The sequence below is a fragment of the Channa argus genome, chromosome 13 (genome assembly GCF_033026475.1).
Source record: "Channa argus isolate prfri chromosome 13, Channa argus male v1.0, whole genome shotgun sequence".
NCBI lineage: Eukaryota > Metazoa > Chordata > Actinopteri > Anabantiformes > Channidae > Channa > Channa argus.
The window spans coordinates 818,730-890,818 of record NC_090209.1 but is presented as its reverse complement, the minus strand read 5'-3'; the positions used below and the strand labels follow the sequence as shown (position 1 = coordinate 890,818).

At 41.5% G+C, this 72,089-nt stretch overlaps 2 pseudogenes; both read right to left on the bottom strand.

The window, feature by feature from the left end:
• Positions 1-42,169: 42,169 nt before the first annotated feature.
• On the bottom strand, positions 42,170-70,114 carry LOC137140169 (protein NLRC3-like; annotated as a pseudogene).
• Positions 63,684-69,484, bottom strand: LOC137140116 (NLR family CARD domain-containing protein 3-like; annotated as a pseudogene).
• Positions 70,115-72,089: the final 1,975 nt, after the last annotated feature.

Here is a 72,089-nt window from a genome sequence, read left to right as displayed (position 1 = left end):
TACTAGCATTTAATGTGGGCATGGATGGTGGGATAAGGGGCCACAAGGACAGTAACATGTGCAGAGATCTAAAGGAGACCAGTAATGTGATTACATAAATTTTGCATTTTTATTATGTTATATATCATCTGCTTTATTAATTATTTGTCATTTCTAATTTAATCAACCTCTTTAGATTCAGTGGGCTATAGTAGTGAAACCACACAAAGCTCAACATAAAAGTTAGTGGTAATTGGCAACCTGCTAATTGATTCATAAACTAAAAGTGAATTGTTGATATCACACCTCAAAACAGAAGCCAATAAAAGAAAATTCATCCTCGAAACTGATCAAAATATTTTGTGTTCTGTTTTTTAACAAAAATCCATTTGGATTGAAGAGAAAAACATGCTTTGATTTCCACTAACCAGCAAAAGATGCACAAACTCACACAGGCAACCATTTGTTTTTGATTAATAATAATATGTAACACACTCCATAGAAAAACATTTGAGAAGGCTTTGGGCCTTTATTATGGGATGGAGTCTCTAAACAAAACAAACAAAAACATGAAACTCAGACTGCAACAACTGCAGTAAAAACTGGACTTGATTTATGTAACAGTTTACAGTGTGTCAACAAGGCTGGCCCCTCCTGTGGCCCTTAAGAGTTTGGCCTCAGGGACCAAGCTCAGCAATTCACGTTAATCAGCAACACTGAACACAGCATCAGCCACACATGGCTGAGCAAATGTCCAAGATTGAGATTCTCACAGTAACATGTGGTTTCCTTTCTACATGTGCAGAGTTTACTCACATCCACTCGGCAGATTGCAGTAGAGTGGAAATCAGACTGAAATGACTTCGACTTAAGTGCTTCCCATCTGAGAGATTAGGTTGTAGTTACAGACTCTAACCAGCAGATGGTAGCAGAAGAGCATCTGTGTCATGCAGCAAACACACTCGGAACTGACACAGAAGAAAAGACGACAGACAAGACACAACCTGCTGGACAGCACTGAAACTGTATCCTGTCCATTCAATTCAACTTTATGTATATAGCGCCAATTCACAACAAAGTAATTATTCCTGTACAGGTGGTCACATAATTGTTTTGCAACTACTTTTTTAAATATTGTAGAAATAAAGGGGAGATTGTGTATTGGTCTGTAATTTGCTTAAACACCATGGTCAAGACAGGGTTTTTTAAGTAGTATCTCCTACTACCCATAACCCCGTCTGTTTCGGAGTATTCTTTCATTTGCATTTACTTGTAACAGGACACTCCAAATGTTGATGGACTGATGGTAACATTTTCCATCGTGTTTATGTTACACACTTGAAATCGCATCACTCTCTCTATAGACAAATGCTGGCATACATGGTTAACACAGCTTCAGTCTACCACAGGCTGAAACCTACAATTAATACATTTTCTTTTGCCAACTCTCTTTTGCCACTCTGATTGTTTTTCACCGTGAGGATTATCAGCTAAACTTTGGACTCCACTTTCCACTCACCTCATCCGGTCAAGTCGATGGCCGCCCATCCTGAGTCTGGTTCTGCTGGAGGTTTCAATCTGTTAAATTTTTTTCTCTCCACTGCTGCCTAGATTTTGCTCAAGGGGAGGATCTCAAGTTGAAGTGTATTGTGAAAAACATTTGAACAAAAGTACAATCTGACTGAGTTACTGAGGAAAACAATATTTAACAACTATTAAACTTGATGGCGTTAAAAACATGAATCTATGAATCCAGATTGGCTCCACATGTGACTCATAAATCCTAAATTTTTAGTCTTATTTAAATTAGTTCTTAAATTTTAGGGTAGAACCATTTGCATCATCAACCCCTTTCATTTAATTCATATTTACAAGTTGATTCTTTAGTTAGTGGCCATGAGAAACCTGTGCTTTGATTCTTGACTGGTACTTATAATAATATATTTGTCAGTTATGAGATGTGACATCAGCAGCTGTCATTGATAATGGTCACATTGATAATGATCACAGAAGCAGGGTTTTAAATTCTATTCTACATTTAATTGGAAGCCAATGGAGAGAAGCTAGTGAAGGTGAAATATGATCTCTCTTGCTAGTTCCAGTCAGCACTCTTGCTGCAGCATTTTGGATTAATTGCAGTTTCTTTAGGGAGTTACTGGGGCATCCTGAAAGTAGGGAATTACAGTAGTCCAACCTAGAGGTAACAAATGCATGGACCAGTTTTTCAGCATCACTTTGAGACAGGTTGCTCCTAATTTTGGCAATGTTCCGTAGGTGGAAGAAGGCTGTTCTAGAGATTTGTTTCATATGTGAGGTAAAGGACAAATCCTGGTCAAAGGTTCCTTGCAGTAGTACTGGAGGAGCATCTAGAGGAACAATATGGTTGGTTTGCATATTTCTGAGATTTTTGGGCCCAAATACTTTGACTTTAGTTTTGTCTGAGTTTAGAAGTAAAAAATTGTGGGACATCCAGATAAGATAAGATTTAAACCAACCTAGTGCAGTTCCTTTAATCCCAATTTCATGTTCCAGTCTCTGTAATAAATCAATGGTATCAAATGCAGCAATAAGATCTAACAGAACAAGTATAGAGATGAGTCCATTATCTGAGGCCATGAGAAGATCGTTGGTGACTTTTACCAGTGCTGTTTCTGTACTATGATGAACTCTAAATCCTGACTAAAAGTCTTCATACAAATTATTCCTATGAAGGTGGTCACATAATTGTTTTGCAACTACTTTTTCAATTATTTTAGAAATACAATTTTATTCATAAAGACGGTCATGAAGTCATTGCTGCTCAAAGTTAAGGGAAAACTAGGCTCAACAGAACTATGGCTCTTAGTCAGCCTGGTTACAGTGCTGAACAGAAACTGGGGGTTGTTCTTGTTTTCTTCTATTAATGATGAATAATATGCTGTTCTGGCATCACTGAGAGCTTTTTTGTACATTTTTAAACTATTTTTCCAGGCTAAATGAGATTCTTCTAGATTTCTGTAACGCCACTTCCTTTCCAACTTTCGTGTTGCTTGTTTTAAGTTGTGTGTTTGCAAACTATACCATGAAGATCACCTCTTCTGGTTTACTGCCTTCTTTTTCAGAGGGGCAACACTATCGAGTATTGTACGTAGTGAGGCTGCAGAATTGTCAACAAGATAATCTACTTGTGCAGGAGTAACATTAAGGAGGCTACTTTCCATTGTACTGACATATGGTGAAACGAATGATGAAAGAATAATTTCTTTAAATTTGTTGACAGCTTTTTCACTTAAAACAGGCTCATGCACTTTGTCAACAAACTCAGACTGGACTGAGAGTAGCATCTCCTTTGGTGGATGACTCTGAAGCCTGGACAGATTTTCATTGCTTAAACCAGGATCTGAAGAAAAAGCTGAAAATATACTTTAGTGAACATCTTTTATGTAAAATGCTTTACAACCCGATTCTGACTTACCCATTCTCTCTCTCTCTCTCTCTCTCTCTCTCTCTCTCTCTCTCTCTCTCTCTCTCTCTCTCTCTCTCTCTCTCACACACACACATACACACACACACACAAACATGATTACATTTTAATGATTAAATGATTAAGAATGATTAAACCTTCTGAGGTCAGATCAAAATGCGATGCTGACCACCACCAGATGTGTTCAGGCCAATCCAGTCACATTCTAATCCAGATACATTCTGCTGCTTTAACACAAGCATTAAGATATTAGTGTCTATCCAAACAGGATCTGCAGATAGAGATTATATGTTACTGCCAGTAGTGAAAATGGTCACATTTGTCATAATGTTTCATTGAGCCCTGACATCAGGAGGATGACTGTTGGCTGAGTCAGTGCCTGGGAGAGAGCTCGGAACAGCCATGGTTACGTCCTCATTTTCCATTCTCATGACATTTCATCACAATGAGTTACAAAAAGTGTAATAGCTAGTAAAAGCAGACGGACCTACACCATGGATTAATCAATAACTATACTTTGTTCTGTTTTGTTCTAGGTGGAGTGATGCTGCAATTGGATGAAGACTTTACCGGTCATATCAGCTTCCTCACAATACCAGACATCAGTGTGTGTCTGGTCTTGAACTGTAATCGTCACTTCCTCTGATTTTATTGGCAGGCGGATGTCAAAGGTTTAGTGGTAATTTGGTCCAAACTCCAGGTCAAACTTTGCTTTCTGGAAAGGTGTAGCACAGTGTCGGTAACTGGATAAAATACAAGGTGAACTAACAGCAGTGTTGTGGATCGAGTCAGCATGTTACAGCACCTGAAAGACTTATTTAAAACACTCACGCTGGGTAGTTTCAAATCGGCCTCTGGACGTTGAACAGTGTAACTTTGATCTTTGAAGAGTTCACAATCAGAAGTCACTGAGATAGAGCCTTGATGTTTAGCGCGCACCTTAAACAAATTTCAGTTAAAGGCTTTATCATCGGCAGAGTCCAAATTTTTTCTTTTTTACATTTTCAGTCCAGCCCAAACCCACAAAGAGCTAGTTGACTGAACCTTTCCCTATTGTACAGTACAAGAACAAGAAAACCGCATAATCTCTACCTTAGCTTCATACGTAACATTGTTATTGGAAGCTTCTTAAAAAAAACATCTGAGGAGTTGGATTTGTTTTCACTCCTTCCACATGTATCTTAAAAAAGTCTGATAATACAGTTAATATTCTGCACTGACAATTGCTGATCAAAATGGAAAGAATCATGCATTATGTGTACAAAATATGCAAAAAATTTAGTGAAGTTTTACCTTTGGAATGAGGCTTCACTTAATTACACTACTCTTTTTTGTTGTATGGTTGTTTAATTAAGACAAACTGTACTACCACCTAAATAAATGCACTCTGTTTTCTGGGGTTTTGTGGTCGGAGAAAGAGCAAAACTTGGCCTTTGATTAGTTTTGTGTTGTTTACAAACCTACTTATCAAATACCAGACCAAACCAAAGGTAGAAAGATGAGGGACTTTGACAACCACATGAGTGTCTGTGATCTCCAGCAGCTCGAGGATGCTCATCCCTTCATCAGAGATGTGGACGACAGACAGCAGACCATTAGACAACAGAGCTGTGAAAACAGAGACATTCAACATCTTAGTGACATCACATTTAACATTAGTGCTAATTTTATTCTATATCAAGGACAATGTTAACTGAAAAATTATACAGTTGCCCAGGTTGGGCAATTAATTGACCAAACGTCATGGTTGGTGGTTGGAAAGCTGCTGAGGGAAAGTGCTTTTGCTGTTTCAAATTAGACATATTTATATCTGTCAGGTTGAGGCACAGAGGAGATTTATGTGCCTCATTTCTGTGACTTGTCTTTGCACCATCTTGAGGATACAATTCCAATTTGTATCAAAAAGCAAGAAAAATCTAATGGCAGATTGAATCAAAAAAGTGTTCATCCTTTTAATCTTCCAGCTCTAAATCTGATGACCTGTCATGAAATAGATTTGATCTATGCCAGCCTATGCCATAATTTTGCCAAATGGTAAAGAAATTGTATTGAAATAGGCAAATTACTGTGCCCATCTGACCATCAGGAGCAATTTGGGGGTTTCAGTGATTTTTCCTAAGGAATGGTAAATGTTCTGCACTTATATAGCACACTCACAATCACACACACTCATACACCGATGGGGGAGCTGCTATGCAGCTGGCCAACACTCACCGGGAGCAACTAAGTTGGGGTTCAGCGTCTTGCTCAAGGACACTTCGACAAGTAGCCAGGAGGAATGGGAGTAGACAGCATGGATAGCTGCCCCAATTACTAACACCCAGTTTTATCAATGCTCTAACAAAGACTCATTTTCTCACCATCCTCAGTTTCACAGTGTGGGACCTGGAACTGACAGACTGCATCCTCACTACACTTGATGTCAAACAGCAGCCCTGGAGGTATTTTGCCAGCCGACTGGAGGAGACTCTTATCATTGGACAGTGCTGTACAGCAGCTCTGCCTCCTGAGACATAACAAACACCGGTGTCTGTACTGTTGCTACATTGGTTCTTTAGGTGAGTTCACATGTAAATTTAGAATAGAATTTAAAACCCTGCTTCTTACATATAAAGCTCTGAACGGTCAGGCTCCATCATATATAGAAGACCTCATAGCACCATATCATCCCAGTAGACCACTTCGCTCTCAGAATGCAGGCCTACTTGTGGTTCCCAGAATTTCCAAAGCTAGAATGGGAGGTAGAGCCTTTAGCTATCAAGCTCCTCTCCTGTGGAACCAGCTCCCCGTTCAGATTCAGGAAGCAAACACCCTCTCTACTTTTAAGTCTAAGCTTAAAACCTTCCTTTAATAAAGCATAAAGTTAGTTATAGTTATGCTGCCATAGGCTTAGACTGCTGGGGGACCAGCCCCCGATGCACTGAGCTCCTTTCCTCGTCTTGACCATCTCTCCTCTCCTCTCATCCCGCAATTGTCACCACTGTATGTCATTTACTCTGTGTGTTCTCTCCCGTAGTTGTCTTTGTCCTTCTCTGTCCCCCTCTCTCTGTCCCTTTCTGCAGGTGTCCCCCGGCTTTGAAGCTGTGTGTCTTCCAGCGTGCAGCTACTGGTCCTACCAACCTGCCCAATGTTTTGTTGTTGCTTCTTGTTGCTCTGTTCTTTTATCTCTCCCCTTTCCACTCACCCCAACCGGTCAAGGCAGATGGTCGTCCACCCTGAGCCTGGTTCTGCTGGAGGTTTCTTCCGTTAAAGTGAGTTTTTCCTCTCCACTGTTGCCTATGGCTTGCTCCAGGGGGAATTTTTGGGTTCTCTTTATACATCTTTATAATCTTGACTTTATTCTGTAAAGTGCCCTGAGATGACTTTGTTGTGAATTGGTGCTATATAAGTAAAGTTGAATTGAATTGAATTGAATTGAATGTAGCTTTTGTTCAGACTAAAATCACATAAATATTAGTTGGGATCTCTCAGCATTTCTTCAGAGGTCTTTGAGTCATTTAACATTCTCAGACTAACACTGCAGCAGGTGCAGATCTTCACTTACCTGACAGCTTTCAGTAAATCTAAAATAATTTGTCTGGTAAAATATCTGGTCTGAATTTATCAGACAAATGAAGATACTCGACTTGTCAGTGCACAGATATCATGTCACATCAGCAGAAAGACGTATCTGAGTAAAACTGAAGTGTAAAATGTAGGTAAATGTTCAGGAAAATGTTGCTGAAAACAGTTGAGGAGAATCTTACTGAATTTGGAGGAAATGTTACTGAGAAGGATAGATTCATAAATTTTTAAAGCAGTTAAAAACTATAAGTAATTTCGTTCTATGATCACCTGTATGACACTTTTGCAGACTCAGTTTGTACTTCAGGTGTGAAACTTGATGGAAGCTGAAATTCAAAACAGAACATCAGTCATTTTACTAGACTGACTAATCAGTAAATCAAATAGATATTATTACATAGTCTGTAGCACATTGTACAGGTAAGAGAGAAAACCAAGTCTGAGTGGACTGACAGTGTTTCAATACAGCATATTACAGTTTCTCCCTCTTTGCCATCTTTATAGAACATCTTTAATGGATTCTGCAGCACAGGAATCCATCCTTCTATTTCCTAGTGGCAACATTAAATATTTAGGCATTAAAATTTCCCCAGGCTAATGCAACCGCAAGGGGGCACAAGCCAGTGTCTTCTTGTGCCAGTCCCAAGTCTGGATAAATGCAGAGGGTTGTGTCAGGAAGGGCATCCGACGTAAAACACATGCCAAATTAAACATGCGAATCGTGACAATGACTACCATGGGTTAACAACGACCACCACTGGTGCTGTTGTCCTACAGGGTACCAGTGGAAATTGGGCTGCTGTTGGTTGAAGATGAAGAAGGAGAGGAGGAAAGTGTGTTCGTAGGCAGAGAGAGAAGAGGAAAGCTAAGAATGTAGGACTGACAGTAGGGACTTTGAATGTTGGTACTATGACAGGGAAGGCTACAGAGTTGATCGACATGATGCAGAGAAGAAAGGTGGACATACTGTTTGTCCAGGAGACCAGGTGGAAAGGTAGCAAGGCTAGAAGCTTAGGAGCAGGGTTCAAGTTGTTCTACCATGGGTCAGATAGGAAGAGAAATGGAGTAGGAGTTATTCTGAAAGAGGAGTTGGTGAGGAATGTTCTAGATGAAAAGAGTATCAGACAGGTTGATGAGTCTGAAGCTGGAAATTGAAGGCTTGATGTTCAATGTTGTTAGTGGTTATACCCCACAGGTAGGATGTCAGTTAGAATAGAAGGAGAAATTCTGGAGTTAGTTAGATGAAGTGATGCAGAGCATCTCCAGAGGTGAGAGAGTGGTGATTGGTGCAGATTCCAATGGACATGTAGGTGAAGGGAACAGAGGTGATAAGAATGTGATGGGCAGGTTTGGTCTTCTGGACAGGAATGCAGAAGGACAGATGGTGGTAGACTTTGCAAAGAGGATGGAAATGGCTGTAGGTGGCTGTGATGGTGTTGCTCCTCGTGCGGTAATTGTATTGCGTCACATCCTGTTTCTGCACGCTCTTGGGTTTCTACCGAAGGACTGTTTACTGATTAATTGTAGCTGTTATTTTTACTTAAATAAGTGATTTCTTCACACAAGAATTAATACTTGAGTCGTAACATACGCTTGTATTACACAAGCACCTGCTCTTGTAAAACATAACCAGCTAACGTTTACAAATTCCACATTTCACCTATATTAGCTTCGCTAGCTTAGCAGTTATCCATTAGCAATGGCTTCTCTGTCTCCCTCTGTTTCTCCTTCTCTCACTTGCTCGGTGTGTCTCATGTTCAGTTTTTCCTCTGCCTCCTTTAGTGATAATGGTTTATGTAATAAGTGTAAGGTTTTTGCAGCTTTGGAGTCGAGGCTCACGGAATTGGAAGCACGGCTCCGCACCATGGAAAACAACTCAGCTAGTCAGGCCCCGGTAGCTGGTGCGGGTCGACCTAGCGTAGCCCCTGTTAGCTGTCCCCCGGCAGTTCCCGAGCAGCCGGGAAGCCAGTCCGGCTGGGTGACGGTTCGTAAGAGATCTAATGCTAAACAGACAGCCGAGGTTCACCACCAGTCGGTTCACGTTTCTAATCGATTTTCCCCACTCAGCGAAAAACCCGCTGAGAAACCAACTCTGGTAATTGGCAGCTCCATAGTCAGAAACGTGAAGTTAGAGACTCCAGCGGCCGTAGTCAAATGTCTTCCTGGGGCCAGAGCGGGCGACGTTGAATCATTTTTGAAACTCCTGGCTAAGGATAAACGTAAATACAGTAATATTATTATTCACGTGGGAGTTAATGACGCCCGATTACGCAAATCGGAGGTCACTAAATTGAATGTTGAAGCGGTGTGTAACTTTGCCCAAACAATGTCGGACTCCGTAATTTTCTCTGGTCCCCTGCCAAATCTGACCAGTGACGACATGTACACCCGCATGTCGTCATTCAACCGCTGGCTGTCTAGGTGGTGTCCATCAAACAATGTGGGCTACATAGACAATTGGAAACGTTTTTGGGGAAAACCTAGGCTGATTAGGAGAGATGGCATCCATCCTACTTTAGATGGTGCAGCTTTCTTATCCAGAAATATGGCTGGTTTCATTAGACAACCAAAAGTATAACAATCCAGAGTTGAGCCTAGGATGCAGAGATCCAGTCCTACACGTCTCTCTGCAGTGTCCTTGCAACCGTCACCCCCCCACAACTCCCACATACCTATAGAGACTGTGTCTGTTCCCCGACCTAAATTACATAAACTAAATATGGAAACAAGAGGAGTTAATCATAATAACCTAATAAAAGTTAAGACTACTCCTCTTACAGAAAAAAAAAACCCCAAAACTATTAAATGTGGATTATTAAATATCAGATCTCTCTCTTCTAAATCTCTGTTAGTAAATTACTTAATAAGCGATCAATTCGATTTATTTTGTCTCACTGAAACTTGGTTGCAGCAGGAAGAATATGTCAGTTTAAATGAGTCAACCCCCCCAAGTCATATTAATTATCATGTTCCTAGAAGCACAGGCCGAGGTGGAGGAGTTGCAGCAATCTTCCATTGTAGCTTATCAATAAACCCTAGACCTAAACATCGTTATAACTCATTTGAGAGCCTTACTCTTAGCCTTTCACACCCAAACTGGAAAACTCAAAAACCACTATTATTTGTTATCATTTACCGTCCTCCAGTCCCTTATTCAGAGTTTTTGATTGAATTTTCTGATTTTCTATCTGATTTAGTGCTTAGTACAGATAAAGTCATTATAGTGGGTGACTTTAACATTCATGTAGATGCTGACAGTAACTGCCTGAGCACTGCGTTTAATTCATTATTAGATTCAATTGGTTTTTCCCAAAATGTAAATAAACCCACTCACTGTTTTAGTCACACGTTAGACCTTGTCCTTACGTATGGAATTGAAACGGATAATTTAACAATATTTCCTCACAACTCTCTTCTGTCTGACCATTTTTTAATAACATTTGAATTTACAATAACGGACTATATAGCAGTTAGGGAAAAATTCCACTATAGCAGATGCTTAAGTGAAAAAGTTGTCAACAAATTTAAAGAAATTATTTCTTCATCATTTGCTTCACCATATGTTAATAAAATGGAAAGTAGTCTCCTTAATGTTACTCCTGCACAAGAAGATTATCTTGTTGACGATTCTGCAGCCTCACTACGTACAATACTCGATAGTGTTGCCCCTCTAAAAAAGAAGGCAGTAAATCAGCAGAGGCGATCTCCATGGTATAGTTCACAAACACGCAACTTAAAACAAGCAACACCTAAAGATAGAAAAGGAATTTTCCAACTAGGCTGCTCAAGGAAGCTTTACCCTTAATAGATACATTCATATTAGATATCGTCAATCTATTTTTAGAAACAGGCTATGTACCACAGGCCTATAAGGTAGCTGCAATTAAACCACTACTTAAAAAACCCTGTCTTGACCCAGGTGTTTTAGCCAATTACAGACCAATATCTAATCTCCCCTTTATTTCTAATAATTGAAAAAGTAGTTGCAAAACAATTATGTGATCACCTTCATAGGAATAATTTGTATGAAGACTTTCAGTCAGGATTTAGAGTTCATCATAGTACAGAAACAGCACTGGTAAAAGTCACCAACGATCTTCTCTTGGCCTCAGATAATGGACTCATCTCTATACTTGTTCTGTTAGATCTTAGTGCTGCATTTGATACCATTGATTTATTACAGAGACTGGAACATGAAATTGGAATTACAGGAACTGCACTAGGTTGGTTTAAATCTTATCTATCTGATAGATTTCAATTTGTTCATGTTAATGATGAATCCTCCATGCACACAAAGGTTAGCTATGGAGTTCCACAAGGCTCTGTGTTAGGACCAATACTTTTTACTTTATATATGTCTCCTTTAGGCAACATTATTAGAAAACACTCCATAAATTTCCACTGTTATGCTGATGATACCCAGCTATATTTATCTATGGAACCAGATGAAAATAATCAGTTAATAAATGCCTACAAGACATAAAGGCCTGGATGTCCCACAATTTTTTACTTTTAAACTCAGACAAAACTGAAGTCATAGTATTTGGGCCCAAAAATCTCAGAGATATGATGTCCAACCATATTGTTACACTAGATGGCATAAGTCTGGCCTCCAGTACTACTGCAAGGAACCTTGGAGTTATGTTTGATCAGGATTTGTCCTTTAACTCACATATAAAACCTACGGAACATTGCCAAAATTAGGAGCATCCTGTCTCAAAGTGATGCCGAAAAACTGGTCCATGCATTTGTTACTTCTAGGTTGGACTACTGTAATTCCCTACTTTCAGGATGCCCCAGTAACTCTCTGGACTATGATGTTTACAGATGGTATTGTGATTTGTAGTGAGAGCAGGGAGCAGGTGGAGGAAAATCTAGAGAGGTGGAGATCTGCTCTGGAAAACAGAGGAATGAAGCTTAGCTGCAGTAAGACAGAATACATGTGTGTGAATGAGAGGGACCCAGGTGGAACGGTGAGGTTACAGGGAGCAGAGGTGAAGAAGGTGCAGGACTTTAAGTACTTAGGGTCAACGGTTCAGAGCAACGGAGAGTGTGGAAAAGAGGTGAAGAGGCGAGTGCAAGTAGGTTGGAACGGGTGGAGAAAAGTGTTGTGTGATAAAAGAGTATCAGCGAGAATGAAAGGAAAGGTGTTCAAGACGGTGGTGATACCAGAGATGTTGTTCGGCTTAGAGACAGTGGCACTGAAGAAAAGACAGGAGGCAGAGCTGGAGGTAGCAGAGCTTAAGATGTTGAGGTTTTCTTTGGGAGTGACGAGGATGGACAGGATCAGGAACGAGTACATGAGAGGGACAGCTCATGTTAGATGTCAGAAGTTGTTGTGAAGTCGTTAGAAGTTAGAAGTCAGAGAGGCCAGATTGAGGTGGTTTGGACATGTTCAGAGGAGAAACTGTGAATATATCGGTAGAAGGATGCTGAGGTTGGAGCTGCCAGGCAGGAGGTCTAGAGGAAGACCAAAGAGGAGATTTATGGATGTAGTGAGAGAGGACATGAAGTTAGTTGGTGTGACAGAAGATGATGCAGGGGACAGAGTTTTATGGAGGCACATGATTCACTGTGGCAACTCCTGAAAGGGAACAGCTGAAAGAAAAAGAAGAAGAATATATTCCCCAGGCTGTCAGAGCTTTTGTCAACTATACCCTTATATTAAAAAAAATTGAAGACGATCTCAGACACTGGACAAACCTTCCACTTTCACTCATTGGATGAATTGCTACAGTAAAAATGAAGCTCTTACCACAAATAGACTATTTGTTCTCAATGATCCCCACAGGTCCCAAGAATAAATGGTTCAAATCACTTGACTCACTAACATCTAATTTTTACTGGAAAAACAAGAAACCTAGAATCTCACTGTCAACAGCCTTGAAGCATTTAATTTCCAACACTACTTCTTAACACAATTGCAATATCTAGTTAAATGGATTCAAAAGGATAATTACAACAACTCATGGATAGACCTAGAACAGAATCAATGTAAACTCATATCACCCCTTTTTTTGGTCCTTTCGGCTTGGGGCGGTTCAGTGTCTTGCCCAGGGACACTTGGACATATAGCTGGGACCGGGGATCGAACCACTAACCCTGTGGTCCGTGGATGACCTTTAGCAACTGGTCAGCCCAATAACCCAATATTCCCATATTCACTTTCCAACATGGCAGCACTCACCTTCACCACCTATTTAAGACATTAATGGAAAATATTGGAGTTGGGGGAGAACAGTTCCTCCAATACCAACAATTAAAACCGCTATGCTGAGCTGCAGAATCCCCACATCTCCATCCCTCTGTTTACTTGGAAACATCTCAGAAGTTGATCATGTCCAAGTTAAATATAAAACACTGACTGAACACACACACAACTCCACGCTCATCATTATATTATTATTATTATTATTATTATTATTATTATTATTATTATTATTATTATTATTATCATAATGAAAAAGTGAAAGAAAATTGTTTTACATCTTTGCAATTTTAATAAAAACACAAAAAAAAAATCATCGCCTTTCGTTAATACTTTGTTGAAACCTCTTTAGCACCAATTACAGCCTCAAATCTTTCTGAGCTACAAGCTTGTCACACCTATTTTTGCCCAGTTTCTCCCATTCTACTTTGCAGTACCTCTCAAGTTCCATCGGGTTGGATGGGGAGCATCGGTGCAGAGCCATTTTCAGATCTCTCCAGAGATGTTCAGTCAGGTTCAAGTCTTCAGGCCAAAGAGTTCAATCTTTGTTTCATCAGACAAGAGAATTTTGTTTCTCATGGTCAGAGTCCTTCCGGTGTCATTTACTGAGGTGTGGTTTCCATCTGGACACTCTACCATACAGGCCTGATTGGTGGAGTGCTGCAGAAATGGCTGTTCTTCTGGAAGGTTCTCCTCTCTCCTCAGAGAGAGTAAATGCTGCAGAAATGTTTCTGTACCCTTCTCCAGATCTGTGCCTCGATAAAATCCTGTCTCTGGTCTACAGACAATTCCTTGGACTTCATGTATTGGGTTGTACTCTGACATGCACCGTTACCTGTGGGACCTGATACAGACAGGTGTATCCATATCATGTCCAATCAACTGAATTTCCCACAGCTGGACTCCAATAAGGCTGTAATATAAAAAAATGTGGAAAACATGTGGAAAATACTTTTTGGATGTAATGTATTTTCCTAGCCCTCCAATCTCTCCTTGCTTCCAGTAGCCCACTTATCATGAGGTTGCCCTGGTTCCCCAAAACCAAACGCAGACCTTGTTGACCCGGGAGACGTAAGAGCCGGTGTGACTTTTGTGTTTCCAACTTTCATTAGCAACAAGGTAAGCAGGTAACACACTGCATATTACCAATGAGCTATCCAACTCCCATCTGAGCTAATCCAGTAGGAAAACTAGGCTGGACAAGGCTGGACTAAAAGACAGCACAAAGGCACTAATCCTAGCAGTAGTACAAGATCAATAGAGGTTAGGGTCTATCATACCAGTCAGGACTCAAGGTGCAGGCTGTGCAAAGATGCCCCTGAGAAAATCCAGCACATAACAGCGGGGTGCAAGATGCTAGCAGGCAGGGCATATATGGAACGCCATAACCAAGTGGCTGGCATGGTCTACTGAAGCATCTGTGCTGAGTACGGGCTGGAAGTCCCAAATTCAAAAAGGGACACACCTCCCAAGGTGGTGGACAATGACAGAGCTAAGATCCTGCAGGACTTCCAGATTCAGACTGACAAACTGGTAATGGCCAACCAATCCTACATAGTAGTTGTGGACAAACAAAAGAACAAGGCTGATGTAGTAGATTTAGATATCCCAAGTGATATGAACATCAGGAAAAAGGAAGACGAGTGCTGGAAGAGGAGTTAGAAAATATGTAGAAGGTGAAGGCACAAGTGGTACCCCTGGTAATAGGAACACTGGGGGCTATGACCCCCACCTGAGAGAGTGGCTCCAGCAGATTCCAGGAACAACATCTGAGATCTCTGGCCTGAACTGTGCAGTCCTAGGAACAGCTAAGATACTGTTTAGGACCCTCAAGCTCCCAGTCCTCTGGTAGACCCGAACTTGAAGGAAGGAATAAGACCCAATAGAAGTGGAACTTTATTTCATTTATATTTAATTATAACTCACTCATTCTACTGAATGCCCCATTTTTTGCTCCTGATGGAGAGGCACCTTAGGGTTGCTCTGGGTGGGACAGTATGGGTCACTAAATTTCAAGACCACCATACCTCTCTATTGTACCTGTTTGGAAGGGACACAAGCAGTGAGCCAACCCTCACCTGTTGAATGGTAAATGGTAAATGTGACCTGAGGAGCCGGGGATTTAACCAACAACTTTGAGATTGGTGGACACTGAACTATAGAATGATGTCAGCCAAAAACAATTCTACACAGTTAACCAAAAAAAAATGCAGCTGGACCACCCTGGAGCCCCATGAACAACTCCTCTGATTGGGCCTCAATAGTTTGCTCATTATCAACAAATTATAATTATACAATGTACTGTACATCATTTGAATGCAACCACAAGGGGACACAAGCCAGTGTCTCTTTGTGCCAGTCCCAAGTCTGAATAAAGGCAAAGTGTTGTGTCAGAAAGGGCATCTGAGGGGGGCCCGGGTAAACAACGGCCGCCACCGGTGCTGTTGACCCACAGGGCGCTGATGGAAATTGGGCTACTGTTGGTCGAAGAAGGAGAGGAGGAAGGCATATTCGTAGGCAGAAATAGAAGAGAAAAGCCAAGAGTCTAGAACTGACTGTAGTGACTTTCAACATTGGGAGTATGACCTGAAAGGCTAGAGAGTTGATTGACATGATGCAGAGAAGGAAGGTGGATATACTTGTGTGTCCAGGAGACCAGGTGGAACGGTAGCAAGCCTAGAAGCTTAGGAGCAGTTGTTGTTCTACCATGGGTCAGATAGGAAGAGAAATGGAGTAGGAGTTATACTGAAAGAGAAGTTGGTGAGGAATGTTCTAGAGGTGAAAAGAGTATCAGACAGGTTTATGAGTCTGAAGCTGGAAGTTGAAGGCGTGATGTTCAATGTTATCAGTGGTTATGCCCCACAGGTAGGATGTGAGTTAGAAGAGAAGGAGAAATTCTGGAGTTAGTTAGATGAAGTGATGCAGAGCATCCCCAGAGGTGAGAGAGTGGTGATTGGTGCAGATTCCAATGGACATGTAGGTGAAGGGAACAGAGGTGATAAGAATGTGATGGGCAGGTTTGGTCTTCAGGACAGGAACGCAGAAGGACAAATGGTGGTAGACTTTGCAAACAGGATGGAAATGGCTGTAGTAAACACTTTCTTTCAGAAGAGGCAGGAACATAGGGTGACGTACAAGAGCAGAGATAGAAGCACTCAGGTGGACGACATCTTGTGTAGACGTTGTAATCTGAAAGAGATAAGTGACTGTAAAGTGTTGGTAGGGGAGAGTGTAGCCAGACAACACAGGATGGTGATGTGTAAAATGACTGTGATGGTGAGAAGATGACGAGGACAAAGGCAGAGCAGAGGACTAAGTGGTGGAAGTTGAAAAAGGAAGAATGTTGTATGGAGTTTTCAGGGAGAACGGATGGAGGAAAGTGTCAGGTGTGTTGTGTGATAAAAGCAAGAATGAAAGAAAAGGTGTTCAAGACGGTGGTGAGACCAGAGATGTTGTTCGGCTTAGAGACAGTGGCACTGAAGATGAGATTTATAGATGTAGTGAGAGAGGACATGAAGTTAGTTGGTGTGAGAGAAGAGGACCCAGAGGATAGAGTTAGATGGAGGCACGAATCACTGTGGCGACCCCTGAAAGGGAACAAGCCTAATGGAAAAGAAGAAGACTGTACATGCATTGAACATATTCCTACCCTGTATGTTCCTTATTTTCCCCCCCCAACTGTTGTCTTTCTTATGATTAGACCTTTTCTGTGTCTCCTCATTACCCCTCCTCAATTCTTCATCCCTGATACACTTTCACATGCAAACACACTCTGTACGTAGGTCACATATGTCTTGTCCTTTTGTCTTATCTTGTACTAGCTGTTAGGTTTATAGTATAGTATCTGTAGAATCTGTACAGTATGTTGTACATCTTCACTATGTGGTTTGAAGCCGATACTCAGTCTGTGGAGGAGACATTAAGGAAAGATGCAGCAGATGAAAAAGTACTATTAAGGTGCTTTGCGCCACTGCTCTCCAGGAGCCAATAACTTTTATTTTCAACAATAAATTCCAATGAACCTTTAAAAGTTAAACTTCAGATTAGTCACTTTAAAACAATACTTGATGAACATTTTGGAGTCTCCCAAAAATATTTTTTCTGTGAAACAGCAAATATAACAACTGCATCAAACACATAACATGTATCATTACCTTCTACTTCATGAACGTCAAAATGAGACATGTAAGGATTTTCCTATTGAATAACTTTACTATAGTTTCTAACAGATTTCTGACTGCAGCCATGTTGGTATTCAGACTGTAGAATTGCTCTGAATTGTTTGACACCTTTCAGACGGCGAAGCCCATAAAGATCTGATACAAGGCTCCATCTGTAGTCATTAATTGTTCAGATCAATACAAAAAACACAGCACAGACTTTCTGATCAAACTGTTTTGGTGAATTATAACTACAATAAATTGTAACTATGACTATATGACTCCAAATCTGTCATTTACTAATAGGAATTGATAAAAACGAACACAGATTTACTTTGGGTTTACAGTTAAAGTATGATACAGCCTAATTATGGACATCACAGCTCTGAAACTAATGAAACCACATTCTAAGATACAAATCATTTACTACACTGAGGACCTCACTGGTTCTACAAAGAAGGGGGTAGTACAAAGGGGGAGATATCTGACGATTTTTCTTCGGATCTGCTGTGTTCATTACTGTAAATCTGTCTCATCAAGACACAGTGGTTTTCTCTCACCTTCATTAACTCTGTGTTGTCCTCAGACTCATCACACTTTATGTTTGCCATGTTTGGGTCCAGTTTGATATCCGAGTTGCCTGATGGAGGAAAAAACACACATGTTAATCTCTTAATCAGATCTAAGTCTAAGATGAAGTCAGAGAATTTAAGCCAAAGATTCTTGTCATCATTTCCCCAGAGATGCTCCTGGTTTTCTGTTGGTTTCACTCTGTCCAGACAAATATCTGCTACTGTGTTAACTTGAGCTTTCGATGTATTGTAAAGTAACTATTTCCAAATATCTGATGTTTGCTAGCTCATATCTATCTAATGCTGCATTAACTATACAAATAAACATTTACTTACACATTTTTCATCCCACCTAGTCTGTAATGTACATATGCTTTGTGTAGATGCATTTATTCAGTGGAATCCTCCAAATGCAGCCACATTTTTAAATGTCTACACTACAAATACAGCAGGTAAACTAAACAGTCCACAGTTGCTGCAGATCTTGTAATGAGTGAAACTGATGAAGTTACCACACACAGTGTGTTGCCTGTTGATTTAGACAGACTGGAATTGGATCCTGCAGACTTGTAAATCCCAAACCTGATGCCCTACTCGCTGAGCTACCAGGCCATAGCTCAGTTTTAAACAGAGTATTTCTGACAACGATCAACATTTATTTCACTTCACTAACCCCCATTTATTAACTCTAGCCCCCGCATATATAGTTTTAAGAAGTAGCCCCGTTATTATCTTTGAGATCGCTGACGCTACTGCCGCTGTTGGTGCTGCTTAATTTTTTAAAAATCGCCCTCTGTGATCATCCCGTGCTATTGCTATCACAGCACCCGCTCTCCCATCCTCCACTCCCCTCCTTCTCTCTCTCACTCCCTGTCTGTTTTGTGTGTTTGTGTTTTCCCCTAGTGCACCTGCAGTGCAGCGGTGGCGGCCACACCTGCATGCAATCATTCACCCTAATGACAGCAGCTCATATACCGGTCTCTTCACACCACAAGTTGCCAGATCATTTCAGTAACCTCCACGGTACTCAAGTGCACTAGGCTCTTTAAAAAACAACCAGTATAGTTTTACTAACCTGCTCTCTTTGTCTCCCTGCCCCCAGAATCTTCGGCCGCCCTGCTGCGTCCAGCAATCCCCTTCGATTCCTCGTCTCCATGGCACCTAATCCCACGGTCAACATTCGTCCTCCTCCTGCGACTCGCCGATCCATCGCTCCCCCTGCACTGGGTCTGAAGCTCCTTGTTTTTAGCTGTACTACCTACCCCCCCCCCCCCCCCCAAAAAAAAAACATTCTAACCTTCCTAATAACCTGGTTCCGTCTCTCTTTCTGGGTCCACTAATATTGATGACACTGGGTAAGTGTGACATAACCATCTGGCAACTAAATGGACCCAGCAGACACGAACCACCTTCAACGCATGGTCTCTAGCCAGGGCACTCTTCTGGGCCAGCATGACCAGCAGTTGGTCAATAGAGGAAGGGGTGGATCGCTATACCCCGCAGCTCTCACAGGTGACTGACACACTTAATCCTCACTTAATGCACCACCCCCACAGCTGCCCACTGCTCCCGCGATCTGCAAATCTTACGTGCCTCCCCCCGAGCCCTTCTCTGGCAACTTAGACAAGTGTCGGGGCTGGTGCCGTCTGGTCTTAGCCCAGCAACCCCACACCTACGCCTCAGAAGCAGCGAAGGTCGCCTATGTTATCGGGCTGCTCAGAGGATGAGCTCTCAAGGGGCCAGAGGCAAAAGTAGGTGGCTTGCTCCTGATTCCTTTTTGATCCTTTTTTGATCACCCGGTGCGTTCAAAAAAGGCAGCCCACAGGCTTCTCTCTCTCCGCCAAGGCTTTCGTAGAATGGCGGATTTCTCTGTGAAGTTCCGGGTGTTTTCTACGGAGGCCTGATGGGACAATGCTGCTCTCCGGGCGGTTTTTCGCCATGGTTTGTCCAACCTGGTGAAAGATAAGCTGGCATGCAGGGATCCTCCCGATTCCCTGAACGAGCTAATTAATCTAGCCATACGTGTGGACAAGCGCATCAGTGAGCAACGAAGAGAGAGAGGAAAGAAACCAGCGCCCGCCCACAAGGACCAGTGCTCTCCCCCCTTATCCCAAGACCCCTGTTTCCTTGGGGATCAGCTCTTCAGTGCCTCCGGAGGCTCCCGCGGAGCCTATGGAGCTGGCTCGTGCACGCCTGTCCCCCACCGAGCGACAACCCCGGTTTCAAACTGGTGAGTGCATTTATTGTGGTTCCTTCAGACACTTTATCACCCTATGTCCCTTACGGCCAAAAAGGAGGGGCTCATCAGGGAGCCTGGGGGCCCTGATGAGCGGAACAACTTCCACCGACAGTCCCCAGACCTGGTTGACATTCACCACAACCCTTTCTTACCTATCAGTCTCCCTCCCCCTACAGGCCCTGGTGCTGAACATAACTTGCTCAACTACTCTTTAGCTAAACAGTGGTCACTTTCCCTTATTCCTCTAGACCAGCCCCTAAAAGTCAGTAGTCATGGAGATTACACATAAGACGTCCCCTCTGCGCCTTTTAGTTTCAGGGCACCATTAACAAAACCCATCATTTTTCCATTACGCATTCACCTGACAATCCCGTGGTTCTTGGCTACTCTTGGCTAAGGAAACACAACCCCCACATTGACTGGTCCTCCAATAAAATAATTGGCTGGAGAACCTCTTGCCACAACTCTTGTCTCCTCTCAGCTCCATTCCCCAATCGCGGCTCTCCTCCTGCGGACACCTACCCCACACCGAACATGTCTTTCATTCCTCCAGCCTATCATGACCTCGCCCCAGTCTTCATTAAAGAGCAAACCCTGTCACTCCCTCCCCAACCCCCATTCGACTGTGCTATTGATCTCCAGCCTGGAGTGCCATTACCTACAGGTCGCCTGTACAACCTCTCTCGGTCCTAAAGGGAGGCCATGGAGAAATACATAAGGGAGTCTCTACAGGCCGGCCTCATCCGCCCCTGTTGCTGCTGGTTTTTTCTTTGTTAGTAAGAAGGATAAGACCCTCCCCCATGCATAACCTACTGGGGGTAAAACAACATAACTGTCAAGAACAAATGACAATTGCTTCCTTTAGGGGCAAGGGCATGTATTTGTATCTCCCCTTTATTTTTAAAATCATTGAAAAAGTAGTTGCAAAACAATTATGTGATCACCTTCAGGAATAATTTGTATGCAGACAGAGTTCATCATAGTACAGAAACAGCACTGGTGAAAGTCACCAACGATCTTCTCATGGCCTCAGATACTGGACTCATCTCTATACTTGTTCTGTTAGATCTTAGTGCTGCATTCGATACCATTGATCATAACACTTTATTACAGAGACTGGAACATGAAATTGGGATTAAAGGAACTGGACTAGGTTGGTTTAAATCTTATCTATCTGATAGATTCCAATTTGTTCATGTTAATGATGAATCCTCCATGCACACAAAGGTTAGCTATGCAGTTCCACAAGGGTTTGTGTTAGGATCAATACTTTTTACTTTATATATGTCTTGCCTTTAGGCAACATTATTAGAAAGCACTCCATAAATTTCCCATGCTATGCTGATGATACCCAGCTATATTTATAAATGGAACCAGATGAAAATAATCAGTTAATAAAGCTTCAAGCCTACAAGACATAAAGGCCTGGATGCCCCACACTGTTTTACTTCTAAATTCAGACAAAACTGAAGTCATAATATTTGGGCCCAAAAATCTCAGAGACATGATGTCCAACCATATTGTTACTCTAGATGGCATAAGTCTGGCCTCCAGTACTACTGCAAGGAACCTTGGAGTTATTTTTGACCAGGATTTGTCCTTTACCTCACATATAAAACAAATCTCTAGAACAGCCTTCTTCCACCTACAGAACATTGCCAAATTAGGAGCATCCTGTCTCAAAGTGATGCCGAAAAACTGGTCCATGCATTCATTACCTCTAGGTTGGATTACTGTAATTCCCTACTTTCAGGATGCCCCAGTAACTCCCTAAAGAGCCTGCAATTAATCCAAAATGCTGCAGCAAGAGTGCTGACTGGAACTAGCAAGAGAGATCATATTTCAGCTTCACTAGCTTCTCTCCATTGGCTTCCCATTAAATCTAGAATAGAATTTAAAACCCTGCTTCTTACATATAAAGCTCTGAATGGTCAGGCTCCATCATATATAGAAGACCTGATAGCACCATATCATCCCAGTAGACCACTTCGCTCTCAGAATGCAGGCCTACTTGTGGTTCCCAGAATTTCCAAAGGTAAAATGGGAGGTAGAGCCTTTAGCTATCAAGCTCCTCTCTTGTGGAACCAACTCCCAGTTCAGATTCGGGAAGCAGACACCCTCTCTACTTTTAAGTCTAGGCTTAAAAACTTCCTCTTTAATAAAGCATATAGTTAGTTATAGTTATGCTGCCATAGGCTTAGACTGCTGGGGGACCCACCCCCCTGATGCACTGAGCTCCTTTCCTCCTCTTGACCATCTCTCCTCTCCTCTCATCCTGCAATTGTCACCACTGTATGTCATTAACTCTGTGTGTTCTCTCCCGTAATTGTCTTTGTCCTCCTCTGTCCCCCTCTCTCTGTCCCTTTCTGCAGGTGTCCCCCCGCTTTGAAGCTGTGTGTCTTCCAGCGTGCAGCTACTGGTCCTACCAACCTGCCCAATGTTTTGTTGTTGCTTCTTGTTGCTCTGTTCTTTTCTCTCTTCAATTTCCACTCACCCCAACCGGTCAAGGCAGATGGTCGTCCACCCTAAGCCTGGTTCTGCTGGAGGTTTCTTCCGTTAAAGTGAGTTTTTCCTCTCCACTGTTGCCTATGGCTTGCTCCAGGGGGAATTGTTGGGTTCTCTTTATACATCTTTATAATCTTGACTTTATTCTGTAAAGTGCCCTGAGATGACTTTGTTGTGAATTGGTGCTATATAAATAAAGCTGAATTGAATTGAATTGAATTGGTTTTGTATGAGGAAGCCTGGAGTGGCAGAGAAGTATGTTAGTATGTATGTTAGTGTTAGCAATCTGCCCGATGTTTTGTTGTTCCTTTTTGTTGCTCTGTTCTTTTATCTCTCCCCTTTCCACTAACCCTTACTGGTCAAGGCAGGTGGTCGTCCACCCTGAGCCTGGTTCTGCTGGAGGTTTCTTCCATTAAAGGGAGCTTTTCCTCTGAAAAATATCCTTTCCCTCTGCTTAACTCTGCCATTGCAGAAGTGTTTGCATTGACGTCACTTCCGTAGTTTCCAAATGGCGGTCTGTTCAAATTGTGTACACGTTTTCACGCAGTTGCAAGAAACCATCAAACTTTTGGAAAAGGAACTAAGCAAAAAAAATTAACTTATCATTTCCAACGTTGCCACCACACAAGCGAAGCACATCGCAGCTCTTAATACCTCGAGCTACATGGAACAAACAGTCTCTTTCCACCCAGCTGTTTGTTCAGTGACCCAGTACACCAAGGAAACGCTGCCTTGGTCTGGCCCTGTTGCTTCCGCTAGAAACGCGATGCCAACCCGCGGCCTTCTGGCCCTGTCGGACGACCAATGGCCTGTCCCGACACGGGCCTGCTCCTCGCCGCTGACACAGGAGGCCTGGATCCCGGCTAAAATGAGATATCGGATGACACCTGCTGCAACTAATCATGTCAACCAATCCATTGGACCACCTTCCCCGGTCCAGATGGATAACCGTTTCACTGTTCTTGAGGAGCTGGAAAGGCCGACTTCCCCGGCGGAAGTTCCCTGTGACTCACTGCCCCGTGAGATACCACACGGCTCCACCTCCCGCTGGTAGCACGGTCGGGGCATGCTGCCGGGGCCACCACCACCAACACCATGCCTCCAGAGAGAAATCCACATGCTCCTCCTCGGCGCACCTCTCCACCGCACCGTCCTCCCGTTCCGACCATGCTAATTAATGGCGACTCCATCGTTACAGAAGTCTGCTTAAAATCAGCTAAAACGTTTTGCTTTCCTGGAGCCACTGTCATTGACATAGCTGAGAAAATTCCAAACCTGATTGAAAGACATCCTACAGCAACAAAAGTAGTGATACACGTTGGCACAAATGACACCAAACGCCAACAGTCTGAGTTGCTGAAATGTGACTTTGTGTCATTTTTCAACTCACTGGAGAGTTTCCACGACAGACGGTTCTTCATTTCCGGCCCAATTCCCACGCTGGGTCGCGGTGTTGGCTGGTTCTCCAGACTCCTCAGCCTGCACACATGGCTTCAACCACAAGTCTCCACACACGGACTCTTTTACGTAGACAATTTAAATTTTTTCTGGGATCATCGTCAGTACTTCAAGCAAGATGGACTGCACCCGAACTTTCTTGGATCACGGATGTTGACTGAGAACATTGTCCACAGCATCTCAGTCTCCGGAGACTGACTGACCACTGAAAACACCTGTGGCTCTCATGTGCTCACCTGTCCTGCATCCTCCGCTCCAACACCCGACAACATCCACAGGTATAAACAGTCTGAGATATTTATAGAATCTGACATTACCAACAGACAAAATGCAGCTCTTATGGATTCTAATTTTTCACCCAGAGAATTTTATTATTTTCTTGAATGTTATGATATTAACCACACTGCTCTTTGCCCCATAGAGACTATGTTTGTTCCACGACCACCTAAACTTTTTAAACCAAAAATGAACACAAGGGGAGTTAATCATAAAAATCTAATACAAGTTAAGACTACTGCTCATACTGAACCAAAACCCAAAACTATTAAATGTGGATTATTAAATATCAGATCTCTCTCTTCTAAATCTCTGTTAGTAAATGACTTAATAAGTGATCATCAATTCGATTTATTTTGTCTCACTGAAACTTGGTTGCAGCAGGAAGAATATGTCAGTTTAAATGAGTCAACCCCCCCAAGTCATATTAATTATCATGTTCCTAGAAGCACAGGCCGAGGTGGAGGAGTTGCAGCAATCTTCCATTGTAGCTTATCAATAATTCCTAGACCTAAACATAGTTATAACTCATTTGAGAGCCTTACTCTTAGCCTTTCACACCCAATCTGGAAAACTCAAAAACCACTATTATTTGTTATCGTGTACCGTCCTTCAGCACCTTATTCAGAGTTTTTGATTGAATTTTCTGATTTTCTATTCTATTTCTATATTTAGTGCTTAGTACAGATAAAGTCATTAAAATGGGTGACTTTAACATTCATGTAGATGCTGAAACGGTCTCAACACTGCGTTTAATTCATTATTAGATTCAATTGATTTTTCACAAATGTAAATAAACCCACTTACTGTTTTAGTCACACCTTGTACCCTGATCGGATGAGCTTGAACCCAGTGCGGGGAAGAGGCGTAAAGGAAGACCAATGGTGACCGTGGAATTAGGTGCCGTGGAGACGAGGAGTTGAAGGGAATTGTTTGGACGCGACAGGGCGGCCGGAGGTTCTGGGAGCAGGGAGACACAGAGAGCAGGTTAGTAAAACTATAGAGCTTGATTCTTAGGAGCCTAGTGCACTCGAGTACCGTGGCAGTTAATGAGACGATCTGGCGACTTGTGGTGTGAAGGTTGTTTTGTTGTTGCTTTTGTTGTTGTTTTGTTGTTGCTTTTTGTTGTTGTTTTTGTTGTTGCTTTTTGTTGCTCTGTTCTTTTCTGCCTTCACTTTCCACTCACCCCAACTAGTCTAGGCAGATAGTCGTCCACCCTGAGCCTGGTTCTGCTGGAGGTTTCTCCCGTTAAAGGGAGTTTTTCCTCTCCACTGTGGCCTATGGCTTGCTCAAGGGCGATTTGTTGGGTTGCTTCTACATACTTCTGTAGTCTGGACTTTATTCTGTAAAGTGCCTTGAGATGACTTTGTTGTAAATTGGCGCTATATAAATAAAGGCCCGACCCCGAGAAAACACGCGCTGTCACAGAATGGCCAAGACCTGGAACCAGGAAACAGCTGCAACGCTTCATGGGCTTCGCCAACTTCTATCGCCATTTCATTAAAAACTACAGCACAGTCGCCGCCCCCCTGACCAAACTAACATCCTCAGTCGCCCCGTTCCACTGCACTGAGAAAGCAGAGGGCACTTTCACCCGATTTAAAGAACTGTTCATCTCTCCGCCCATCCTGTCTCAGCCCGACACCTCTCGCCAGTTCATAGTCGAGGTGGATGTTTCAGAAGTCGGCGTGGGCGCCGTTCTTTCCCAGCGCAGTGAGGGCGACCAGAAGCTGTGGCCCTGCGCCTTCTTCTCACGCCAATCATCCCCTGCAGACAGGAACTATTCTGTGGGTGATCGCGAGCTCCTCTCGATCAAGCTGGCACTGGAGTGGCGCCATTGGCTAGAGGGGGCGCCTCAACTATTTATCATCTGGACCGACCATAAAAATCTCGCTCACCTCAGGACTGCCAAACGACTCAACTCCCGCCAAGCCCCATGGTCCTTTTTCTTTGACTGTTTTAATTTTTCCCTCACCTATCGCCCCAGGTGGAAGAACATCAAACCCGATGCTTTGTCCCACATCCACACCCTCGAGACATCTTCCCATGACCCTGAACCCATCCTCCACCCGTCATGTGTGCTAGGGGCCCTCACCTGGGAAATTGAACAGACTGAGCCCGAGCACGGCACCAGACGCCCTAGTCTCCTATTTGTCCCGTCTCGAGTTCGATCCCAGGTCCTCCAGTGGGCCCACTGCTCCAAGTTCTACTGTCATCCCGGGGCAGACCGTTCCATAAACCTCCTCCTGAGACACTTCTGGTGGCCGTGTCTAGTTAAGGACACCCGGGATTTTGTGGCGGCCCGTGCCACCTGCGCCCAAGGAAAAAGCCCTAAAAAACCCCCAGATGGCCTCCTCCAACCCCTTCCCATACCTAGTCGCCCATGGTCGCACATCGCACTGGACTCCCACCATTTCATGGAAATACCACTATCCTCACCATCATTGACTACTTCTCGAAAGCTGTCCACTTTGCCCCCCTGCCAAAATTACCTACAGCCACTGAAACCTCTCAGCTCCTCACCCAGGATGTTCTCTGTCCCTGCCCCCAGAACCTCCGGCCGCCCTGCTGCGTCCAGCAATCCCCTTTGACTCCTCGTCTCCACGGCACCTAATCCCACGGTCACCATTCGTCCTCCTCCTGTGACTCGCCGCTCCATCGCTCCCCCCCTGCACTTGGTCTCAAGCTCCTCTGATCAGGCTCTCCTTCCCTGGACATTGCTCTCCCTGGGCACCCCCCTTTCCCCAATTCTAACCTTCCTAACAAACTGGTTCCGTCTCTCGTTCTGGGTCCACTAATATTGATAAAACTGCATAAGTGTGACAATTGCTGCTACGGCCGCTAATATTTTTCTATCTCCTTACAATATCAAAAGCTTCTGGAAAAATGGCACATATTACAGGTGAGTGTTTTTATAATCTATTTTACAATGTATTACGTAGGCTTATATATTTTTTAAAAACATGTATAGACTTTTCTTTAATCAATTAAACTATATTGAAATATGTATAAATGTGTGATATGCGTTTTGCTAAATGCCTCCTTCAACAAGTCAGTTGAGATGCGTAGCGGACGAGACACTTGTGTGTGTCATCACGACAGGTGTGTACAATCCAGTCGCTACAAAGCTCAACTTATTAGAGCATGGTTGGTTATTTTATTTTTTCTTACACTTATACTGTGTTGTTTTTATGTCTCTATCTTAAGAAGCTGAAGAGAGACAGGTCGTCCCGCGTGTCACAGACGTCCTATTGCATGAATTCAGGAATGTTGTAGTTCAATAAGATGTGTATGGAAATGGTGTCTTAAAATATCTTAAATAAATAACATTCTTTCATGAGACTATTAATGTTCTGTCACTAGTAGGATAGTTGGTAATCTGATATCTATCTTTTGTTTTAAAAAACAGCAAACCTTCAACATAGCCACGTGCTACCCAGTGGTGCTACCCTAAAAGGAGTAGTAACAAGGGAGACGATACACTAACGGATGCTGTACCGTTGTTTCCTTCAGGAACCCTCCAGAAAGACATATTACCAACAACAGACTTTAACGATCTACACATCGATGTAGATCGGACTTCGAGGATCTAGGACTGGACCGCTTAGTCAACATCTATCTCCAAAACTGGCCAGTAGACTGTGAGTACCAGCTGGGATTCGATGAGATTTTTGATGTATTTACACCTTTTGATAATCAAGAGGAGGGTCTACAGACAGACAGGGAAGCTAACTTGGATGTGGGGATTCTATGTAAACTAGAGTTTGTAGATGCGTCAGTTCAGACAGATGCTATAGACGGCTCTGGCCCTTTTGATGACAGTCATAGTGGTTATGTAAATGATAGTACTATTGTAAACTCAGACACAGACACATTGTGCTGCAGTCGGGCATATTATCAATTTCCCACACAGAGCCCCCCAGAAAGACTGGCAATTGTAAAAAAGGTACACATCGATGTGGGGATTGATAGCACACATAGGGTAACTCTAACAGATATTTCCAAGTTTGAAAAACACCTGGGGATTAAAATTATAGTGTTCCATCATAATCACGGTAACAAATTAGACTTATTCCAGACAATTGACACACCTCACCCTCAGACAGTATGGCTCTATTTACACAGTGACCACTACCATTTGATATTGAATAAGACGGCTTTTTTTGGTTCACCTTATATTTGTAACTATTGTTACACACCATATAAAACACCCTGCTCCACGATTGTAGACATCTATGTAATGCGTGTTTTACAGAGTGTGACCGTTCTGGAGCCAAGACCACAGCACACGCGAGACTCATGTTATGTATGTATGTATAAGGTCATGTATAAGGTCATACTACAGTATGACCTTATACATACATAACATGAGTCGACAAATTGCAGGAGCGTGTGTTGTAAAAACAATGTCAGTGTCACAATACATCTAAAGACGGTGACTGGATCCCACCACTGGGTCCATACCTGGGTTATCTAACTGATGAGATTAATGATGGTGATGTGTGTGGACTGTCTGAGGAAGACTTTATCACTGAGTTTGTTTCATGAGGTCCTAAGTGTTACATATATGTCACCAAATGTGGGAAGATGCACGTGAAATGCAAAGGAGTCACTCTAAATGCCAAAAATGCATCTATCGTCACACACCAGTCACTGCAGTGTCTTGTTATATCATATGTGGCCAATGGGGTTTCTTATGATCATCTGACCACTGAATCTGAAGCAATTGTTCGGAATAAAAAGGCCTTAACTCTAAATAATTCTACACTTTCCCGTCGTGTGCAGGTTGTTTACACTAAGCGGAGAGTGCTGTCAGATTATTCAACCCTCCCTTATGGCTACTGATCAGCTAGAAACATTTGTTCCCAGGTTGGAACGTCTGTTTATGGTCTTGAGTGGCCCTTCAAATTGTGGAAAGACTTTTTTTGCCAAGAGTGTTATTGAAAATGCTTCACGCATCATTTCAAAGGATATAGAAAATGTTGTGTCCATATATTTGTGCTGGCAGCCTCTTTATGACCAGCTGTTGAGAATAGGAGAAATTAATTTTGTGAACGGACTGCCTGACTCTTTATGCAACGATGTGCTTCTCCCCACACATCAGAAAAATTTACTAATTATGAACGATGCCAGCAACAATGTAGAAGTACAAAATGTTTTCACAAAATATGTTAATCATAGAAATCTTAGCTGTTTGTACCTGGTTCAGAATCTTTTTATTCAGGGTAAATCAAGTAGGACCATCAGTTTAAACACAAAGGGGCGACTGTGGCGCAGGAAGGTAGAGCAGTTGTCCACCAATCTCACAGTTGTTGGTTCAATCCCTGGCTCCTCCTCACATGTCAAAGTGTCCTTGAGCAAGACACTGAACCCCAACTTAGTTGCTCCTGGTGAGTTTTGGCCAGCTGCATAGCAGCTCCCCTATTGGTGTGTGAGTGTGAATGGGTGAATAGGAAGCAGTGTAAAGTGCTTTGAGTGCCAATAGGTAGAAAAGGACTATATAAGTGCAGACCATTTACAAACTATTCAGTTTTATTTAAAAACCCACGTGACAAATACCAAATCACGTTATTGGCTAGACAAATGTTCCCCGGTAATAGCAGATTTTTCCTGGACGCTTTTAACGACGCTACAAGTCCTACCTATGGATATCTGTTCATAGACTTCAAAGCTAAGACCCCTGATCATCTGCGAATCAGAACAGAGTTGCTTTCTGATCGTCAAGTCGTATACGTGTCTAAAAGCCAGAGAAGTTGATAATGTCAGCCCGCATGTGGAGAAATCTAATTCTTTTGGAGGCTTTATATAAAGCACCTCCTAGGGTCACATTAGCCATAGTGAACAATGCAGGGACTGACTTTATTAATGCTCTGTGTGAAATTGCCATGAATGTGTTACGGGGGAACATACCACTGTCAGACAAAAAATACCGCATTCTCAAGAGGAACAAAGCCGGACTTTCACAGAAGAAAAAAACAATTCAGAATGGAGGCTTCTTACCGGCTCTTTTAGAAGCCGCCATTCCATGCATTGCCAGTCTTATTACGCGTAGCTGAGTGTCTTTTTACTCTGAAGTAATGGAACATGCCCAGAAAATGTATTTGATCCTACAGCACCAGCTGGATGCTTTAAAACCGTATCACCAGAATCAAAATCCTGGGTCTGTCAGACAGTAGGTGGAAAATTAGCTAGATAAAGCTATGGCCAATATTTTAGCCTGCCTGACACCAATTTTAATGAAAGGGCCAAAAAGTATGCAGGTCTTTTACAACGGTACTTGTCACTAGTGAAACAAGGTGATCGTGAAAAAGGTACATCCTAAGGTCACGCAGGTCTATGATGCTGGAGCCAGTGGCACCTCTGACGTAATGTTGGAGGACATTCTAAAACACTAGCCCGTTAAACATAAGACACATGCACAGAACATTTTAAACACCCTGGCTAAAAACTCTGACTCATGGACTGGTCAGGGGGAGCTTGTTGTCGACGGCGAGGTTTTGAAGGGGTCGCACATATACAATCTGGTGAAAAGCATTACACAGCCTCAGGGTGTGTCTAATGACAAAAGACCTCTGGGTTGGAACAAGTTTTCAGGTCATGGCCGCACTCAATGTGCTGTTATCATCCATCTCAAACACACAGGTTAGACGGCTCATTACAGGGATTAAAATGGGTGATTGTCAAACACCTTCTAAAATGTCTCTGAGTGAACATAACCCTGTATTAAATCATACCCCAGGGTGTAAAAGGAAGACAAATGTATGGATTATTTTTTTATTTCATGTAAATATTGTTCATTTATTTGTATTACAATGTGTCTTTATATTTAATTTTTTTTCAACATTTTGTTTATTGTGACCTATATTTCTAATGCGTTTTGTTATTTTCTCATGTAATAATATTTATATAAAGCTTTTGATATTACTTATATCTAATACATGCATTTTAAAATCTGTGACTATTGTGTTATAACAACATGTATAAGTATGCAATGTATGAATAAAGAGTCTTTATTTAGACATTATGTTTTTGTTTTGTAAACTTTATAATCATCAAGAAATACAATATTGTCAATAAAACCAACATAGCTGTAAACAAGTCTGGATATAGATCATACTATGACAATTATAAAACAATCATTCACATGTCATATTTTTGACAAATACCAGGTCGTATTTTGTTGAGAAATTTATAAACCATAACATCATTACAATTTAGATTTGAGCCATCTTCTTTCTTTTCCTTTCGGCTGTTCCCTTTCAGGTGTGGCCAAAGCGAATCATGTGCCTCCATCTAACCCTCTCCTCTGCATCCTCTTCTCTCACACCCACTAACTTCATGTCCTCCCTCACTACATCCATAAATCTCCTCTTTGTTCATCCTCTAGACCTCCTGCCTGGCAGCTCCAACCTTCAACCTTCAACCGATATATTCACAGTTTCTCCTCTGAACATGTCCAAACCACCTCAATCTGTCCTCTCTGACATTATCTCCATCACATCTAACATGAGCTGTCCCTCTGATGTCCTCATTCCAGATCCTGTCCATCCTCGTCACTCCCAAAGTGAACCTCAACATCTTAGGCTCTGCTACCTCCAGCTCTGCCTCCTGTCTTTTCTTCAGTGCAACTGTCTCTAAGCCGAACAACATCTCTGGTCTCACCACTGTCTTGAACATCTTTCCTTTCATTCTCGCTGATACTCTTTTATCACACAACACACCTGACACTTTTCTCCACCCGTTCCAACCTGCCTGCACTCGCCTCTTCACCTCTTTTCCACACTCTCCGTTGCTCTGAACCATTGACCCTAAGTACTTAAAGTCCTGCACTTTCTTCACCTCTGCTCCCTGTAACCTCACCGTTCCACCTGGGTCCCTCTCATTGACACACATGTATTCTGTCTTACTGCGGCTAAGCTTCATTCCTCTGTTTTCCAGAGCAGACCTCCACCTCTCTAGATTTTCCTCCACCTGCTCGCTGCTCTCACTACAAATCACAATGTCATCTGCAAACATTATAGTCCAGGGAGATTCTTGTCTAACCTCATCTGTCAGTCTGTCCATCACCAGAGCAAACAAGAACGGGTCTCAGAGCTGATCCTTGATGCGGACCCACGTCCACCTTGAACTCCTCTGTCACACCTACAGCACCTCACCACTGTCTTACAGCTCTCATACATGTCCTGCACCGCTCTAACATACTTCTCTGCCACTCCAGACGTCCTCATACAATACCACAGCTCCTCTCTCGGCACCCTGTCATACGCTTTCTCTAAATCTACAAAGACACAATGCAGCTTCCTCTGACCCTCTCTGTACTTCTCCATCAGCATCCTCAAAGCAAATACTGCATCTGTTGTACTCTTTCTAGGCATGAAACCATATTGCTGCTCACAAATGTTCACCTCTGCCCTTAGCCGAGCTTCCACTACTCTTTCCCACAACTTCATTGTGTGACTCATCAGCTTTATTCCTCTGTAGTTGCCACAGCTCTGCACATCTCCCTTGTTCTCAAAAATTGGCACCAGTACACTTCTCCTCCAGTCCTCAGCATCCTCTCACTTTCCAAGATCTTGTTAAACAAACTAGTCAGAAACTCTACTGCCACCTCTCCTAGACACTTCCATACCTCCACAGGTTTGTCATCAGGACCAACTGCCTTTCCACTCTTCATCCTCTTCATCATCCTCCTCTCTTCACTCTTACTAATCTTTGCTACTTCCTGCTCCACACCAGTCACCTCTTCACCACTTCCACCACTTCGTCCTCTGCTCTGCCTTAGTCCTCTTCATCTTCCTCACCACCAGCATCATTTTACACACCACCATCCTGTGTTGTCTGGCTACACTCTCCCCTACCAATACTTTACAGTCACTGATCTCTTTCAGATTACAGCGTCTACACAAGATGTAGTCTACCTGAGACAGAATTTGTTTTTTGAATGTATAAATTTGATCTTTGTATCAATTCCGTTTAATAATACTTTCTTCTGAAAGAACATTATACATTACACACAGGTGAAGGATCTGTTAGCGTGATGGGTACCACAGCGTTGTCCGTAAAAGCACTTCGTGCGGTGTCCTCTTCATAGCACAGTCTCTCTATAAAACGATAAATATATGACATTCTGTTCAATACATGTCAATAATTACCATTTAATTTTTATAGATGGATATTTATAGTTCATAGATGGACAACTGAGGGTAGGCAGCCCATGCTGCGCAGTGCTCGGATTAGTAGAGAGAAAAAGATATTTTCTAACAGCTTCATAATATGTGTAGACCGTGTCTTTTTGTATCGCTTTATCGATATAACAGTTTTTGCAGGGATCGCCATTCGTTCCACTGTATAAAAAACACAGTTTCAAACCATGTATCACATTCCTCCAATGAAATGGGGTATGGGCATTTCAGCCATTCTGAGCGGCCTGTATCATAACATCTACATGCTCACATTTACGAAAAAATATAAATACTTCACGTGGTTTGTTAAAACGATCGGTCTCAATTCTGTAAATCACAGGACTGGTGGCACTGACCCATTGCACTACATACATCGACTCTGGGAAGCCAGGCTGGCTCAGGTCGGTACACAGTCTCCAATCTTTTACCGATAAACGCATGCATGATGAACAATCATATCCATCAGCACAGTCACCAACACTTAGCTCAACATTCCCAGAATTGTATTTTATATTGTAAACATACCCCTGCATTTCCTGATGTTCTAGCTTTAACTCCATGGGAGTCGTACGCTTCTCAACGCGTCTCTTTTTATGCGGCGCACAGCAATCCATCGCAGCAGGTTGTGACTGGCAGGTGACACACACACACACAACTAGGCTTCCTCCAATGAACCACCACATGGATGGGAAAGGGAAGTGAAGGGAGGTGGGTGGGTTAGTTACCCCCGTCTAACAGGTAACGGTCACAGGGCTCTACACGCACGTCACATGCATGCACACATGCACGCGCTTTAGTGTCAGTGTTAAACTACTAACAGGTTGCAAATAGATCAGTGTATAAAAATGTTGAAGTCATTATTTTATCTTAGTAATTTAATTCTCATGGTCACAGTGCACTTCCTGTTTCTGGACTTTTATTTTGTGGCCCCTTCTCCCTACTTCCTGTGCCTGGTTCCTTTTGCCCAGCTTTACACTCGTTGTTCCTCATTGTTTGTACCTGTTCCCTCCTCTATTTAAGTTCAGTCTTCCCTTCACTCACCTGCCAGATCCTTGTGTCCAGCATTGACCGCTGTTTTAATGTCTGTCGTCGTTACCCTCACCAACCCAACATCTGTATGTATGTTTCATGGACTTGCATTTGGGACTCTTGTTTCTTGGACATTTGTATTCTGGGACTCTGTGTCGTTTGGTCTGGGGTTTGCCTTTTTTTCTTTTCAGTGTTTAGTCTAGTTTTCCGTTATCTCGGCTAGTTTAAACCTGGTTTAGGGTTAGGGTTAGGGTTAGTATGCTTTTGTTCCCTTCAGTCTGCCAGCGCTTTTTATTCAGTTTATTCGTGTCTGCATCCCCTTAGTCTCCTGTGTTAGTTTCCATGCTTCCACCAGCTCTGTTACTTTAGTTATCCTTTTCTTCCAGGGTGTTTAGGTTAATGTTCCATTTTACCCTAAGTAGTTACTACATGTGTTCATTTTTGTTTAGCAGTTTGTTTTCTTACCGGCATTTTATTTTGTTTTTGGCTTGTTTCTGTTAATCTCCTCTGCCGTATCCCTTGTGTATTTTTTTTTTTAATTAGTACTTATCGTTATCCATGTCATTTGTTTTTAGTTTATCTCTCCCGTATAGTATTTTATCTGAGTCTCATTTGTTTAGCTATCTGTCAGTTTTCCTTAGTCTACCATATGTTACCTGTAAGTTCATGTTTGTTCCTGCCTTATTGTTTTCTAGCCTATGCTTTTCCCTGTATGGTCTTTAGGGTTATCAGATTTTCCAGTCTTGTTAATCCCAGAGTCTTGTGTTTATTTTGACTAATTTAAGTTCCCCTCTCTTTGTCGAGATTAGTTTCTGTTATCTTATCTTCTACTGAGTTAATTCCCCTCGTGTTCTGGTCCTCTGGTTAGTTTTGTCTGAGTCTGTTGTGTTCTGAGCCTGTTTTCTTATACCCTCCTGTAAGGAGTTTTTTTTCTGTTCTTCATTTAAATCCGTGCCAAATAAAGCCCTTAGTTCATCCCTTGCACTGTCTCCTCTCTTGGGTCCATCGTTTAACCAAAATCGTTACATATATGATTGTGTTGATGGTTCATGTTTATTTTTATAATAAATAAAACTTGCATCTCATTTTAATCAAGACTTTGTTTCGTGTTTTCCTATGGATCCTGAATATATTGTATTTTTTACAGTTTGCATTTTTCTTTGATCACACTAGTTTTTTATTTTAAAGCTGTTCAAATAATAAACAATAGTTAATAATAGTTAATAATCACAATTAAAACACCTGTAAAAAATGTTATATAGTAAAATTTAAGTTGAGCATCAACTGTACACACTAATGCAACCGCAAGGGGACACATGCAGTCACAAGTCTGGATAAATGCAGAGGGTTGCCAGGGAGGGCATCCGACGTAAAACACATGCCAAATTAAACATGCGAATCATGACTTTCACAAAGAATCTGAATTCCATACTGGCTCAGTCGGGAACCCGGGTTAACAACAGCCGCCACCGGTGCTTTTGACCCACAGGGTGCTGTTGGGTGGAGAAATAGAGGAGGAAGGTGTGTTCATAGGCAGAGACAGAAGAGGAAAGCCAAGAATGTAGGACTAACAGTAGTGACTTTCAACATTGGGACTATGACCTAAAAGGCTAGAGAGTTGATTGACATGATGCAGAGAAGGAAGGTGGATATATTGTGTCCAGGAGAGCAGGAGCAGGCTTCAAGTTGTTTTACTATGGATTGGATGGGAAAAGAAATGAAGTAGGAGTTATTCTGTAAGGAGTTTGTGAGGACTCTTCTAGAGGTGAAACGAGTATCAGACAGGTTGACGAGTCTGAAGCTGGAAATTGAAGGGGTGATGTTCAATGTTGTTAGTGGTTATGAACCACAGGTAGGATGTCAGTTAGAAGAGAAGGAGAAATTCTGGAGTGAGTTAGATGAAGTGATGCAGAGCAACCCCAGAGGTAAGAGAGTGGTGATTGGTGCAGATTTCAATGGACATGTAGGTGAAGGGAACAGAGGTGATGAGAATGTGATGGGCAGGTTTGGTCTTCAGGACAGGAACGCAGAAGGTCAGATGGTTGTTGACTTTGCAAAGAGGATGGAAATGGCTGTAGTGAACACTTTCTTTCAGAAGAGGCAGGAACATAGGGTGACGTACAAGAGTGGAGGTAGAAGCACTCAGGTGGACGACATCTTGTGTAGACGTAATCTGAAAGAGATCAGTGACTGTAAAGTGTTGGTAGGGGAGAGTGTAGCCAGACAACACAGGATGGTGGTGTGTAAAATGATGCTGGTGGTGAGGAAGATGAAGAGGACTAAGGCAGAGCAGACGACGAAGTGGTGGAAGTTGAAAAAGGAAGAATCTTGTGTAGTTTTCAGGGAGGAGCTTAGACAGACTCTTGGTAGTTTGGAGGTGCTTCCAGATGACTGGACTACTACAGCTAATGTGATCAGGGAGACAGGTAGGAGTACTCTGTGATTCATTGGGTAAGAGGAAAGTGGACAAGGAGACTCTGGTGGAACAAAAAAGTTCAGGAGTGTATACAGAGAAAGAGGATAGCTAAGAAGAAGTGGGACACTGAGAGGACTGAAGAGAGTAGACAGGAGTGGCAGAGAAGTATGTTAGCGTTACAGGACATGTATAAGAGCTGTAAGACCGTGGTGACGTGTGCTGTATGTTTGACAGAGGAGTTCAAGGTGGAGGTGGGTCTGCATCAAGGATCAGCTCTTGTTTGCTCTGGTGATGCACAGGCTGACAGATGAGGTTAAACAGGAATCTGCTCTGGAAAACAGAGGAATGAAGCTTAGCCACACAGAGACAGAGGTGAAGAGGTGAGTGCAAGCAGGTTGGAACAGGTGGAGAAAAGTGTCAGGTGTGTTGTGTGACAAAAGAGTATCAGCGAGAATGAAAGGAAAGGTGTTCAAGACGGTGGTGAGACCAGCGATGTTGTTCGGCTTAGAGACAGTGGCACTGAAGAACAGACAGGAGGCAGAGCTGGAGGTAGCAGAGCTTAAGATGTTGAGGTTCTCTTTGGGAGTGACGAGGATGGACAGGATCAGGAATGAGGACATCAGTGGGACAGCTCATGTTAGATGTTTTGTTGATAAAGTCAGAGAGGACAGATTGAGGTGGTTTGGACATGTTCAGAGGAGAAACTGTGAATATATCGGTAGAAGGATGCTGAGGTTGGAGCTGCCAGGCAGGAGGTCTAGAGGAAGAACAAAGAGGAGATTTATGGATGTAGTGAGGGAGGACATGAAGTTAGTTGGTGTGAGTGAAGAGGATGCAGAGGATAGAGTTAGATGGAGACACATGATTTGCTGTGGAGACCCCTGAAAGGGAGCAGCCGAAAGGAAAAGAAGATCAACTGTACACACTGCTGACGCACACATCTAGAGTAAAACTACACAATTTCTCTCCTCTAATAAATTTGTATTTTTTTTATTGTCTGTTTTAAGACTTGATTGGCATTAACATCAGCAGTAATGAACATAGTTGTACTAACAACAATTTGTAAACTAAAGAAAACTTTCTCAGGTTTTTGTCAAGACTTTGTCTCCCCTCAAAACACACCCTGTAGTTCTTCTTCTAAAATAGGCACAGATGTTTAAAATTGTAGCAGATGTTGATTTAAAGATCAAATTTTATTATTATAGTTTGATCAATAGGAGAAACTGTCTCAATACTCACATTTTGTGTCTCTGGAAGCTTTAATCTCCCTGTTGTTGACCCTTGAGAACAAACAAAACCACAACATTTACAAAACTAGTGAAAATCTGATTTTGGTAATTATATTAACAACAGTGATGATTCCGATTCTGCATGATATATCTGTAGAACAATGTTCTACAATGTCAAGTTCTGTCAACCTGAACACAGACTGAAAAGAGTCAAACATTAAACAGTTGAATAAAAATTGAATAATACACTATTGTATTTGTTAGAACAAACTCACTCTTTTATCTCTTCTTGATGAAAAATTATGAATATTGTGCTTTAGAGGAAATATTGGATCGTTGCTCTGATACTAATTGGGTTTAGTACAATACTGCTGAAAGCAGCATGGACTGACTTCAACCCTCTACTGACCTCAGAGTCTCCAGTCTACAGTGTGGATTCTCCATAAGATCAGATAGTAGCTTCACTGCTGAATCCTGCAAATTGTTGTTTTCACTCAGGTCCAGTTCTCTCAGATGGGAGGGGTTGGACTTCAGAGCTGAGACCAAAGAATCACAGCTGATCTCTGACAAACTGCAGTCCTTCAATCTGAATGAAGAATCAAAGATCTAGATCAAATCATCAGTTATCAATCAGATATGTCCTAATCAATGGTGTTTTCTCTAAAATGAGCAAAACTAAAAACGATTTTAGTACTAAACTATTCAGAACAAAAACTATTTGAATCCCAAATTACAGATGATTTCATGAAAACTTTGGAAAATGTCCAGCAGAAATGTGAAATAAAAACAATTTCCACTTCATGGACTGAAACATGGAAAAACAACAGTTTGGTTCTTCAAACATTTTTCAACTCACTTAACAAGAAAATTCACCTCTATGAAAAAATACAACTGTTTTTATATGAACAGAATCAGTGATGACAGGTCAAAAGAAAGAAATTATGTTTTATCTTCAGTGAGTTTATGTCAATTGAATTTGCCAAAGATATTAATTGAAACTTAACAAGAGTTCTGAAGGTTTATTCCATTAAACTCACTGAAATAACTAACACTAAACAAATAGTTTGTGTTTTAGTCCAATATGATATATCTCATGACAAAATACAAACAAAATGAAACTTTTGAGTTTAGTTAATTGGTTTTGAGGAATAAAGACTTAACAGTGTCAGTCAGTTATCATCATAGCACAAAACTCAATCCTGAAGCCTGTCCCCATTCTCCTCTCACAGCTTCACTGAGGAAAGCAGCCACTGAGAAGGTTGGAGCTTTACAGGAAAAACTGGATCTTTGCTTTGATATTAACTGGGTTTAGTACAATGCTGCTGAAAATACCATGGACTGATTCCAACCCTCTACTGACCTCAGAGTCTCCAGTCTACAGTGTGGAGTCTCCACAAGCTCAGACAGAAGCTTCACTGCTGAATCCTGCAGGTTGTTTCCTCTCAGGTCCAGTTCTCTCAGATGGGAGGGGTTGGACTTCAGAGCTGAGACCAGAGAATCACAGCTGATCTCTGACAACCTGCACCAACTCAATCAATCAACAACCTGTCTGCTAGACCCTATTCCAACTAAGCTGCTCAAGGAAGCTTTACCCTTAATAGATACGTTCATATTAGATATCATCAATCTATCTTTAGAAACAGGCTATGTACCACAGGCCTATAAGGTAGCTGTAATTAAACCATTACTTAAAAAACCCTGTCTTGACCCAGGTGTTTTAGCCAATTACAGACCAATATCTAATCTCCCCTTTATTTCTAAAATAATTGAAAAAGTAGTCGCAAAACAATTATGTGATCACCTTCATAGGAATAATTTGTATGAAGAGTTTCAGTCAGGATTTAGAGTTCATCATAGTACAGAAACAGCACTGGTAAAAGTCACCAACGATCTTCTCATGGCCTCAGATAATGGACTCATCTCTATACTTGTTCTGTTAGATCTTAGTGCCGCATTTGATACCATTGATCATAACATTTTATTACAGAGACTGGAACATGAAATTGGAATTACAGGAACTGCACTAGGTTGGTTTAAATCCTATCTGTCTGATAGATTTCAATTTGTTCATGTTAATGATGAATCCTCCATGCACACAAAGGTTAGCTATGGAGTTCCACAAGGCTCTGTGTTAGGACCAATACTTTTTACTTTATATATGTCTCCTTTAGGCAACATTATTAGAAAACACTCCATAAATTTCCACTGTTATGCTGATGATACCCAGCTATATTTATCTATGGAACCAGATGAAAATAATCAGTTAATAAAGCTTCAAGCATGCCTACAAGACATAAAGGCCTGGATGTCCCACAATTTTTTACTTTTAAACTCAGACAAAACGGAAGTCATAGTATTTGGGCCCAAAAATATCAGAGATATGATGTCCAACCATATTGTTACCCTAGATGGCATAAGTCTGGCCTCCAGTACTACTGCAAGGAACCTTGGAGTTATTTTTGATCAGGATCTGTCCTTTAAGTCACATATAAAACAAATCTCTAGAACAGCCTTCTTCCACCTACGGAACATTGCCAAAATTAGGAGCATACTGTCTCAAAGTGATGCCGAAAAACTGGTCCATGCATTTGTTACTTCTAGGTTGGACTACTGTAATTCCCTACTTTCAGGATGCCCCAGTAACTCCCTAAAGAGCCTGCAATTAATCCAAAATGCTGCAGCAAGAGTGCTGACTGGAACTAGCAAGAGAGATCATATTTCACCTTCACTAGCTTCTCTCCATTGGCTTCCCATTAAATTTAGAATAGAATTTAAAACCCTGCTTCTTACATATAAAGCTCTGAATGGTCAGGCTCCATCATATATAGAAGACCTCATAGCACCATATCATCCCAGTAGACCACTTCGCTCTCAGAATGCAGGCCTACTTGTGGTTCCCAGAATTTCCAAAAGTAGAATGGGAGGTAGAGCCTTTAGCTATCAAGCTCCTCTCTTGTGGAACCAGCTCCCAGTTCAAATTCGGGAAGCAGACACCCTCTCTACTTTTAAGTCTAAGCTTAAAACCTTCCTCTTTAATAAAGCATATAGTTAGTTATAGTTATGCTGCCATAGGCTTAGACTGCTGGGGGACCCACCCCCCAATGCACTGAGCTCCTTTCCTCCTCTTGACCATCTCTCCTCTCCTCTCACCCCGCAATTCTCACCACTGTATGTCATTAACTCTGTGTGTTCTCTCCCGTAGTTGTCTTTGTCCTCCTCTGTCCCCCTCTCTCTGTCCCTTTCTGCAGGTGTCCCCCGGCTTTGAAGCTGTGTGTCTTCCAGCGTGCAGCTACTGGTCCTACCAATCTGCCCGATGTTTTGTTATTGCTTTTTGTTGCTCTGTTCTTTTCTCTCTCCCCTTTCCACTCACCCCAACCGGTCGAGGCAGATGGCCGTCCACCCTGAGCCTGGTTCTGCTGGAGGTTTCTTCCGTTAAAGGGAGTTTTTCCTCTCCACTGTTGCCTATGGCTTGCTCCAGGGGGAATTTTTGGGTTCTCTTTATATATCTTTATAATCTTGACTTTATTCTGTAAAGTGCCCTGAGATGACTTTGTTGTGAATTGGCGCTATATAAATAAAGTTGAATTGAATTGAATCTGAATGAAGAATTCAAGATGTGGATCTTATCATTAGTAATCAATCAGATATGTCCTAATCAATGGTGTTTTCTCTAAAATGAGCAAAAGTAAAAATGATTTTACTACTAAACTATTCTGAACAAAAACTATTTGAATCCCAAATTACAGATGATTTCATGAAAACTTTAGAAAATGTTCAGCAGAAATGTGAAATAAAAACAATTTCCACTTCATGGACTGAAACATGGAAAAACAACAGTTTGGTTCTTCAAACATTTTTCAATTCATTTAACAAGAAAATTCACCTATGAAAAAATACAACTGTTTTTATATGAACATCAATGATTACAGCTCACTGATATGAAGTAAAAAAACAAATGTTGTTTGTCATTATTCATTTTAATCACTTGTTGTAAACAAAATATTAGTTCTGATGATTCTGTTTATTGTTGTTATAAAAATACATTTAAATGTAACAAGTAAACATTTTATACAGTTTATTTAGGAACAGTAAGAACTATAAAAAAGATTCTTTTAAAATTGAAAATTAAAGTTTGGAGTTGAATTAATTACTTAATTAAAGTTGTGGATTAAATATATAAAATCTCCAACAGTATCAGTCAGTGAACTGACCCCAGAGTCTCCAGTCTACAGTGTGGACTCTCCAGAAAACTACACAGCAGCTTCACTGCTGAATCATGCAGGTCATTCCATCTCAGCTCCAGTTCTTTCAGATGGGAGGGGTTGGACTTCAGAGCTGAGACCAAAGAATCACAGCTGATCTCTGACAAACTGCAGCGACACAATCTGAATGAAGAATCAAAGATGTAGATCAAATCATTAGTAATCAATCAGATATGTCCTAATCAATGGTGTTTTCTCTAAAATGAGCCAAAGTAAAAACGATTTTACTACTAAACTATTCTGAAAAAACATTTTTCAACTCATTTAACAAGGAAATTCACCTCTATGAAAAAATACAACTGTTTTTATATGAACAGAATCAGTGAAAACAGGTCAAAAGAAAGAAATAATATTTTATCTTCAGTGAGTTTATGTAAATTGAATTTTGCCAAAAATATTAATTGAAACTTAACAAGAGTTCTGAAGATATTATTTCATTAAACTCACTGAAATAACTAACACTAAATAAATAGTTTGAGTTTTAGTACAATATGATATATCTCGTGACAAAATACAAACAAAATGAAACTTTTGATTTAGTTAATTGGTTTTGAGGAATAAAGACTCAACAGTGTCAGTCAGTGATAATTGCAGCACAAAACTAAATCCTGAAGCCTGTCCCCATTCTCCTCTCATAGCTTCATTGAGGAAAGCAGCCACAGAAGGTTGGAGCTTTACAGGAAAAACTGAACCTTTGCTTTGATACTAACTGGGTTTAGTACAATACTGCTGAAAGCAGCGTGGACTGACTCCAACCCTCTACTGACCTCAGAGTCTCCAGTCTATAGTGTGGACTCTCCAGAAAACCACACAGCAGCTTCACTGCTGAATCCTGCAGGTTGTTCCAGCTCAGGTCCAGTTCTCTCATTTTGGAGGAGTTGGACATCAGAGCTGCGACCAGAGAATCACAGCTGATCTCTGACAAACTGCACTCATTCAATCTGAATAAAGAATCAAAAATGTAGAACAAGTCATTAGTAATTAATCAGATATGTCCTAATCAATGGTGTTAGAGTGACTTTCTCCTCGTGTTATTGTGGATCATCAGAATATCAGCCTTCTACAGACATCATCCAAATGTCAGCACAACATTCATACACCTATTCATGTCAGCACTGATTCAGAACATGCTGCTTACTTCACTCACCTCTGGAATTATCAGACAAACATCAAATCACATATAACAGACTAAAAACTTATACTACAATACTTTGATGCATCAGTAAAATGGATCAAACTTGAAAGAACCAGAACTGATCCAGTATAAAGGTCTTGCTTGGTCCTTGTCTCTGTCCTGCAGATCAGCCCAGGAAGTTCAAAACTAAACACAGATTCCCCTGAACAAAAACTATTTGAATCCCAAATTACAGATGATTTCATGAAAACTTTGGAAAATGTTCAGCAGAAATGTGAAATAAAAACAATTTCCACTTCATGGACTGAAACATGGAAAAACAACAGTTTGGTTCTTTAAACATTTAACAAGAAAATTCACCTATATGAAAAAATACAACTGTTTTTATATGAACAGAATCAGTGACGAGAGGTCAAAAGAAAGAAATAATGTTTTATCTTCAGTGAGTTTATGTCAATTGATTTTTGACAAAAATATTAATTGAAACTTAACGAGTTCTGAAGGTTTTATTTCATTAAACTCACTGAAATAACTAACACTAAACAAATAGTTTGAGTTTTAGTCGGGCTACCGTGGCATAGGAAAGTAAAGCGGTTGTCCACCAATCTCACAGTTGTTGGTTCAATCCCCGGCTCCTGCGGTCACATGTCGAAGTGTCCTTGAGCAAGACACTAAACCCCAACTTAGTTGCTCCCACTGAGTGTTGGCCAGCTGCATAGCAGCTCCCCCATCGGTGTGTGATTGGGTGAATAAAAAGCAGTACAGTGCTTTGAGTGCCAATAGGTAGAAAAACACTATATAAGTGCAGACCATTTAGTCCAATATGATATATCTCATGACAAAATGAAACTTTTGAGTTTAGTTAATTGGTTTTGAGGAATAAAGACTTAACAGTGTCAGTCAGTTATAATCATAGCTCAAAACTAAATCCTGAAGCCTGTCCCCATTCTCCTCTCACAGCTTCACTGAGGAAAGCAGCCACTGAGAAGGTTGGAGCTGTACAGGAAAAACTGGATCTTTGCTTTGATACTAACTGGGTTTAGTACAACCCAGCATGGACTGACTCCAACCCTCTACTGACCTCAGACTCTCCAGTCTACAGTGTGGATTCTCTATAAGATCAAGCAGAAGCTTCACTGCTGAATCCTGCAGGTTGTTGTAGCTCAGGGCCAGTTCTCTCAGATGGGAGTGGTTGGACTTCAGAGCTGAAACCAGAGAATCACAGCTGATCTCTGACAAATTGCAGTCACTCAATCTGAATAAAGAATCAAAGATGTCAATCAAATCATTAGTAATTAATCAGATATGTCCTAATCAATGGTGTTAGAGTGACTTTGTCCTTGTTTTATTGTGGATCATCATAATTTCAGCCTTTTACAGACATCATCCAAATGTCAGCACAACATTCATACACCTATTCATATCAGCACTGATTCAGAACATGCTGCTCACCTCACTCACCTCTGGAATTATTATAACAGACATTTTAAGATTAAAAATATTAATATTGACACCTCAATTCAACTTTCGTTCTCACCTAGTATTTACAATTATGATATTATTATGTCTATAATGTTAAAAAAAAAGTGATTTCAGCTTCACCTTTCCTCCTGAACTCCTGAATCCTCTTTCTAACTGGATCAGATGTTGACTGATCAAAGTCAGATGGATGTTCTCCTCTCTGATCCTAAATGGAACCTAGTAGCTTTCTGTACAAACATGTCTGCAGTGTCAAATTTCTGCTCCTTGTTACTGGTTGTGTCTTGTTATGCCCCTGCTCTAGGGGAACCTAGACATAACATGATGTTAATGCTTCCATTCCCTCTAACTCTAACACCATCCCTGTCTTACCTAAACAACCAAATAAATACAAAACCAAATGACTAACCTGAACTCCTCACTCAAAACAGGAGAAAAGGTAGTAACAAAAAAGCTCTTCTCACTCCTACTGTGGCTACCTGCTGCTCAATATTTTACAGTGAGTTATATTTACAGTTATTTACAGAAATATCAAAACCAACAAAAACAGAGTTTGCGGAGCTCCCTATAAGTCAAGTCGAGGATATCGTACAACAGAATACTGGGTTGGTTGGGAGTGGCAGAGGTGGACCAGCTGGGGCTGCTGACATCTTGGTATATATGGAGGAAGACGCTCCATCCTGTCCAATCAGGTGGCGACAACGAGTTTGAATGGCCCAATCCGTGCCAACCACCTGCGGCTCAACCCGCCCCCAGACACACCCACACAAAACAGAGAGGGGGAGGAGAAAAAGACAACATAACAATAATAAAACACATAATGACTCAGGTCATAACAGACTCTCCACAAAGTGACATAATTTTCTGACAGGAAGCATCATGCACAGGTTCAAGTGTCCTGTTGATGGAGACAAATCACACACCACTAAAGATATGCAAAAACAGATTTTGACTGTGTTCAATTTTAGTTATTAAATGTTCTTTAACATAAAACCACCAGGTAAATTGTGAACAATTACGACAAAATCCACCATTAACTGGTTCATTCCATGGTCAAAGAGACCAAACCACTAAAATCCTGATCATATCCTCAGCAGTGGAATTTATAGAGCTGCTACAAAGGTTCACTGTAGCGCTGATTCATACTGAGACGACATTCAGCCTTTGGTTTTTCTCAACAACACTAACAAAACTATTTGATAGTTTCTCTTCTACAAGACCTTCCAGCTGTCAGGCAGACAAATGTCAGAGAAAGAAAGTTTCATCTTCACACTTTTCACTCTTTAACACTTAAGAAACACTCGGCTTTCCTTAAGTTCATGGTCCACTACTAGTGCAGACAAGGTACTAGTCCAAGGCCCAATCAGACTGTCAGCCTGTTCCTCCTCAGCACCACTTTCCTTCAAGTACAGTCTGCAAACATGGAGACATCTGGACTTATTTCACTTTTCTATGTGAACTCAACTTAAAGTACCACATAGTGTTGAGGGATTTGACCTGAGGAAATGGTTTGGAAACTAATGAACCAAACAAAACCTGAACATTCACTTATGGATTTAAGATGGAAAACTGACCTCAGGATCTCCAGGACACAGTTTGGATTCTTCAGTCCAGAACAAATCAGCTTCACTCCTGAATCCTGCAGGTACCAGTTTTTACTCAGGTCCAGTTCTCTCAGATAGGAGGGGATGGACTTCAGAGCTGAAGCCACAATTTCACAGTGAGTCTCTGAGAGACCACAGCCAGAAAGTCTGTGATCACAGATAATGATAAATAATATAGATATTAATTGTTAAGGATAATTAAAGATCTATTGTATAGTTTATATTTTCTCTGTTTTGATCACAATGCAGAATTAGATGGAGGCAGTAGCTAAATGGTCTGAACTCATCCTCTATAACACTTTTCTACATTATGGAGACACAAAGCAAAACACACACACACACACACACACACACACACAGACACACACACAGTCTCCTAGGTCGATCAGTTCCTTTCTCCACATGTACATGTCTTTGTGAGCGAAATTTCAAAATCTAGGTAACACTGATTCACTGTTTTTACACTTCTGGCAGACCCAGTATCAAACCTGCTTACACCAGTGCTTCCTCACCTTTTGGGTACACAAAGAAGTATCTTGAGCTAGATATCAACCATAAAACTACCTACACCTGAACATTTGCTTCCCAGAAGGGAGCCCACGGGAACCAGCACAAATGATCAATCTCAAGGACTTAAAAGACAATGAAGACAAAAGGACAAGGTGACATGAACTTGCTAATTAAAACTCCTGACCACATTGTATGAAGGTTGATTTGCATTGACTCATCCCTTTGTTCTTTGTGTGAACCCAGCTGTTGAGTTGTATGTATAAAAGGCTGAACAACCTACACATCTTGGTCAATCTGATTGGCCCACTCTAGAGTGTAGCTCTGTTCTGCTCTGCATGTTTCTCTATTTTGCTGATTAAATTCACCGTTATCATTCACTTGTAAGTTGCCTTTTTGCCTCCTAACTTGCCTTACAGTTTTTGCCACAACAGTCCTCAATCAACACACAGAATCCACAATGTTCCAAATTTATGTGAAAAAATGAGTCACTTCAAACAGAAGCTTAATGTAGTGATTCAACACTGTCTCCTAAATACTATTTTTTTCACTAAACTATTTTAACCTTTTTTCATTTTGAACTAGTTTTGCAGTTGCTAATTTACTAAGAATCATGTCCAAATCAATCCTCTCTGCTCCACACATCTGAAAGTGACACGATTTTCCATCTCTGCTCATGTTGGAGGATTTAGAACCAGCATGAAGAGGATGGATCACAGAACACACACACACACACACACACACACACACACACACACACACACACACACACACACACACACACACACACACACACACACACACACACACAGTCAGGTCCATAAGTATTTAAACAGGGACACAGACTTCATAGTTCTGGCTCTCTGTCCCACCACAGTAGATCTGAAGTAAAACCATCAAAATGTGCTTAAAGTGGAGACTGTCAGGTTTCATTTAAGGCTTTGCTCCAAAACATTAGATTAACAGTGTACGAACTACACACACATTTATTCACAGACTGTGGATCCTTGAAAAAGTCTTGGGTGTCTTCCACAGTGTGCTTTGAGTCACTGTCCATCTACACTGTGAAACTCTGAGCTTTTAGCTCAATGTGAGCAGATAATAAAGCCCTAAACACGTGAGAATTCATCCTGCTGCTTTTGTCAACAGTCACATCATCAGTAAAAAGCAGAGAAAAAGTTCCTTTCCAACAGTTCTACAAACACCATTCATTCATGAAGTGCTGCCAATTTGTCTAAAGGGAAAGTTGAAAATGTATGTCTTATTTGATATAACAAACAGCTGTGGACTAAACACAAATCAATGCATAAATACATATACAGGGCTATGAAAACCAACTTGAACAGAGGCAGTGTGGTCTACATTCAGTTTGGTTGCTTTTTAAATATAGGTCTACAGTAATACAAAGTACTGTGGCAGAAAGGTTGATTGACAAGAAAAAAAAACAAAAAACAGAAGAGCCCTTTACCACCTGGACAGGAAAGAAAGTGATGGAGACATAATGCAGAATAAGCTGAGAGCAGAGGAAGAGAGAAAATCTTTTAGTTTAGTCGTATGGAGAAGAACGAGTGAGAGTGACTGAAAGAGTAGATATTTATTCAGTTTCTGAGCTGTGATCTGCAAGAAGAGGAGAAGAAGAAGTTTAGAAGTTCATAAACTTAAAAGAGAAGCAGTGGTTTAGGATCTGGCTGAATTACTTTAACCTTAATGGACAAGCTATGGACTAGAAGTTGCTGATCCCTGGACTGGGCTGGTTGAAGGTTCTCTTTCTACTTGCTTGGGCTGATGTCTTCCTGGTTGTTAGAGCAGCAAGTTAAGTCTCTTTCTACACTTCTCCAGGATTCTATGTTTGTTTTCTTCCATCTCACCAGTTTCCCCATAAGACTATTTTCATCCACTTTAAGATGACAACACCCATTTACCTAATTATCCCCTACACACACACACACACACGCACACACACACAAACCTCTGCACAATTGATTATAAATGGACTGAACTTAAGCTATTGTGTTGATTTTGTGTTAATCCTGTAAATGAATTAATTTGTATTGGCTTTATTGGTATATACAATATTCTATTGCCGTGAAGATAATGTGATTATTATTTGATTCGATACAGAAGAAAGTTACTAATGAAATTGAAGAGATCATCTGGGTTGTGTTTTTATCTATTTTGTAGTGAAGGTAGAAACTAACTGAGATTTTTCTCAAGATTCATCAGATTTAATTCAATTCTTAAATGACAGATTTAACTTCTCGATTATTCTCCTGTCTGATGTCCAACTTCTAATTAGACTAATTGGTCCTTACCTCTACCCCAGTACAGGTGACAAGTCTGTCTTTTACCACAATCACTGTCACTATATTTAGTCTTTCCTTGAAAAAACAGTTTGTGTAACAGTTGAAATGAACAACAATGACTGTACAGTTGTGTTGAAGTGTCTCCATCAGTGCTGAGCTGAGCTGCTGCTGCCACCAAGATACTGAGGCTGCGTTTGTAAATATAAAACATGATACCATCAAATGAAAGCTGAAATACTGAACCTTCATCTGTGATCTTTTCATCTTAAACCCAAATGTCTTTAGTTTACAGAACAGATCAATTTGACTTGTTGTTCCAATATCTTTTATGTGTGTTATGTGTGTTTCATCACATCTGGACTTACTGAGCCTTTCTGCAGTTTCTCACAGCTGGGATCAGTCTCCGTCGTCCCTCCTCTGATGTGTTGTACTTCTTCAGGTCCAACTCATCCAGAACTTCCTCTGACATCTGCAGCATGTAGGCAAGAGCTGAGCAGTGGATCTCAGAGAGTTTCTTCTTTTATCTGTTCTCTGACTTCAGGAACTCTTGCATCTCCTGATGTACTGAGTGGTCCTTCATCTCCATCAGACAGTGGAAGATGTTGATGCTTCTGTCGGGAGACATTTTATCACTGTTCATCTCCTCCAGGTTGTTGATGACACTCTGGATGATTTCTGGACTGTTCTCTGTCTGATTCAGCAGACCTCCTAAGAGTCTCTGGTTGTACTCCAGAGAGAGGCCATGAAGGAAGCGGACAAACAGGTCCAGGAGGCCATTTTTACTTTGGAGGGATTTCTCCATGGTGGTTTTCAGGAAGTTATCCATGAATGACATAGTGTAGTATTTACCCAGGAAGTCCTCCAGTACCTTTTTCTTTCTGTTGGTGTAACAGTGGAAGAAGTAAACTGCACCCAGAAACTCCTGAATGCTCAGATGAACAAAGCAGTAGACAGTTTTCTGGAAGATCACACTCTCTCTTTTGAAGATCTCTGTACAAACTCCTGAGTACACCAAGGCCTCTGTGACATCAAGACCACACTGCTCCAGGTCTTCTTGGTAGAACATGATATTTCCTTTCTCCAGATGTTGAAACGCCAGCCTCCCCAGCTTCACAAGAACTTCTCTGTCACCCTCCGTCAGGTCCTGTGGACTGGTCTCATGTCCCTCATCATACTTGTTCTTCTTCCTCTTGGTCTGAACCAGCAGGAAGTGTGAGTACATGTCAGTCAGGGTCTTGGGCAGCTCTCCTCTCTGCTCTGTAGTAAGCATGTGCTCCAGAACTGTAGCAGTGATCCAGCAGAAGACTGGGATGTGACACATGATGTGGAGGCTCCTGGATGTCTTGATGTGGGAGATGATTCTGCTGGACAGCTCTTTATCACTGAACCTCCTCCTGAAGTACTCCTCCTTCTGGGCGTCAGTGAAGCCTCGTACTTCTGTTACCCTGTCGACACATTTAGCAGGGATCTGATTGGCTGCTGCAGGTCTGGAAGTTATCCAGACCAGAGCCGAGGGAAGCAGATTCCCCTGGATGAGGTTTCTCAACAGCACGTTGACTGATGACTTCTGTGTGACATCAGACACAACCTCACTGTTGTTTAAATCCAGTGAAAGTCTGCTTTCATCCAGGCCGTCAAAGATGAACAAAAGTTTACAGACAGCCAGCTGCTCTGCTGTGACCTTCTGTAATGTTGGATGGAAAACATGGAGCAGCGTGAGAAGACTGTACTGCTCATCTTTGATTAAGTTCAGCTCCCTGAATGAAAGCACAACCAGCACACTGACATCTTGGTTTTCCAAGCCCTCTGCCCAGTCCAGACTGAACTTCTGCACTGAGAAGGTTTTTCCAACACCAGCAACGTCATTGGTCAGAACCACTCTGATGGGTATCTGTTGGTCAGGTAAGGCTTTAAAGATGTCGTGGACCTTGACTGGAGTGTCATGGAGGGTCTTCATCTTGGAAGCTGTGTCAAGCTGCCTCACCTCTTGTTGGGTATTAACCTCTTCACTCTGTCCCTCTGTGATGTAGAGCTCAGTGTAGATCCTGTTGAGGAGGGTTCCACTTCCTGTTTCATCACTTCCTTCAGTCACACATTCACATCTCCTCCTCAGACTGATCTTATGTTCATCTAAAACCTCCTGCAGACCAACATCTTCTGTAAGACAAGAAACTGTGAGAGGATAAAGAAAATGAATCTAGTTAGTTTTTTGTGTTACCAACAAAAACAAACACAATGATGTTTAAGAATCTGATATTTCTAATAATGAACACAATTAATATATAATTAAGTATAATAAACTGTTTTTATAATATATTATATATAATCACTGAAGAAAACAAACAAAGTCTGAAGCGTTTCAGAATATCTAACATTACAAAGTGCCTAGTCTTATTTTGTACTGTTCCGGATCTTCTTCCACACTGGGGACAGGAGGATTGTCCTGATGAACCAGACCGCTGCCAGTATAAGCTGATGCACTGTCTGCAGAACCAGTGTGCACAGCTGGTAGAGACTGGATCCTTCAGGACATTCTGACACAAAGCATACAAGGACAGCTGCTCCTCCACAGAAACATGACTACTCTTCGTCTTTCTGTGGAGATGAAGAAAACTGAGTTTTTAATATAAGCAGATCCACCAGCTTAGTGAAACATTGTATTTTTTTGTCCTTTTAGCTTTATCCTGTGAGTTCAGGGTTGCCACAGCGGATCATTGTCCGCATGTTGATTTGGCACAGTTTTTACGCCAGATGCCCTTAACAGTGAATTTGTTCAACACTGCTTGTAAATTAGACATCAACATAAATAGAGAACAGAGCTCAGACATGGCTCAGAGTTAATTTAGAGCTGTCATTTAGTAATATAAGTGACTACAAAAGTGCAGATTAATGAGGCTTAAAAGCAGAAATCTAGATATCTAGAAATCAGATAGAGGTAGTTAACAGTTCAACAGTAGGTGCTCAGAGGAAGAGCAAACCAGCTGGTGAACTGAGAAGCACAGGTTTTGTGTCCAGTGGAAACTCAGAGAAGACTTGATCAGCAAAACAAGTGTCACAAACCAAAGCAAGATGGCTGCTCCTCCATCATGATTTCTGTGTGGCGAGTTTCCACACATCGTACTCAGTTAAATCAGACTGTACAACCAGAAAATAACCCCTGTGCAGTAGCCCTGTAACACTCATACACATACTCTGCCTGAAAACAGTGTACAGTATATTGTCAAATAATAATCTATGCATATAATACTCACAAAATGTTAGAGATATTTGACTTAGGGTGAATTTTCAGAAGGCACCACAGATGGTAAGCTAAGAAAACCTTTTAGGCTTCATAACTTAAGTATGCCTGAGAGAAGAAACAGTGGAACTTAACCAAAAACAGCTCAGGGGAAAAGACAACCAACCATTACAGGCCCATTCTACAACTACAGATCCAGAATGATTTGACATAAGCTGTGTGTCTCTAAAACCTGGAATGTCACCAAAATGACACACAAGACCCAGGATGCAGATGAGCAACACTGTGGATCAGATATTAAGAGGAGATAGAGGTTGATTTTGACATATTAATTAGAATAAAAAAATGTATGAGTAAGATTAATAATTAAGGAAATTTTGCCATGAAGAAGTGTAACTATTAATGAATGTATCATTATCGCAGTTTATTCTAAGAAAATTAAAATGGTTATGTTGTAAGGTTACAATCAAAATGTATCAAATATCAAGAGAATTAAGAAAATCATTAAAATGATTTGAAATGTGATGGGTAATCAGTCTTTGAACTAAGGCTGTGTGTGGGATGCTGTCATGAGGAAGTTCCAAGACTCAGCCAGCTGGAGAAAAGGGAACTACTGTACTGTTCTTTGTCACAGCAGAGCTGAAGAAGCCTCATGCTGGAGTTGTTTGACCAGCAGTTTGTGGAGAGGATGTGAACTGTTCTCCATGATGTTTGTGCATAATCCTCCACTCTACCACCGGCTTCAGAGTTTCCATAGAGGCCCCCAGTACAGAACCAGCTTTCCTAATCACTTTTTAAGTTCATTGCTGTCACTGGCTCTGATGCTGCTGCGCCAGCAGATAGTGGCAAAAAAGATTGCACTGGCCACAGCAGACTGGTAAAACATCTGCACCATCTGGCTGCACCCAAAGGACCTGAGCTTCCTTAGGAAGTACAATCTGCTCTTAATCTTTCTGTAGACAGTTGCTGTGTTGCATGTCCAGTCTAGTCTGCTGTTGAGATAAAATCAAAGTTATTTGTACCCCTCCACCACCTCTGCCTCCTCACTAAGAATAGAGATGATGTTGAATCGGCTCCTAATCCTTTGTTCTATACCACACTTAAGATGAGGTGATTGTTTCTACACCAGTCCACAAAGCTGTCCACTAAGCTTTTGTAGTCTGCCACCTCACCACTGCAGAGTCATCAGACATGGAGCTCAGGGAACTTCTGCAGGAGACGGAAGTCAGAGTTGTACTGGAGTGTACAGGGTGAAAAAGAGGCCTCTGCACCAGGTAGATGATGGAGTCATCCTCTCCAACATGGGGTACCAGTACCAGTTTCTTCAGAATTTGATGTGATCATGATGTGCAATGTGAGAGCTACTGGTCTGTAGTCACTTAAGGCGGATAGAAACCATTGCTTTGGTAGTGGAACCTTGCAGGATGTCTTCCACAGCACTGGCACCTTCTCGTGACTCAGCCTCAGCTTAAAGAGGGGCTGTGGAATCTCACTAAGCTACTTCACACAGGCTTTCAGGAGTCTGGGGCTGATACAGTCAGGACCCGCAGCCTCAGTCTGATTCAGCTTCTGCATCTGCTGCTTTACCTTCCAGCTGGGGCTCCCTAACTGAGCCTGTTGAACTACTGATCATGCTTATTACCTCTATCCTGGTTTCCCTTAGTCTGATTTCTTTTCAACATAAAATGTGACAAATTATGCAAAATCCACTTTTTAGACATTTTTTCCATTTCTATGGATCTGTGGTGTCTGTAGACACACACCGAGTAACAGGTAACAGTCCAATGAGAAACCCTTCTTATATCTACATCATTATGAGAGTTGTGTCCATAGTTCCTCCTCTGTACCCCCTTACATTGTCCACCAAAAGCTCCACAGGAACTTTTCTGTCTCCTATTGTTACTGCCTGGCTTCAGCAGACTATCAGAGGATCCACATGGCGTCTCTAAGACCTAAGGAGAGCTCATTCTCTGTTGTTGGCTGTTAGAACCAACACACAAAGTCTCTTTTTACTCTCCAGCTCTGAAGATTTCAAGTTCCCAGCTTAAACCAGTTTAAAACTGAAGATCAAACATGGTGACTTTCTGTGACCCACATTAAACTCTGAGGCTGTAATTGTTGAAGACATTTGAACATTTTTCTATTGTTTGTTCACTAGTTTAGCCTGTTGACTGTAGCCCTAGTAGCTGCCCTGTGATGCTAACTGGCTAATCTGACTAACATTAGCTTGTGTTGTTCTCCATAGCTGCAGAAATGTCCTGCTTAGTAAGACAGTGGGGCAGTCAGAAGGTCCTGGAGACACTTTGTGAGATATTTCCAAGCAGTTTAATGAACTAGGTTGGTAGCAGTAAGTTGGATATTGGTAAAGCAGCTTGTTTCTCTAGCATTATAAGGCAGTCATCTAGCAGCTCATTTGGTTTGGAGTTTTCTTGGATCTTCGTGATCTCTTCTGGTTTGTGTTTCATTCTAATGCAGTTTACCACCGACAGGTGGGGGTGGGGGTAAATAGCACCACCTTGTGGTCTGATGAGGGGGGTGGGGCAGCTGAGGTGTATGCTTCCTTCACGCTTACATACAGTAAATCCAACATTGTATTTTAGCAGTAATGGTGTTGATGATGTCACATGCTACATTGGAAGAAACTGACTATGGATAATAAATGGCAATAAAATAAAAGCATGCTCACAGCTAGCAGTTCAATCAATTTCCAGGATGCAGAGATGCTCCTTCACAGTAACAAGTCTGGGATTATGCCATCTGTTGTAAAGCACTGAAGCATTGTAAAGCACAAGTACTGCAACCCCACCCCACCCCCCCTTCTTCTTACCTTTCCATTCGCAGTCTCAATGTTACTATGAAATTTAAGTTTATCATCAATTATTGTCCACAGATATTTATACTCATGCACCTCAACAGCTGATCATAGAAACAGTATAAGCAGGGGAAGAAGATGAAGTCCATGATCATTTCCAAAGGTTTTGATGCTTTTGATCACTTTCACTGAGAAGCGACACAATCACTGAATGATGAGTAAACTTAATAGATCTCCCTTCATAGTGGGATCATTAGTGTAGAACAAAAAAAATTGTAAAAGAACGCATCCCTGGGGTGAGCCAGTAGAAGAGTAGAGGTCATGAGAAAAAACATCACTGACTTTCTGAGATCTTTTTGTTAGAAAGTCGGGCAACCCACAGATTAAAAATTCTACTACGTTGGTCTACTAAACTATGAGGTTGGACACAATTAAAATCAGAGGAAAAGTCAATAAACTGTACAAAATTGTTTACATCATCTAGGAGATTCTGGACCACGTGAAATGCTTACTACTCTTTAACACCTCTATCCGCCCTGTAACCTGGCCTCTCTTGTTGCCCTAAAAAGCTTAAAAACCAGTTCACTTTCAACGTGAATGTGTGAGAGACATCTTCAGCTCAACCTTTCCAAGACCGGAGTCCTTGTCTTCCCAGCCAGACCTTTAACACAACATTAGCATCAATATTGGATCTACATTGATTCAGTCCCCACTAAGTCGGCCAGAAATCTGGGGGCCATCATAGATAACCCATTGACTTTTAAGGACCACCTCTCCTCAGTCACCCACCAGCACATTTAGTCTCTACAACATCAGAAAGAGCAGACCCTACCCCACGGAATATACAACCCAACTCATTGTACAGACGCTGGTCATATCTCATCTTGATTACTGCAACGCTTTGTTAATTGGGTTACCAGTATCCACAATCAAACCCTTGCAGATGATCCAAAATGCGGCAGCTCCCCTCATTTTTAATCAGCCAAAAAACACCCATGTCACACCACTGTTCAGATCTCTACAATCTCTACAATTCCAGTCTACAGTCCCTCCTGTTCGCTGCGGTCTGCAAATGAACGATGTGTGGTGGTCCCAGCACCGCACAGAAGACACCAAGGAAAACTCTTTAGCTCAGTGATCCCACAATGGTGGAACAAGCTACCAAACTCTGCACGCTCAGCAAACTCACTCCCAGTATTCAAAAAACAGCTGAGAATATAATATAATAAAATAAAAATAAAAACTTTCTTTCTTGCGCATCTCAGGAAATTTTAATACTTTTCTTATAGGACTTCGCTTTGATAATTTCTTGTTGACTTAGATTTTTGCTGCCTTGTACCTCACTTGTAAGTCGCTTTGGATAAAAGCGTCTGCTAAATGACTAAATGTAAATGAACATACAGTAGAACCTTCAGAACTGAACAGATGAGGCAGATACAATCATTATCATTATATTCATATGTTTGTCACATACATTTTTAGCAGTTGCAGCCAGGCAGATAATCCCTGCTTGGGATACATTGGCACTGATCTGTCTGTCACACCATGCAGTGTGATACATTCAAGGACAATACAGAGTGAAGCTCATCCAATAGCATTTACTGTTCCAAACTGTAGAAAAAAACAAAAAAACAAAACAAAACTGTGGACTTCTAGCTCATTTGTTAGACCAGTATTCCATGAACCACAGGGTCAGTGGTTCGACTCCTGGTCGTCCTGGCTAAATGCGTCCCTGGGTAAGACACTGAACCCCACAGTTGTTCCTATAGTCTTGTGCACATTAGTAAACCCGATAAATAACAATCATTGGGAGCATAAACCATGCCCTACTGTATTGGATCATTAAATTAACTAAATCAACAGTTAAACAGGAGCTATGGGGGAACAAAGGGAAAGTCCTTTGAAAAAGAAGGATGCTCTTTAGTATGTTATTGCTCATCAGTGAGATCCAGTGGCAGATCTTTCTAATGCATCTCTCCCTGTTATGGCCCTGGCCGTATGTCATGGAAGTTGTTGTTCCTTTTAAGTTGTGTTTTGTGTGGGTGTTTTTGAGTGAGAGTGAAGGCTCATTGGTTGTGTGGATCTGTGTGCCTGAGTTGTAGGTGCCCTGTCTGATTGGCTGGATTGGGGGGCAGTGCCGGGAGCTGATTGGTCCATCATTGACTTCCTGAAGTTTCAAAAGTCTGTTTCCCACTAGCTAGTTTGGGTTCTCTGGCAGCAGCACCTGTTTTTGTTGTCGGCCTCCAAACCGTTTTGAACATGTTGTGAATTTTGAATAAGAGTTATTTGGATTAGTTGGACTGTTAGACCTTGTACCGTAATTTTGTGTATTTATTGTATATTATGTAAATAGCATTACCTATCACTGTCTTGTAAATATTGAGTGTTGAAGCTGTGGGGATGAACTAAAATGTTCTTTCTACTGTTTTCTTTGGTTTTCACAGTAGGGAGTTAGACTCAGCTTTCTGCTGCAGTTCTCAGTCAGGAAATATCCACTACATATGACCATATTTCTTAAATGAAACCAAAGATAATTTTCAGCTGTGCAGAAACAGCTACAAATCTTTTCGCTAGTAAATTTCCAGCTAAGTCATATGTCACTGTGACTTTAGAAATATATTTGAACACTGAATCATCTTCAGGTCAGTTTACAGTAAAATCTCTTACTTTGTGTCTGAGGGTCCAGGTCCATCACTGAAGTATGGTGGTTCATCTTTAGACCAGTCACTCTTCATAGACAGACAGCTGGATACTGAAGACTCTGCTCTGTCCTCCTTCATCTTCATCTTCTCAGGTCTGAGAGATAAACCATTAACACTGAAGAAACAACAGAATAAATACCATCAGTACACCACATTCAAAGTCTGAAGCTTCATTTTTCTCATTTATATTCAAGTATATTTTCAGATAATATTTTGTATTGTTTGTTCCATCCAGAACAACAATCTGCCAGTTGTGGAGTGTGATGAAAAATGTTTATGAACTTAGTTAAACGTTCTGCACTTATATAGTGCTTTTCTACCTATTGGCACTCAAAGCACTTTACACTGCTTCTTATTCACACTCACAATCACACACACTCATACACCGATGGGGGAGCTGCTATGCAGCTGGTCAACGCTCACAGGGAGCAACTAAGTTGGGGTTCAGTGTCTTGCTCAAGGACACTTCGACATGTAACCAGAGGAGCTGGGGATTGTACCAGCAACTGTGAGATTGGTGGACAACCGCTCTACCTTAATGCGCCAAAATCGCCCCTTGTGTAGTTTGTTGAACTTTCTGTGCTCTCTTGTACTCATTAGTTTCTGTGACCCTTTCGTGCTTGCTATAACCTCTAGTTTCTCTGGTATTTAAGGTTATAAGTCTCATTTCAAGGCCTCTGAAGTGCTATGTATTGTGACATGTACTGAAGTTGAAACCATGTGATAGAGACCAACCTTGTAATCCTCTGTAGGGAGGAATAGAAACTGTAGGGCTGCTTATCTGCTATTTCAAAAGGAAGAGTCACACTCTGACCTTCTATGTACAGAATTAACTTAAGACAATTCTCTTCTCATACACACACACACACACACACATGTATATACCTATATGTATATGTATATATGTGTATATATATATATATATATATATATATAGAAGTTAAGCGGAGTGTGACTTTAAGAAGGTTGGAGCTAACAGGAAATACTGGATCTTTGCTTTGATACTAACTGGGTTTAGTACAATACTGCTGAAACCAGCATGGACTGACTCCAACCCTCTACTGACCTCAGAGTCTCCAGTCTACAGTGTGGACTCTCCAGAAAACCACACAGCAGCTTCACTCCTGAATCCTGCAGGTTGTTCCAGCTCAGGTCCAGTTGTCTCAGATGGGAGAGGTTGGACTTCAGAGTTGAGACCGAAGAAAAACAGCTGATCTCTGACAAACTGCAGTCCTTCAATCTGAATAAAGTATCAAAGATGTAGATCAAATCATTAGTGATTAATCAAATATGTCATAATAAATGGTTTTTGACGGACCTTGTCCTTGTGTTATTGTGGATCATCATAATTTTAGCCTTCTACAGACATCATCCAAATGTCAGCACAACATTCATACACCTATTCATGTTAGCACTGATTCAGAACATGCTGCTTACCTCACTCACCTCTGGAATTAGAAGAGAAATAACCCAAAGTGTCTCAAATCTGATTTGAAATAATGAGATTTGGTTTTTTCACATGTTCTGAGTCACGCAGGGACAAAAAGATCACATGTCAATTATTTTCAACTTTCAATTCAACTTTATTTATATAGCACCAATTTACAACAAAGTCATCTCAAGGCACTTTACAGAATAAAGTCCAGACTACACAAGTATGTAGAGGCAACGCCAACAAATCCCCCTTGAACAACACCCTAGGCAACAGTGGAGATGAAAAACTCCCTTTAAGGGAAGAAACCTCCAGCAGAACCAGGCTCAGGGTGGACGGCCATCTGCCTCGACCGGTTGGGGTGAGTGGAAGGTGAAGAGAGAAAAGAAAAAGACCAACAAAAGCAACAACAAAACATTGGGCAGGGTGGTAGGACCAGTAGCTGGACACACTTGTCCAAACCCAAGGACACTTGCAGAAAGGGACAGAGAGAGGGAGACAGAGGCGGAGAAGCACAACTACGGGAGAAAGAAGACACAAAATCAATAGCATGCAGTGGTAACAAATAAATGTATAGAGAGAAAGAGGAGAGGAGCTCATTGCACTTGCTGGAGTCCCCCAACGTTCTAAACCTATAGCATCTCAGTAGGAGCTAGTTCAGGTTGAGTGAGCAGTTTTAACTATAAGCTTTATCAAAAAGGAAGGTTTTAAGCCTAGTCTTAAAAGTAGAGAGGGTGTCTGCCCCCTGATTCTGGATTGGAAGCTGGTTCCAAAGAAGAGGAGCTTGATAGCTAAAGGCTCTGCTTCCCATTCTACTTTTGCAATATCTGGGAACCACAAGTAGGCCTGTATTCTGGGATTGACATGGGCTAATCAGGCGATACAGTACTATGAGATCTTTTAAATATGATGGAGCCTGACCGTTCAGAGCTTTATATGTAAGAAGCAGGGTTTTAAATTCTATTCTAGATTTAATGGGAAGCCAATGGAGAGAAGCTAGTGAAGGTGAAATATGATCTCTCTTGCTAGTTCCAGTCAGCACTCTTGCTGCAGCATTTTGGATTAATTGCAGGCTCTTTAGTTACTGGGGCATCCTGAAAGTAGGGAATTACAGTAGTCCAACCTAGAGGTAACAAATGCATGGACCAGTTTTTCGGCATCACTTTGAGACAGGATGCTCCTAATTTTGGCAATGTTCCGTAGGTGGAAGAAGGCTGTTCTAGAGATTTGTTTTATATGTGAGTTAAAGGACAAATCCTGGTCAAAAATAACTCCAAGGATCCTCAATGCAGCAGTGGAGGCCGAAGTTATGCTATCTAAAGTAACTATATTGTTAAGCAGCGTATTTTTCGTCTTTTTAGGCCCAAATAGAATAATTTCAGTTTTGTCAGTTTGACTAATTTGTTAGTATCAGTTAAATAGAGCTGGGTATCATCTGCATAGCAGTGGAAGTTTATGGAATGTTTCCTAATAATTTTGCCTAAAGGTGACATATACAGATTGAAAAGTATTGGTCCTAACACAGAGCCCTGTGGAACTCCATGACTAACTTATGTACATAAAGAAGATTCATCAATAACATGAACAAATTGAAGTCTTTAAACCAATCTAGTGCGGTTCCTTTAATCCCAAATCCATGTTCAAGTCTCTGTAATAAAATGTTGTGATCAGTGGTGTCAAATGCGGCACTAAGGTCTATTAAGACGAGTATGGACACGAGTCCATTATCTGAAGATCATTGGTGACTTTTACCACTGCTGTTTCTGTACTATAATCAACTCTGTATTCTGACTGAAAGTCTTCATACAAATTATTCCTGTAGAGGTGGTCGCATAATTGTAACTACTTTTTCAAGGATTTTAGAAATAAACAGGAGATTTGATATTGGTCAATAGTTGGCTAAATCACCTGGATCAAGACAAGGTCTTTTAAGTAGCAGTTTGATTACAGCAACTTTATAGGCCTTTGGTACATAGCCAGTTACTTAAGATAGACTGATCAATTTAATATGAACTTGTTCATTAAAGGCAGAACATCTTTGAGCAATTTGGTTGGGACAGGGTCTAAAAGACAGGTTATTGGTTTTGAGGAAGCAATACTTGAAGTTAGCTCAGTGAAATCTATGGGTGAAAAGCAGTCCAAGAGGGATTGGGGCCTTATTGGTGATTCTAGCAATGTTGTAAATGAAGATCTATCTGTAATATTTGGGGGGAGGATCTGGTGAATTCTTTCTCTAATAGCTACAATTTTATTCATAAAGAAAGTCATGAAGTCATTGCTGCTCAGAGTTAAGAGAAAACTAGGCTCAATTTGTTGATGTGGCTCTTAGTCAGCCTGGCTATAGTGCTGAACAGAAACCGGGGGTTGTTCTTATTTTCTTCTATTAAATTGAATAATATGGTGTTCTGGCATCACGGGGAGATTTTTTGTACATTTTTAAACTGTTTTTCCAGGCTAACTGGGATACTTTTAAATTACAGGAACGCCGCTTCCTTTCTAACTTTCGTGATGCCTGCTTTAAGCTGTGCCTTTGTGAACTGTACCATGGAGGTCGCCTCCTCTGATTCACTGCCTTCTTTTTCAGAGGGGCAACTGTATCTAGTATCATACGCAGTGAGGCTGGAGAATCGTCGACTAGATAATCAACCTCTACAGGAGTAAGATGGCTACTCACCATAGTATTGACACATGGTGGTGAAAAAGATGAAGAAATAATTTCTTTAAATGTATTCAAAGCATTTTCAGAATAACATCTGTTGTAGTGGAATTTTTCCCTAACTGCTGTATAGTCCGTTATTGTAAATTCAAATGATATTAGAAAATGGTCAGACAGAAGAGAGTTGTGAAGAAATATTGTTAAATTATCCGCTTCAATTCCATACGTAAGGACAAGGTCTAACGTGTGACTAAAACAGTGAGTGGGTTTATTAACATTTTGGGAAAAACCAATTGAATCTAATAATGAATTAAACGCAGTGCTCAGGCAGTAACTGTCAGCATCTACATGAATGTTAAAGTCTCCCACTATAATGACTTTATCTGTACTAAGCACTAATTCAGATAGAAAATCAGAAAATTCAACAAAAACTCTGAATAAGATTAGAATAGATGAGATTAGATTCAACTTTATTGTCATTACACATGTAGAAGTACAATGCAACGAAATGCAGTTTAGGTCCAACCAGAAGTGCAGTAGCAGCAAAAGCAGGATATCCAGTTTTTGCATAAATAATAAGTTAGTATTGTATTAGTATTGCAGATGGATATGTACATAAACAGAAATTAAAAGAAAATGGACATATACAATGATATACGAGGCTGTGGTGAGCTATAAACAGATGTAAGAAATAGATAATATATAACAATAAATAAGGCTATGGTGGGCAGTAGTGAAGAATAAGAGAATAAGGGGCTGAAGGACAGTACACGATAACGCCAAGGACACCTGCGACTTCCTCACGACTTTTGTTGCCGTAGGATATCTTTCTATTAGGTTTTGAATTTTCTCCGCTATGTAAATGACAGTGACTTCAGGAAAGCAAAATATTTAGCTGATTTCAAGCGGACTTCTCTAATGATGGAGTCGCCAATAATCAGCATAGTCAGACCGGGAAGACTCTGCGATGGAGAGTTGCGCTGAGAAACAGCATCTGGATTCCTTCTGGAGGCACCGGGTTGGTGGTGGTGGCACATCTGGTCTGGCGAGACCCCGACAGCATGCCCCGACCGCACTGCCCCCGGGGGGTGGAGTGGCCACCTGAGCTGTCTGGTATCTCACGGGACAGGCAGTCGCAGGGAACCGCCGGCAGGGAAGTCCGCCTTTCCAGCTCCTCAAGAACAGTGAACCGGTTATCCACCTGGACCGGTGAAGGAGGTCCGATAGACTGGTTGGCCAGATAAGTTGCAGCAGGTGTCATCCGATGTCACCTTTAAGCCGGGATCCAGGCCTTTTGTGTCAGCGGCGTGGAGCAGGCCCGTGTTGGGACAGGCCATTGGTCATCCAACAGGCCCAGAGGGCCGCGGGTTGGCACCGTGTTTCCAGCGGAAGCCACATAGCCAGACCACGGCAGCGTGACATCGGGGTCCTGGGTCACTAAACAAACAGCCGGGTGCATAGAGACTGTTTGTTCCATGTAGCTTGAGGTATTAAGAGCTGCGAGGTGCTTCGCCTGTGCGATCGCAACGTTGGAAAAGATACGTTCATTTTTTTTGCTTATTTCCTTTTCCAAAACTTTGATGATCTTTTGCAACTGCGTGAAAACGTGTACACAGTTTGCACAGACCACCATTTGGAAACTACGGAAGTGGAGTCACCAACAGCAACAGCATTTGGTCACTTCACCATGAAATGTGAACGTTGTCAATCATCAGCTGTTGATAACCGAGCAGCACAAAGTAGAACAGAGAATATAAAGACACATTCATCACTCAGGTGGTTGTGACCTGCTCAGACTAGACCAATCAGAGAAGAGCTGGTTAACATTGTCTGGTTCTTACACATGGAGACAAAGTTCACCTCTGTGGAGATGGTAAAAATAGAAACATGTTTCCCAGTGTGTGATACAAAGAAAATGTGACAGGATGAAGCTGATGAGGAGAATTTGACTCAGTGGATCCAAATGGATTTCTAATAAACTTAGTCTACGAGAGAATATTACTATTGCATTTACTGACTGTTTTCTTCAGTTACCTCACTGTTTAACTTTAAACATGAAGTCTTTACTCACAACCTCAAATGTCTGAAAAACTACAACATGTCACTGTCATCTGTACTTTCCTTCTTCTCACTGAGAGACAGAGTAGGAAGCTTCGTAATTACTTAAAGAAATAATTAACATTAACATTCAACATGATTCCTAGGAAGATTTTTCAACTTTTCTCAAGATTTTTCAAGTTTAAATGTAAAACTACAAAATATAATAAAATCTCCAACGGTATCAGTCAGTGAACTGACCTCAGAGTCTTCAGTCTACAGTGTGGACTCTCCAGAAAACCACACAGCAGCTTCACTCCTGAATCCTGCAGATTTTTGTTCCACCTCAGGTCCAGTTCTTTCAGATGGGAGGGGTTGGACTTCAGAGCTGAGACCAGAGAATCACAGCTGATCTCAGACAAACTGCAGTAACTCAATCTAAATACAGAATCAAAGATGTGGATCAAGTCATTAGTAATTAATCAGATTTGTCATAATCAATGGTGTTAGAGTGACTTTGTCCTTGTGTTATTGTGGATCATCATAATTTCAGACTTCTAGAGACATCATCTAAATGTCAGCACAACATTCATACACCTGTTCATGTCAGCACTGATTCAGAACATGCTGCTCACCTCACTCACCTCTGGAGTTGTTGTAACATCAGACATTTTTTAAAAGATTTAAAAGATTAATCTTTGTTGGTTTGGACATGGTTTTTACATTTGTGCTCAGAGAAACTTAGAAACTAATGAACCAAACGAAACCTGATCATTCACTTATGGATTTAAGATGGAAAACTGACCTCAGACTCTCCAGGACACAGTTTGGAATCTTCAGTCCAGAACAAATCAGCTTCACTCCTGAATCCTGCAGCTTGTTTCGACTCAGGTCCAGTTCTCTCAGATGGGAGGGGCTGCACTTCAGAGCTGAAGCCAAAACTTTACAGTGAGTCTCTGAGAGTCAACAGCCAGAAAGTCTGTGATCACAGATAATGAGAAATAATATGAATATTTAATTTTTAAAGATCTGTTATAAAGTTGATATTTTCTCTACTTTGATCACAAAGCAGAATGAGATGGAGGCAGCAGCTAATTGGTTTGTCTCATCCTCTAAAACACTTTTCTACATTATGGAGACACAAAGCAACACACACACACACACACACACACACACACACAAACACACACACACACACACACACACACACACACACACACACACACACACAATGACATTTCACTAAATCAGACTGCAGTCACAGTATCTGTAGTTTCACACCGACACCACAACAAAGCAGAAAAACCTTCCAAACTCATCGTGACTATTCCAGTTTTTAACCCATGTACTACATGAGCTAAACGACACCGTGCACTGATGATTAAATGTCATACTTCATGTCTGCCAGACTTTGATCATACAGTTGTTGGACAAAATTAGAGGCATTTCTCTAAATGTACATATCTATGGTTTAATAAGTAAGTTAGTTCCAACACTGCCTTTATCCAGAGGGTTAGTGAATAATGTTTCCTACTGCTGCTGAAAAGCTGTTAACCCATTACTTGATCCCCGAACACTTCACACATCTGAAAGTGACATGATTTTCCATCTCTGCTCATGTTGGAGGATTTAGTGTGATGCTGTTGAATTGTACTGCTTCACACTAACAGCTCTTTGTTCTACTTTGTCCACTGAGGTGATATTAATGTGGACTAATCTAATAGAATGGAGAACATCTCCAACAAATGCCGAACATTAGAACCAGCATGAAGAGGATGGAGCACAGAACACATAGAACACACACACACACACACACACACACACACACACACACACACACACACACACACACACACACACACACACACACACACACACACACACACACACACACACACACACACACACACACACACACACACACACACACACACACACACACACACACACACAGTCATGTCCATAAGTATTTGACTAGGCACACAGACTTCATGGTTCTGGAACCATGAACATCACAAGATGCCGGGTTTCTTCTCTGATGATTCTCTGCCAGACCTTTACTGCAGCTCTCTTCAATTCAGCTTGGTTTTGGGGGACTTGGCCTTCAGTTAGGCCTTCAACAGGTCAAATCCAAGTTTAACTGGATTCAGGTCAGATGACTGACTTGGCCATTCAACATTCAACTGTGGATCCTTGAAAAAGTCTTGGGTGTCAGTGTGCTTTGAGTCACTTTCCATCTACACTATGAAACTCTGAGCTTTTAGCTCAATGTGAGCAGATAATAAAGCCCTAAACACGTGAGAATTCATCCTGCTACTTTTGTCAACAGTCACATCATCAGTAAAAGGAGAGAAAAAGTTCCTTTCCAACAGTTCTACAAACACCATTTCTTCATCAAGTGACAACAGAGTATGATCTGTTCCTTTAATGAATCAGCCGACACTTCCAACACGTGCTCAGTTGATCCTAATAAACTCCATCTGTAAATCTGATCCAACATTTTCTACCATACAACACAGCATCATATCAGCAGCCTGCAGCCCAGCTCCTCATGACCAGTTAACGTCCACAATTAGACCAGTATTATCTCAGTAAGCTGTGTGACAATTTACCACTGGCTCTGTTTCTCTAGTGTTTTTATACAAGTTATTATTCATTTTGGAAACAAATCTGCTGCTAGAGTTAAATATGTTGCAGCCAGTTCATCTGAAGGAAAAGCCAAAAGTTTATTTGATAAAAGGTTGTAGTTTTTGAATACAGGAAGAAGATGTTTGTCTTTTACCACAATCACTGCGAATTTTTATTTTTCCTTGAAAAATCAGTTTGTGTAACAGTTGAAATGATTTTGTCACTGTACAATAACTGTAGTTGTGTTGAAGTGTCTCCATCAGAGCTGAGCCGAGCTGCTGCTGCCACCAAGATACTGAGGCTGAGTTTGTAAATATAAAACATGATACCATCAAATGAAAGCTGAAATACTGAACCTTCATCTGTGATCCTTTCATCTTAAACCCAAATGTTTTTAGTTTACAGAAAAGATCAATTTGACTTGTTGTTCCAATATCTTTATGTATGTTAAATGTGTTTGATCACATATGGACTTACTGAGCCTTTCTGCAGTTCCTCACAGCTTGGATCAGTCTCCGTCGTCCCTCCTCTGATGTGTTGTACTTCTTCAGGTCCAACTCATCCAGAACTTCCTCTGACATCTGCAGCATGTAGGCCAGAGCTGAGCAGTGGATCTCAGAGAGTTTCTTCTCTGATCTGTTCTCTGACTTCAGGAACTCTTGCATCTCCTGATGTACTGAGTGGTCCTTCATCTCCATCAGACAGTGGAAGATGTTGATGCTTCTGTCAGGAGAACTTTTTGTTTTTTTCTTCTTCAAGCTATTGATGATTCTCTGAATGATTTCTGGACTGTTCTCTGTCTGACCCACCAAACCTCCTAAGAGTCTCTGGTTGGACTCCAGAGAGAGGCCATGAAGGAAGCGGACAAACAGGTCCAGGTGGCCAGTTTTACTTTGGAGGGATTTCTCCATGGCTGCATACAGGAAGTCATCCAGAGATGAGTTATTATAGTATTTCCCCAGGAAGTCCTCAGTACCTTTTTCTTTCTGTTGGTGTAACAGTGGAAGAAGTACACTGCAGCCAGAAACTCCTGAATGCTCAGATGAACAAAGCAGTAGACAGTTTTCTGGAAGATCACACTCTCTCTTTTGAAGATCTCTGTACAAACTCCTGAGTACACCAAGGCCTCTGTGACATCAAGACCACACTGCTCCAGGTCTTCTTGGTAGAACATGATATTTCCTTTCTCCAGATGTTCAAACGCCAGCCTCCCCAGCTTCACAAGAACATCCCTGTCAGCCTCCATCAGCTTCTGTGGACTGATCTCATGTCCTTCATCATACTTGTTCTTCTTCCTCTTGGTTTGAACCAGCAGGAAGTGTGAGTACATGTCAGTCAGGTTCTTGGGCAGCTCTCCTCTCTGCTCTGTAGTAAGCATGTGCTCCAGAACTGTAGCAGTGATCCAGCAGAAGACTGGGATGTGACACATGATGTGGAGGCTCCTGGATGTCTTGATGTGGGAGATGATTCTGCTGGACAGCTCTTTATCACTGAACCTCCTCCTGAAGTACTCCTCCTTCTGGGTGCCATTGAAGCCTCGTACTTCTGTTACCCTGTCGACACATTTAGCAGGGATCTGATTGGCTGCTGCAGGTCTGGAAGTTATCCAGACCAGAGCCGAGGGAAGCAGATTCCCCTGGATGAGGTTTCTCAACAGCACGTTGACTGATGACTTCTGTGTGACATCAGACACAACCTCACTGTTGTTTAAATCCAGTGAAAGTCTGCTTTCATCCAGGCCGTCAAAGATGAACAAAAGTTTACAGACAGCCAGCTGCTCTGCTGTGACCTTCTGTAATGTTGGATGGAAAACATGGAGCAGCGTGAGAAGACTGTACTGCTCATCTTTGATTAAGTTCAGCTCCCTGAATGAAAGCACAACCAGCACACTGACATCTTGGTTTTCCAAGCCCTCTGCCCAGTCCAGACTGAACTTCTGCCCTGAGAAGGTTTTCCAAGCACCAGCAACGCCGTTGGTCAGAACCACTCTGATGGGTATCTGTTGGTCAGGTAAGGCTTTAAAGATGTCGTGGACCTTGACTGGAGTGTCATGGAGGGTCTTCATCTTGGAAGCTGTCTCAAGCTGCCTCACCTCATGTTGGGTATTAACCTCTTCACTCTGTCCCTCTGTGATGTAGAGCTCAGTGTAGATCCTGTTGAGGAGGGTTCCACTTCCTGTTTCATTACTTCCTTCAGTCACGCATTCACATCTCCTCCTCAGACTGATCTTATGTTCATCTAAAACAGACCCATATCTTCTGAAAGACAAGACACTGTGTGAAACTGAAGAAACAGAATCTGGTTTGTTCTTTGTGTTAACAAAAAAAAAAAACAAACACAAAGATGTTTAGGAATATCTGGTAATTATACTAATTAGGAAAAAAATATTAAATACCAACGCTGTATCATATAACAAATGTCTGGTTTTAAAAACATTAGCAAACAGATGTTCGGTCTTACTTTGTACAGTTCTGCTCTGACTGACTGTCTTCAGTCCAGGTCTTGTTCTGGCTCTTTTTCCACACTGGGGACAGGAGGAGTCTCCTGATGATACAGACTGGTCCCAGTATGAGGTTTTGCACTGTCTGCAGAACCAGTGTCCACAGCTGGTAGAGACTGGATGCTTCAGGACGTCCTGACACAAAGCACAGCAGGACAGCTGCTCCTCCACAGAAATATGACCACTCTTCCTCTTTCTGTGGAAATGACCATGTTTTCTGTGACATATTACAGTAGTGGGGTCTGAAAACCAGCTCATATGCAGCTCTTTCTATACAAGGTTTTCACCAGTTAAACTTTGTGGGACATTTGTGTTAAAAATTGAAAACCTCTTTGACTTTTCTATAAAGAGATAAAAAGGAAAATAACAGGTCGTCATTATCACTGGCTGCTTCAGTCATATCACATTGTACTGGACCATTAAATAGACTCCATCTACAGTCAGGTGACATAAGAGGACGGACTGATGGATAAAACTTTATTACAGACACAACTCAGAGAGATGTCCATAGAACACACACATTACTTTATCTGTGTTGTTAAATAAGAGGTTTTCAGTTAAGAAAGAGCATCTTTTCATTAGGAAGACCCAGTATGTTACACATCAGTAGAACCTGTACTGAGTCATCTACATGTTCTGAACATTTTATCTGCAGCTCCAAACTGAGGCTACGTCCACACGTGTCTACACATCTTTGTCTTTCTGTTCAAACTAAAATGTTGGTCTCCTCCTAAACATGAGCTTTTCCACAAACAGCCTTTGGAGTGTTAATGCTGTTCTATCAGTGACCAAATAGCAGCAACATTTCACTTTGACTTCACTGTCCAAGTAAAAAAAGCTGCATTGTCTTATTTCCTGATACTGTTCTGATAGTTTGTGATAATGACAGTAAACCAACATGTTGCACAAACAGAAACATCAAGTGTTTCTTCTTCTTCTCAATTCTGTGTCTTGCTACTCATCAGACCTCCTCACATGTGCAGTAAGAGAATTACATGTTTTAGTGTTTTAATGAGTAAACTACAGAGAAACACCTGGTGCAGACAAACTTAGAGCAAATAAAATCTGATTTAGAGTTTAACTCGGTTAATGTGGACTGTCTGAATATATCATGATCTACACAGAGGAGCTGTGTATAATAAAATTCAATTCAATTCAATTCAACTTTATTTATATAGCGCCAATTCACAACAAAGTCATCTCAGGGCACTTTACAGAATAAAGTCAAGATTATAAAGATATATAAAGAGAACCCAACAATTCCCCCTGGAGCAAGCCATAGGCAACAGTGGAGAGGAAAAACTCCCTTTAACGGAAGAAACCTCCAGCAGAACCAGGCTCAGGGTGGACGGCCATCTGCCTCGACCGGTTGGGGTGAGTGGAAAGGGGAGAGAGAAAAGAACAGAGCAACAAAAGCAACAACAAAACATCTGGCAGATTGGAAGGATCAGTAGCTTCACGCTGGAAGACACACAGCTTCAAAGCCGGGGGACACCTGCATAAAGGGACAGAGAGAGGGGGACAGAGGAGGACAAAGACAACTACGGGAGAGAACACACAGAGTTAATGACATACAGTGGTGACAATTGCTGGATGAGAGGAGAGGAGAGGAGAGATGGTCAAGAGGAGGAAAGGAGCTCAGTGCATTGGGGGGTGGGTCCCCCAGCAGTCTAAGCCTATGGCAGCATAACTATAACTAACTATATGCTTTATTAAAGAGGAAGGTTTTAAGCCTAGACTTAAAAGTAGAGAGGGTGTCTGCTTCCCGAATCTGAACTGGGAGCTGGTTCCACAAGAGAGGAGCTTGATAGCTAAAGGCTCTACCTACCATTCTACTTTTGGAAATTCTGGGAACCACAAGTAGGCCTGCATTCTGAGAGCGAAGTGGTCTACTGGGATGATATGGTGCTATGAGGTCTTCTATATATGATGGAGCCTGACCATTCAGAGCTTTATATGTAAGAAGCAGGGTTTTAAATTCTATTCTACATTTAATGGGAAGCCAATGGAGAGAAGCTAGTGAAGGTGAAATATGATCTCTCTTGCTAGTTCCAGTCAGCACTCTTGCTGCAGCATTTTGGATTAATTGCAGGCTCTTTAGGGAGTTACTGGGGCATCCTGAAAGTAGGGAATTACAGTAGTCCAACCTAGAGGTAACAAATGCATGGACCAGTTTTTCGGCATCACTTTGAGACAGGATGCTCCTAATTTTGGCAATGTTCCGTAGGTGGAAGAAGGCTGTTCTAGAGATTTGTTTTATATGTGAGTTAAAGGATAGATCCTGATCAAAAATAACTCCAAGGTTCCTTGCAGTAGTACTGGAGGCCAGACCTATGCCATCTAGTGTTACAATATGGTTGGACTTCATATCTCTGAGATTTTTGGGCCCAAATACTATGACTTCAGTTTTGTCTGAGTTTAAAAGTAAAAAATTGTGGGACATCCAGGCCTTTATGTCTTGTAGGCTTGAAGCTTTATTAACTGATTATTTTCATCTGGTTCCATAGATAAATA